The sequence below is a fragment of the Achroia grisella genome, unplaced genomic scaffold (genome assembly GCF_030625045.1).
Source record: "Achroia grisella isolate CSIRO2021 unplaced genomic scaffold, CSIRO_AGI_Agris_v1 utg516, whole genome shotgun sequence".
NCBI classification, from domain to species: domain Eukaryota; kingdom Metazoa; phylum Arthropoda; class Insecta; order Lepidoptera; family Pyralidae; genus Achroia; species Achroia grisella.
The window spans coordinates 542,023-614,111 of record NW_026712909.1 but is presented as its reverse complement, the minus strand read 5'-3'; the positions used below and the strand labels follow the sequence as shown (position 1 = coordinate 614,111).

The window sequence follows — 72,089 nt, the reverse complement described above, 5'->3', positions numbered from 1 at the left end:
CAACGTGGTTTATAAGAAAACCCAAGACGTTGGGCGTGTTTGGCGGGTGGGCGTGTGGGTTTCGGGTTAGTAGTAGTGTGGTGTGTATGTGAGGGTTTGTGGGCATGGGGCTGCGGTTGCAGGTGTGTGGGTGCCCGGTGGTTGGTGTGGGCACGGATCTGAACCGTATTCATCCTTTTGTCAACGATACGACGCTATATCGGCTTCAGGCTTTAGTTATTAAAGTGTGCAGTTAAATTTTACGATGATATAAAATTTCCGCTTTCGGGTTCCAGTAGGGCGCTCTGAGGTCTTTTATGCTACTATGCTCGCCAGTGGTCGCACTTGTTCTTATCGTTATATATGATTAAAGAAGCTATTAACAATTAATATACAGTTTATATCGCCATTCTTCATTTTCTACAAGATTGTTGATATTTCGTAGCTGTGTCGTAGACACTGCTACGAGTATTTTTTTGTTATGCCTTATTCAGAATGGATTCAACGGGATTTAATGTTAGTTAGTACGCCTAGTAAGGTGCTAAGAAGAAAAAAGAAATAATAAACAATATTTTACTACATTGAACTGAAATTTTATTTAGACATTTGAAAATTAGGACGTTATAGATATATCGTAGATAGTGCTACGAGGCAGTTTTCAGAATAAACATGTTATTATGTTATGTTAATTATTACGATATGTAAAGCTAGAATATATAGCCGATACTTAAAACGATATTAATAATTATTGAAAAACAAATACATTTACACGTAATAAAAATATTAGTTAATTAGTTATTATTACTTATAATTAAAGTAAGCTTATATTACAAACTTTGATAATTTTGTAAAAACATTAAAATAAAAGGTATGATTAATTGACTTAACAGAACTAAGTATATTTATACGAAGTAATATGTTACTCAATGTATAATCCGGAACTATATAAAATGATACTGACAAATAAAAAAAGCTGATTTTGACTTGACCAAGAATCGAATCCTGAGCCTTGTTGTAGCATTATTAACTATCTACTGAGTATATAAAAAAATATTATACCTAGTTTGTTTCAAACTGTTAACTTTATGATCATTATCAACAATATATATTGCTGACAATTGGCAACAAGCCTAATAGAGTTTGGTACAAAGTCGAGAAAGTGGAGACCTGACATAAATAGTTAGCGGTAAAGGCACTACTTGTGGAGGCCAACCCGAGCAATTTATTAGCAAACCATTCATCAAACGACGAGTCGTTCGGGGTCTGTTTTCTTACGTAGGTATACCTCATATGTTAATTGAATAACATATATCATCAATTACACTTACCAGTTTTATATTAGTATTTAAGAATATCGGAATAATTTGTAATTCGAAATCAATGAATGAAAATATGAATGACATTAAATATACAATAATAATAGAAATATAGCATCTCCCAAAACAAGGCTTTGAGAGTTTTTTTATTTAACTCATCGATCCATACCATCTTTAGAGCATCCCTTATAAAATAGGAATCATTAAAATCGGTCTAGTCTGTAATAGTTATCTGTATACAGACTGTGATTAAATATATTTTATTAGAAAAAAGAAATTAGCCTGGTAGATAGATAAGTCTTTGCACCAGGCTACATTTATTTTTCTTCAGTTACAGTTAGTTAGAATTACTAATCTATGTAATCATTTCAAGTTCTACTTTTAGTCTTACGAAATAACTTGCTCTCAAAACAGGTACTTGCTGTACTTAGCAATAAGAGTTGCAATTGACGTTGGAGTCGTTCGTTATAATTTTCATTCAAGTATAAAGGATATAAGTTTTTATTTAACATAATTATATGTAAGGAAATTAATAAAAGTATCATGCAAAAACAGTACCATATTTAAAAAATAATTATACTAAATTAATATTTTTAGAAAGTTACAGATTTTTACGAGTATGAATATATTTTTTTACTATAAATAGGTATGTTGGAAAAATTAAAGTTTTAAATTGTAATAAATAAAATAAACTCTATAAAATAGAAATAAAATTGACAGGGATTTGTAAGGTACTCGAAACAAAATTAAATACGTTGAAAATTTTCATAAATTCTTATAATTGATACTTGTGACTAATTATGAAGGTATGGTTGTTTTTAGAAGTCATTTTAAATATTAATTGTTCTTTAGAGAACTAGCAATTTTGTTTAAATTGGTGCAGTATTCCTGAGAGGGCTCTCATGTAAAGTTTAAGTTACGAACTTATGACATATGGGTATTTCGATATCCAATTCTGTGCTATATTGGTATAACGATGTAATATTGTGGTACCACTCAGAGGAGCGACGTACGAGTATGTAACTTATACAGTTTTTATAATTTGTAGTAATAACTTAGACAAGAGTAGTTATTTTAATCCTTGGCTAAAAAGTTCTCAATTAAGTTTATTTATTGGACCTACTTGTTCTATATTTTATAAACCTGAAAAACATTCACGATTTCTATTTATTTATGGAAACGATTACGTGCGGGCTTCTGCCTCTATCGTGCCTTTGTTATTACGTCAATTGAAGCGACAAAATAAATTTCCTACTACGGCAAAGCGAAAATATCTGCTATGTGTGATGACGCCCTTTCAGAAACCTTTTGAACTAGGAATTTCCCATGTTTGGCAACATATGGAAAGAGCGAGCATACACGTTTCGCATACTTGTCCCGCACCTAACTATCTCTTTTAATACTTATTTGTACCCTGACACTCACACAGCGGCATCGTTTCCCCCCGTGTCGCTTCGCTGCAGCCCCTGCCTGTGTGGGTGAACTTCTTTCGTCGCGCCGCTGTGTGCGGGCGAATTTCTTTCGAGACGTAATAAGGGGACCGTTTCTTTCCCGCTAAGGTTTTAATGTCGACCACGTTTCGGTGGCGGACGCGCGCGCCTTTCGCGGTTACTCACTAAACTTTGCCTACATTCTATTTATTCCAGTGCGGACTTTGTGATTTGTGGATAATGGATTTTTCTACAAGATACATATAGCAAAAGATATTCGAGGTAACTTTATATCAAGTTTTCATATAGTTAAAAGAAAAGTTTTGAGCAGTTAAGATTACTAACATTGATTAATCGTGTAGTGTGAGAATGTCGAAAATTAATTACCTAGTCGAAAGTTTGTTCAAGTCCGCGAAGTTGAGTTTAGGCACGGCGGCGGTGAGGCGGGAGCGCGGCGTACACTTGCGTTGTTTTCATGAAAACCACAGCCTCATTAGCCCCGGCGTACACTACGGCGCGTCGCGATGAACTTGCTGATAATTCCGCCCGCCTTACTCTGTGATAACATCGGTTAAACGTCTTGTTACGCACCGATTTACATTATTGGATGATCTGGTTAAATGTTTTGTTTACATACATCGTCATCTATCACAGACTATATTATTTAAACAAGCGTTTATTAATTTTATATGTAATTATAAAAGTATGTTTATTAATAAATTAAATTTATAAATACATTTTCTTATAAATGTACAAACATAATAAATAAAATTAGAAATATTTTAAAGAATTAACTACATTTCTTAATGATTAATTTAGAACTATGAAATAGAAATAAAGTTTAAAATTTATTTTTCAGAATCTTTAAAGAAAATTATATTAAAATAATACTATAGGCTATAGACGTCCATTAAAAATAAAAATGTCTATTTTTATGACATTAATTTATTTATATTCTTCTTCCTTGCTAGTTTCGATTTCGTTAAATTAAGACACAACTTTCTCAAAAAAAAAATAAACTATAAATTTTTTGAAATATAACTAATAGATGTAAAGGATTTTATGAAAAATTATATAAACACCTATTAATACAGAATAATTAAAATTTTAAACAACTAAAACTCTTTATTAAATTAAAACATAAGAAAATTACTTACTAGCCTTTATAATGAATCAAATTACAGAGTTACGAAGAAAATTAAATATGGAACATTAATAAGAATAATCGCGTAGAGTTGCAAGTTAACCTTCAAAGTGGAAGTTATTAAAAAGTAGGCGCGAACTCCCATTAGTGGGGAAGTGGCTGGCGGCCGGGCTCAACTTTAACCTGTAATTATCTGCCCTACACACGTGACCGCAGCCTTAAATATCGTAGATGAGACATTTAGAGATATATAAAACAAATAAAAATACGTTAATCGCTTGAAAATATTACACGAATTTAAATAGATTGTGTAATTAATTCAAATATTACAATAGTGACCTGTATTAATGTTAGTGTAAAAACTACTTAGATAGGATGTACCTATATCGAAGCGTGCATACTATATAGGTAAATATACATATATTTAAGTATAGTTTCAAAATGTACGCAATACTAATAATTCATACTAAAGTGATACAATACTATAATTAATACTAATAAACGATTTTCATTAATATTGTTGATCTTTTATTTTAATAATTTACTGATAAAGGCTACAACAAAATAGCAGAAAGGGTGGACTCACTGCCCCCTCTGAACTGTAGACAGTTTGGACTCGGTTAATACTTATTAATTTTATTAAAAGAAGATGTTGTAACAGTTCATATAGATTAGATATTAAATACTAAATTTATAAATCTATGAAATGGATTACTGGACAGATAATAATTATTGTAACTATAGTTATATGTACATAAAGAAAATTCTGAGAATTGAACTTAGAATAAAATTTATTAAAATGATTTTAAAATGTAATTTGAATAAATGTAGATTTTTGTTTATAACCATTACCATTTCTCACGCTATGAGGTAGTTTTAATGACCAAAGAGAAAGCTTATTTACAGAAATATTATTGCTAACATTAATTATCCTATTAATGTTTATAATTTTCTTTCAAATCAAGAAAATAGCTATAATGAAAATAGTAAGATTTCTTAAGCAATGATACAGCTTTTTACATCTTAATACACTAGTAAATTTGCTTTGCAATAAACACGCTTCTAGTAGAATATCGAGTTAATAAATAAAATGAGTTCAACAGGTAATGTGAGTTTTGAACGAATAACTTTTTTACAAATAATAAATTTAATTAATAATAATACATTTTAACAGAGTTAGTCATATACATGCTAAGTTGAAAGACAGGTAGAACATCTATGAAACTGCATCACGTTCACTACGTTCAAAAACGAAAGAGAAAAGTGGAAATCTGAAACCAAAATTTGAAAGTTCAATACCAAATTTATAATGTGATCGCACAGTTTTTGCAAGAAGGTTTCCAATTATCTACTTTGCTTCTAAATACTACACATATATTGACTTTGGATTTATTATACCCTTTACTTCTAATACTACATGTGACTGAACGCAGGAAGGAATCGATTTTTCGAATGCGAAGGGGCGTCTTGTATGTAAGATAATTCCTTTGCTTATCGTGGAATGATCTGAATAAATACCGTAGCTCATCGACATTGATGGGGTACGGTTGAGTTCGCGGCGGCATTGTTGGCGGGGTAACAATTATTTGCGCGACGTTCGAAATTTAAATCACGAAATTTTCACGTCGATCATCGAATGTTATTTCTGTTTTTCAATTTGAAATTATACACATATTTATATTATAATTATAGGTTAGTCCTTTCCCACTACTGCCTATCAACCGCTTTCTGTTCTTACTTAATGGTTAGCTGGTAGAGAATGCCATATGGCATTAAGCTCGCCAAATTGTAGATACAATTTTTGAAAGTGCAATAAAGAATAATAAATAAATAAATAAATATTTAAAATTATGCACAAATTGTCTAATTGGGTTAAGACTGTCAAGCTAATCTACAGCGGTCATTACATTTCTGTATATGTAGAGTCTAATCTTTAAAACTACAGCACAGTCTGCACAAATATATTCACTATTAGAAAGGTGAAATTGAAGTTGAACATACTTAATGAATCGGGACGAAATTCTCAATGTGGCTATTGTTTTCTTCTTCGTTTGATTTACTATATTTGTCAATTTCTTAACACGAATAAAAATACATTATATTTAATTTAAAACTGTAACTACAGTGCATTATTAATGATGCTCTTAATAAAACTACTTCGATAATCTAATTATATAAATGCGACTTAAAACTTAGCTACAATTAGATTTCAGTAACGATAACTAGTACTAACTTTTAAAACTAGTATTACGATATAATTAGGTTTAAAAGATGCTTTCATTTTCTAAATAAATAATAAAGCCTATTAGGCTAAAAGACGAGATGGCAGCGCTGTGGGCTGGGCGGCTGTAAATATAAAACAAATTAAATATTTAAGCGGGAACGTGCGTGTTATTAGCTGATTTAAGCGCCATAATGATTATATATTATTCAAGATTAGGCAACTCAAAATAAGCCGGAAAAATCAATATCTAATAAGGAAAGATATTTTTTCCATTATGGTACGAGTATTTTTATCTGTATTATAAATTGTCGTAGTTTCTGATCGTCGTTTTGGACGTCACTCTCGTAGAATTTTTTTTATATTTTGGTTTAGATTCCACAATTGAATTATCAATAGAGGTACCTAGTGTATACTGATAGGTTGTGAATAGACCCTTATATAAGTTTTAAATTTTGATGTTCTTTTTCAAAATGTCATTTTTATTAGATACCTAATATATGTTTTAGGCTCTGGGAAATTTATCCCAAAATAAACCAGTCACATCGTGTATGAATAAGGTACAAATAATGTAATGAAAGTATTCAATGTGTAAAGTAGTGTGTGTGTAAAGTGCAAGTAAGTAGACTAACTTACACAAATAACCGACGTTTAGTCATTGTTGTCTTAATAAACACATACATAAGTCATGATATATGGTTAGGAATAATTATAAATTGGTAGAAATTGAAATAACCAAATAAAAATATATTACAATAAAATGTTCAAAGTCAAAATCATATAGGAAATTTTATCTCTTACCCTACTTATTCCTAGCCTTAGGAAGGTTAGGAATAAGCGATTGCGAATGTAGGTATGTATAGGACCCCTGTTTACTACTTTAGCCATGCGTTTAAGGACTAAGAACATATTTCAGTGTTAAAAGTTTTATAGGTTCAGTATTAAAAAATTAATTCTTTATTGCACATCGAAATACAGTAACAATTTTAATTATAAGTAATGTGAGCAAAGGTGGACTTATCTCTTAGAGAGAGAATCTATCAGTCGACCCAACATAGCGTGGCATAGTTTAGTAGTGAGTAAGTAACACGCACAACTAACAGATTAATGTTGAAATTTCCAAATCAAAACCAAAGCTACTTAGTTTAAAGTTAATGTCAGACTCGTAACGAGATTATATACGTAATTATACTATTTAAAGTTTTATTTTTGTAATCATATACCCAGTCATTGAGATTCCTATAGTCGGCAGGCTCTGACGTTGGGTTTTTTTAATAAATGACATCACTTTCCATGGGCGCATTCCACGCCATTCTTATTTAACTGTTTGATTGTGCCCGATGTTGTTTATTGTCACCAATATTGCGAAGGGACGACCCTCTGTGCATTTTACGGAATATGTTTGTTCCGTTTAGTTTTAAACTGATTAAATTTTTGACTGAATATATATATATAAAGCTTTTGTTTTGTTATATTAACGAAGAAATAAGAATTTATTGATTTTTGTTTCTGTTTACTTAAAAATAGTTAGATATAATGTAAGTGTAGTTTGTTTTTCTTTGTCAGTAATTAAAATATTTACTAAATGTATCGTCAATACATATATTTAGACTTAAATAAACAAGTACTCATTTTTTAAATAGTTTGGATAAATGATCGAGGTTCTCACTGAATTTAATATATTTTTTACTGGTATATTTATTAGATTTAGAAGGTCTCTAATGATTTCTGGTTTTACTGTGTTGGTGTCATAATACCACAGATAACATAATAATACTATTGCTACGATTGAAATATATGAACAAACTTGAGTATTTTTACGATCTCCTCTAATACTAGTACTAGTGGTGTGACACAAACACACCCTTGACATGATTAACTCGACACTTCTAATTATCGCGGGTTCAATACAAATTAAATTATATTATATAATTATGCAAATATAAAAAAAGCATATTTAGTATTTCCATCAGTTATTTAGTACCCATAGGACAAACTCTGCTAGGTTTGGGACTAGATGATGCAGTGTGAATCCAACATAATTTAGCGTTTAAATAAATATTTAAGAATTATTATTAACACATTTTCTCTATAACATTTAAAATATATTTAAAATCAAAATACGTTCCCTAGAGTAATCCTGTAATAAAGTGGAATAGTATTTACAATAACGGAAAATTTCTATTGCCCTGGTTATCCATATTTTTTAGTTGCTGGAGTCGCAAATATATTTTTATTTCTTCTATAACAAGGTATATAAAGTTCAGTACGACTTAACTTGAGTTTGATTGGTTCGATGGAACTTTATTTACAGTGATTGCTTTACGATAACTCTCTCTCAATTTCCAGCTTACGCTTTCTTAAAAACTTAAGATTAATATGCCATTCATGATAAGTCATCATTATGCGTATTCTACATAACCAACTAACCGAATACTTAAAGTCTTCTTATCTAACACTTATATATATATACCTATATATAAACACCATTTGGATACCACATCATCATGTCATATATCTCATGCACATTCTGGTGGTCTAAGGTTGATCACTTTGTATCCTGTAATTTTACTGTCATATTAATTTTGCTGTATATTTACTATAATTTTACTATATACATTCACCTTTCAACCGAAACACTATTTAAAAAGCAAATTGTTGAGATAAAAGTGTTCACGCCGACATCATTGTAAGAATTCTACGTCGATAAAAAGTGCTCCTATATATGTTTATTTAAATTAAATATATTTCTATATCCGACTAACTACCACTACCTATATTGATCATACATAAGGTGTTCAATTGTATATGACTGATATTGTGCTTCAAAAGCGTATCGTTTCAGTGTCCGGCATGTACGTAGAGTGACTGCGAAATCAGTTGAATGTAGTCTTAGACCGAATTTGAATATCAGCCACGTAGGGTTCGGACACGGTCGGATATTACATTTGCTAACCCATTTGTATCCGTCGCTGGTCGTACGATCATTATCCGTGGCCGTCTCCAGGGACCGCCCTCAGGAATTTGTGTCCCTTATGTCGCCTTGATATTGATTCCTCTCGCGTCCGCTTTAAAATTGGGCTGATAATGGATGTTGGATCTTGGAATTTTATGTCCCTGGCAGATGTGACCTGTGAAATCGTAATACATTAAGTACTTATAGTTATATATTTAAAAAAAAAATTAATAGAATAAATAGAATACTAGACGACTTTAAGAACTCGAGGAACTATAATAAACATTTTGAGAGCATCGTCGCCTAATCGTTTACTACTCGTCAACAAAAAGTTGTGAGTTGAAAGCTGTGAGACAAATAAACCATAGAGAGTCAATCTATATTTCTTACTAACTCTCCAGTGATAAGAATACTAAAAAAAAATTCATACGCTCAAATGTCAAGTATCATGTCCATACATGTCAAGTATTATATTCACCATAGCCCAGACAGTGGATAACGACTCTACTATCTGGGATAACAGTCATGATTTTTATAATCATCATCGCAGCCCGGAAGACGTCCACTGCTGGACATAGGCCTCCCCCAAAGATCTCCACGACGATCGGTCCTGCGCTGCTCGCATCCAATTATAATTTTTATAATAATAATTAATAATATGAACATTCAAATAAATTAAAATATGCTATAATACTGTTTCCTAATGATTAGCTCTTGTTAAGTTTTATTAATTGTGCTTACATTATATCTAATTAAATAACATTACAATAATAAAAAGCATCTCAAAGAATTAGTTCACTGGATGATGGTCATTATAAATTGTTAATTGTCGATAGTTACGTTATAGATTATCCGTTACGCAAGTTCTTTTCTTGTTATCAATTATATGATCTCTGATGATATTACTTGTTTTTCAAATTATAATCATGCTTGATGTTTACAGTAAATAATATTGAAAAAGATACATTCGTATAATTGAATGAAACAAAAACGTAAAATCCATCGATGCGTAAAGATTTCATTAAAAATATCGTCCGAATGTGAACGGTAGCGAGTTAGAAATGGTGGGTGTAATGTAACTTTACCCTATTTGCTTGGCTCCTTTGTGGAAGGGTGCAGGCTCGGGTAACGAGCGTTACCCACTTGTAGGCACCCCTACACGACCGTACATGTTTTATTATTTACGACCTTTGCCCTTTATGTATGTTTTTAAGCTAAGATTTTATTGCTATCGTATTCATGAGATAAATCCGTTGCAATCTCCGAATGAGTGTTGTTGACTTGTCTAATTGCATCTTTATGTATGTCGTAATGTATTTAAGATATTATAGTTATTTTAAAGGTAATGTTTAATATAGTAATGAGTAAGCTAGACTTAATTTGTGTTATAATTAAAACTGTAAGTAATTTAAAAATACTTATATCCATAGAAAAATACGTCATAATCATGAAACTGTATTGTACTAAAGAAGATAGAGAAATATTTTGACATAAATTATTGCCTTTGGTCGTTTTCGTATCTTCTCGTTTTTTATTAAAATCTGTTCAGCCACTTCGTCGAGGAAAGGTAACAGACAGACAGACACATACATACATTATTTAAATTATTAACCAGGTCTTAACACGAATAATTTTATGGCAAATAAAGGTTTTTACCTCTCTCGACGTTTCGACTAGTTAATAATTTAAATATATTAAACACGAAAGTTTAAAAAGACACATACATATTTTCGTATGTATATTATTATACCATAATAGTATGTATGTTCTGTCTTCATATATATATATACATATATATGAAGACAGAAAAAGGATAGATATCAATATTACAATAAAAAAAAAAGGAAAGATGGTGTACGGTACTCTATAAATTTGTTATCCACGAGGAAATCTCTACTGGCTCAGTAGGACGACGTTCGATATTTTGCATGTTTAGTGCCTTTTGACCCTCTCAAGTACAATTTAAGTATTGGAGATATTATTCGGATATCCGATAAATTATATAGATATCTATTCATATAATAAAAGACAGGAAATAGCATTTCGGCAACGATTTCCGATGTTCAATGGATTGAAAAAATAGGTAGCATCATTTTAAGTTTATCACAAGTTTTAACAATGTTTCTCTTGTTTACAATTGTACACTTTATAAAAACGAGATATATACGATGATAATATTATTTAAGAGGTTCCGATTTCTAATCCACCGCCATCTTTATTCCATCAAGACTTATAAATAGATAGATAGAATATACTTTATTTGTAACACACAGTAAAGAAAAGGCATAAACAATATATTAAAGGACATGTATAGTTACAATAAGGCGGCCTTATTGCTGAAAGCAATCTTTTGTAGCAGCGTCGAAATATCGGGAGTTCTTAAGTAACATTATAATGATAAATATGACGTTTATATTATGTGTACAATTTTTCACAAGTTTCTACCAATATTGTGAAATTAAAATATAGTTCTAAATTAATAGTATTAATTGACTACAATAAGGAAGACATTTCATTTGTGTTTAGAAGTTTATGCTAGACAGCATTTACAGTACATTTTTGATAATTTGGTAATTCTTTTTGATGTCAATCAATGATTCTTTTTTGCAACAAATAAGATTTGTTATAATCTCTAAGAATAATTTATAAGTACTAAGGAATGGTAAAGCGACTAGAATTACTTGTAGTTTTTATTAGGTTTATTATATGTAAATCATAAGAAGTATCAAATTATTTCAATTACATATCTATATAATTGTTAATAGAAATAAATAAAATACGAGTTTTCAACAATGCACCCTTAGGAGGAGCATGATTAAACGTAAACCCATCATCCTCCTTTTCTAAATTAGAATTGGTGGTCGTACTATAATTGAAATTCAGTCATAGTAACATAATAGTTTTTCAGTTAAGTTGCTTTCTATCACTCTGCAAATTTAACTTAAAAAATTCTGAAGTATCATGTATCCCTCCCAAGTATTGCAGACAACGGCGACGATTCTGTAAGGTATCTACATAAAAAATGAGTACTGTCCAAACTACCCCCACGTTCAGTTATACCCTATCATATTTATTTTTCATACAATTACGAAAAATATCAAAAACAGCTATGAATATACCTAAATAATATATTTTTTTTTAAGAATAATTGATTAAATTTTTCCGACTATGTTTGTATCGGTTTACAAATTACGGTTACGGTTAAAATGCGTGTATTAAAATTATAACCAAATCAAAATAAATACAAATATACACTTATAAATTAGAATTAGAGTAAATTCCAGAACCAGAACAAATCTGTGCGATTTAAAACACTCTGTCATAGTTTGAAAGTACTATATATTATTCCAAAAAACATATTACAAGTATATATTATGTTTGTATAATAATATTGTCATAACTAACAAAATTATGAAACTAAGGCGAATCGCTAGTTTTTTATAAAGGGCATTGCACCACGGAAATTTCAGGCAGTGATGCTGGCAAGTTAGACATGTGAACTTTACTTCAATTTTTTTATGTAATTGGAAAGCAAAATAAAATTGACGGCCTACGTTATGGTACATGATAACTATCGCCTACATCAATGATACCACTCATTCGTTGCCATGCAGATCCAGATGAGCGAAGATATAATGCCTATTATCCTGTAATTTGGCTGTCTAATCTTGCCCAACATCCGAAACACTACATACAAAACAAGCTGATTAGCGACTGAAATAGTTGAGACTGTCATTTGTTGTTTAGAAGTAAAAAGATGATAGATAGACAGACATTGTTGTCACAAAAATAGTCTAAAAAATGTTTTATCAGCTAACATGTCTACATCTCTTTCAAGAATGATATCAAAGTAAGCGCGGTAGTTGTAAAGGGTAAATCGGAGCATCGAAGTCACCCCTTGCCGAATTAACTTAACATCCCAATCGACATATCGTTTCGTAGAACAGCCTGTTTACGATTCAGTCCCCACTGTCAAGTTATCCTAAGTACATATTACAGGGGATAAATTATCAGTTATTGGAAAAGTACAACACATCTACAATATATTGGTATTTGTTTTATTCCTTGCCTATAGACTTGCAAAATAGTATTATTGTTAACAACATAAGAACATAAATTGAAATCCTATATTTTGTTTATGGTACATAAAATTAATATTTACTATTTATAGTTTAGTCAAGTATAAACTGTAAAATGGCACGAGCCTCATTGATTCAAGTGGCATTAAATTGTTTTTAATTTAATTAATAGATTCTTATATATTATATATAATAATATGTTTATATTTACCATATACTAGCTGGGCTGACCCTTTCTACTTTTTTGTTTTTAACCGTTTGGAATAAATAAACACAAAAATTTAAGTGAAGCTTATTTGTTAAAACCGCACAAAGTCAAACATTAAAACATACATTATTTATTACAACCCAAAACAATGATTATATAATTGTTTTAGGTATACGATAATACAGTAGCCAAATATTGTTTCTCATATATTTTACATGTACCGACAGATATAATTTACATTTTTATTATAGCTATACTATGTAATATTACCTTATCTGTGATTATACCATGAAAAATGGAATAATATATTTACAAATTGGAAATAAGACTTGTATTAAAGACTAACCAAAAAAATAGGAGGCTGACAGGTGGCCTCGCCAAATCGTATAGGTGATAAACTGGCTAATATAGAAGTTAATCATAGTCAACACTTTTATGATATAATGGTGACCTTTTTTATGATATAATAAATTTTTCGATTTGGTCACGATATAATGTATGATGCGTGATATAGGATCTTCAAAGACAAAGTGTCTTCTTTTATAGAATGGCAGATAAGAATATTGTCGTTGTCACAGAGAGATCAAAGAGGGCGCCAGTTGCAGTCGACTGACAAACGAGCCGCGGTGGTTAACCAACCGTGCTTGGCAACTAGGGTGACGCATTTGTAACTTTTACTTACTTATTGTGTACAAAAACAAGTAATAAATACTAACTTTTATCACTTCAATGCAAGAATTTACTTGCCTTAGAGTATAATTATAACGACGATATATATCTGGTTTATTTAAGACAGAGCTAGTTTTTTTATGTACTTTTACTTTCTCTCGCCTGGCTATATATACCTAGCACGGTATAGAGTTTTTTTCATATCTGTATGCAATGATCAATTTCTGCATTGGCAGTATAAACTAAATTAGGTATGAACATATACATTTTTAGTTTTGTTGCTTATCTACAATTATTTGCTTGTTGTTTTTGTTGTGTATTCACGAAACTACTATATCATTTGTCTATCTAATCACACCGAGTAGAATAACATACTAGGCACTACTCTACTCGGTTCGTACGTCATTCCTAGATAAAAAACTGTCTGTATTTTAATTCAAACAATTTAATTGTTCGTTTCTTTTACAGACCAGTATAGAAGATGTCATCACAACTAGAATCAAGATCAACAAAGTTATTAACATGTAATAAATTCAGTACGGGGCGTTGTCTCACAGAAAAAGTTATGTGACGGTGTTGTAAACTATTGGAATTGTAACGCTTAAATGATAAAGTGTAAAGACTTGGACGATGCACTTATCGAGTGAAGTGAGTTCGACGACTAATGGACTGGGCCATGAGGCGCCGTCGTCGAGCTATGGTAGTGGTCTGCCGAGCCAACCACTCACCGCTGAGCTGCTTGCTGAGAGAACATTGGAAGGATTACTCGCTGACCATCCTGGGGAGTTAGTTAAGACTGGAAGTCCACATGTTGTGAGTATATTACAATATATGTTATAATCATTATGATTACAAAACTCTCACACTCGCTAGTGTCAGGAGTGGTCGAAGTAAAATTTCTTGATAAAGTAAATCATAAATAATAATTAATTTGTATGTATATCCAAATAAAATCTATGTTTTCTTCATTCTATTACATGTAACTCCATACATTTTCTTTGTTGTGTAAAATAATAGCAGAAGCAATAAACGCTAAAATTCAGTAATTACATAATCCTTACATTTATCCTTAGCAGCTGGAGTGCCACTAACATATGAAAACTGTAAAAAACAATAAACTGAAGTAAACTGTAGAAAAAATAAAATATAAAGCTCATATATTACTTACACAGTGCTTTCTATGATCGTAACAACTAAAAATTAGTTTTTAATTATTATTACCACCATTTACCAATTACCATTTTCAGGTTTGTACAGTACTGCCACCTCACTGGCGGTCGAATAAGACATTGCCGGTGGCGTTCAAAGTGGTGGCGTTGGGTGACGTCGGGGACGGCACTCTGGTGACAGTTAGGGCTGGCAACGATGAAAACTGTTCCGCGGAGCTGAGGAACTGCACGGCAGTCATGAAGAATCAAGTTGCGAAGTTCAATGATTTGAGGTTCGTGGGAAGAAGTGGAAGAGGTGAGATATTTTTGAAGTTTCTACCACTATTATTATTGTATACTCAATTATTATTTATGGGCGTCTCAATTATTTGATAAGATATTTAAGAATAATTATAGTTCAGGACATTTCACATGGCTTCAGTCTAGTTCCAAACTAAATTAAGCTTATGTTCTAGGCAGTTACAAACACCTAATAAAAGTACTTTTTTCTGTAAATATTTTTATGATTTCAAGGAACTGATGAAACGAATTTTTCTATTTAAAACTAAAGATATGTATGTATGTACTTATAAGTAATTATAAAGTCGATGACTAAATTAGGTATTATATTTTATATTTATTATAATTAAAAAATACAGATGACTAACGTAATTTCTAAAACTTAGAATGTTTTATTTAACTCACTTATGTCGTCGTTTTTGTCAATGAAACTCAAGTATCCGGTAATCCCCACTTGTCATTATTTATTATCCACTTTGACAGTATATCATGGGTTCTCGAGGAAACAAATCCAAAAAAAAGGTCGAATGATAATTCAAAAGTACACAAGAGTTCCATGGAGCAAGTCCTTAAGTTTTATTGATTTATTTTGTATTATAAATTAATGCTATATTCTTGTTAAATGTATTATATTACATTCAAGGTATATTTTGAGGGTAAGTGAAAACGGCACAATACACCATCGTAAGCTACTTAAAGATTTATCGGATAGATTTTGTATATTTGGCCTTCAACAGATCAATTACCTCCATTGACTTAATATTCCTACAAAGAGAAGACCTGCTAAAATATTCAGAAGGCAAGGCGAGTGGGGCTTTGTTTTTGAGAGCTCACTCAAGGGAGAGGGGGATTTTTTATGGGCCGATCTCTACATTATCGTAAACATTCATATATGCTTCCAGTATTATATATATGAATCTATGAAATTTTAAAACAGTTTGCATATTTTTCCTGTTTTTTATGTAGTGATAGTCTTTCAAGCGACTGGATGGTTTGAATTGAAATATGATACTGAAATAGACTACATTCTACATAGATTACAGTAATTTATGTAAGAGTACTGTAAGTTGCAGTTAATTCATAATAAAATCAAACAACTTAAGTAGCTGTAGGAGTAGGAGTAATGAGTATTTAAATGTCCAAATAACATAATGACATTAGTAAACACTGCCAACCTACCTTTTTTTCCATAACCAAACCTTACATAAACTAAAACTACTCTCTTAATAATTTCTCTGATAAATATAAATCCACACTAATATTATAAATGCAAAAGTTAGTTGGTGTACATGTTACCTTTTCATGTGGGTAAACGGCTTAACGAATCTTATTGAAATTTGACATGAAACTAGATTCTATGATTAGGACGTAGATACGTTATCTTTTATCTTAAAAGAGTAATCTGGAGGATAGTTAAAAGAATTTTTTTTATAAGAGATGAATAACGAGAGTAACTACTACTAATAATAATATTTCCTATATATAGGATCATTATCGGTTTACAATAAGTGCTCAAAACTTTTATGAAGTCAGTTGAAAAGTAAGTAATCGGCCACTAATCGTGTCATTACAGAATCATCACAAGTGCCGTCGTCGCGGCGCCGCGTATTATAGGCGGATGACCGATCAAGGCTATATCCAATATATAGTAACACTCTTAATTATAAAAAGCATGACGTCTTCTAATATATCTATTTTAAGTGTTGAGTTCTTTAGGTCTCATTCTATTTTATTATTTCCTTATTTGAGAGAATAAGATAAAACTCTTATTAGAATGGCTAGCCCATTCTAATAAGAGTTTTATCATATTCTAGTTTGAGGTTCTAGTTTTTTTTCGTGTATGGTACATGTATGTCTATAATAAATTAATTTAGACAAAATAGTCACTTTAATTGGATTAATTATTGGCTTTTTATTTTGATTTATATAAAAAAACTCTCATGTTATTTCCCTTCAATAAATGCGAAATCGTGTTTAATTGTTAGGTACGATTGATACATATTTAATTGTTATTTGAGTTATGTATATCTCTCTTCTTGATCGTTTTCTCGCTACTGAGGATCGCGACTCTACAGGATCTTGTCGACCAACTGTAGCCATCGGTTGCTGGTGTAGTGAGTAATTGAGTAATATACGAGTTGTATATATTATGTTGTATAAGTACAACAAACAACAAAGTAGTGTAAAAAATTGTATCACGAGGACGTATAAGATTTCTTTATCTAAAAATACACAGACGATGTCGCGGCTAACTACTAGTATCAAATATAAACTTAGTCACATAGATCATGGAGGTTAACTAAATCCACAAAGGTACAGATAGTCCCTAAACGATATTATAGCGGTGCGGTAAACCGAGAGCACTTATAGTACTTCGCAATTAGCTTTTAGGTCTCAAACCTGTATGTAGGTTTGAAATCGATATAAAGTCTCTTAATCCTTTTACTGGTATTTAAATAATTAGCAATTTATTTTAGTGTTTGTTTAACTTGTAGCGTAGACGCGTTCTAAACTGAAAGTATTATTAAGATTTGTAACAATTATTAATGTAACAATAATATGTATGTATGTATGTAAATAATAATGAAATTGACTTAATCGATTTTTTTAAATTAATATTTTGTTATTTATATTAATTACATTTATATTCAGATAGAATACATTATCAAATTGCGTGTCGCCTATATACATGAATGTAACTATAGATCATACATTATCTGTGGTAGCGTACTCTACCTCTGTACTCTGTATTTTATAGGTGGACTGCAATACTCATATTTGAATTAGGAACATATTATAGCTTGCATAGCTGTGGAAATAGATGAGAAATAGGTAAACACACACTTCTCTATATTATCTTTATTGTCACCTCTAGAGGATTACTGTATTAAGATATTATACATATAATTTCCCGGAAGGACTCTTGTTGTTCTATATGGAGCGAAGGCAGGTTTAGATTGAAACTTACATTCTGTTTTGTTTAACTAATTTCGATCGATTCAAATGAACAGCGAACACGTACAAACTTAAAGTTTGGGGTCGCAAACATCGGAAGAGCATCGGCGAACTGTAAACTTGCCTCGTATCTCATATTCAAATAGTGTAGGGGCTGGGATGCTTGGAACTAACGAAGCGGGCGGCGGGTGGCAACTTGTAAGAAATACAAACTTGTTCTCTATTCTAACTGGGGAGACAGGCAACTGTGTCACGTCACAGTGATGCTGTTTTCTAACATAACTGATCATAAAATTATGTGACAAGACTCTTTTTCAACGGACTTGCAATATGAAAGTTCTAGTATCTAGGTGTGTCTGGATTATTTGAACTTAGTTTCATTATGATCGCAATAAGCTATGTTTATAGTGGAATAAAATGGAAGTAATACCTAACACTAGTTTTATATTAATTACCATTAAAATATGGACTAGATATAATCACTCAGTATACATATAAAAAGTAATAATAAATTGGCTAGACGCAGTGTCGTATTTAGAGAGTCAGAACATAAACACAAGAACCGCTCATTAAAATTTACTTAAACAAACAAAAGCCTAACGCATACACAAAAAAAGTAATGTAGCCCAAAGCGGCGGGAAAGTGGAAAAGAAGTTAAGAGGTGTCTATTTGTCACGTTCCTTCCTGAATAACGCTCTGCTTTCCAATTAAGGGTAAGCGCTCTCTTTGTTTATCTTAAATTGCGAGAAAATCTCACTCAAATTATCGAGCTAAAAGACAAAGGGGAGATCGGTGCCCCGCGAACATAACTTTTGTTTCGTTCCGGAATAAAAAGTTGCCTATCTGATGTAGGGGGACGGGAGCAGGGAATTTTTAATAAGCGAAAAATTTAATGAGGGACCCGACCACTTTTTGCAAGAGGACGCCGTGTCAGCTAGTCGGGGAACGGACACCTATCACTTTGATTTTAGTAAGAATATTAATTATGCGCAGATTCATTACTTTTTTATACAGACGTCGACATAAACACGGTACAGCGATGCGCTGCGTGTACAATGCTTTGGTAAATTATTTTATTTATACATAAGTTTTACTATACGCTACTCAATTCTACTACTAAGCTACGCAATTGCTTGGGTATTTCGGTAGTGATTATTTGTCATTTCTTTGGAATACAGTACAGGGTATCAATGTTATTTCATTGAAAATTGTACTTAAATTTACATTTACATTGCTTCTGCTGACTGATTATAAATTTCAAAGAGTGGTTGAATAAAAAATGAGTATTTAAAATTTATGTTTAATTTGGATATTTTTTTGTATTTCAGAAAGAAAGCACTCTATTCAATCAATTGTGTTTTATTTCACTTAATGTTCAAAATCTACCCTGTAACATCGTAAGCTCAGACAGATATTAGAGTCCGTTAATTTCTGTTCTCGCGCTGTTCCCCTCTCCCCGCTTACCTATGACAGAAGTGACCGTACTGCGGCCATGACGCGTACGCATTATTTGTATATTAAAATTAAAACTGAGTAATACCTACTGTGAAACTGGAAAGCTAGCGAAAATATCTTCGAGATCCTGGCCTGTGATAAAAGCCCAAGAAATCCACGGAGCATACAGGTACGAGACAGACGCTTCCACATTTATATTATTTTCACATAGTATTTTCCCTAATACTTAATTAGGTAGATAGGTACACGCTTATAGCATACTGGTACTTATAATCTATACTGTAATAGAATTTGGGTTCTTAATATATGGAATAATTTATTTCAAACTATATGCGGGGATGAATTATGAAAATTGATAAACCATTAAGATGATTGTCTAATTTATTCAGTTGCTATGTTCAAATCAGTGACATATACATTTCATACATATTTGTATATGATTCATGATGAAATAAAATTTTATATTTAATTAACCATATTTATCTTAACTCGGTACATCCAGATATTCGGGATAGCCTCGTTACAGCTACCATCCAACGGTGCAATAAGAGGCCAATTTACCGCATCAGTAGTCAAGAAGCGACGTCTGCTAATCGATTGATTGACCCCCACCTTACGAAAAAGTACACCCCATGCTTGTTTGTCCCCATCTTCGTCGTATTTTTTTTAATTGCCCTACATTTTGCACTTTTACATGATAACTTTTTGTTGATTTTTATTCATTCATATGGAACTGTATCTATAATGGATTTTAAATAGGTATTGTAATAATAATATTTAATACAATAACTACAATGAATTGAAAATACTTAAATATTATGAATTTATTGCACTTGTAGATATTATTTTATGTGATCCCACGGTTATTTTTTTAATTAGCATCGACATGATGATTGATTAAGTCACGATCAAATATGCCTAAAAAATAAAGATAAGTAATTTTTCCAACATATCATTTCCGACTAACGTTAATGTATAATACCATTAACAACCAAATTAATGTGAGAGACTTCACTTTATATATATTTTTTCAGACAATTATCGTAAGATATTATTGTAATTAGATTAAAACTGAAATATAACTAACAAGAAACCATAGTATTATATTTAGTAAGTTACCTATCCACCGTATCTGTTAATTTTATTGATATGTGAAAAATTCCGTCTCTCTAAAAATTTTTATAATTGGTTTCGGTATATAGAACATAAAAATTTAAATATAATACTTTTAAATTAAACCTTAGAGTAAATATGGCACATTGATTTTATTATTTTGTTATTAGGAGAGACAAGGCAGTGAAATTACAGGATAAGAAGCATGACATCTAAGTCCGTTGGAGTCTTATCGCAATCATTTCATGATAACGTGATGCACGTAGGACTGTAATTGGCGAGTTTAGTGAGATGTCAGCTTATTTACCATTATAATTAAATAATAAAATATTGTTTTTGTATTACGGGCTAAAATGATGATATATAATAGGTAAATCCGTGACAGCAAATTAGAATCTACATAAGTTAAAACAAATAATACTGGTGAAAAAAGACAATACGACGACCTCCACCCTTCTAATGCACGCCTACCCTCAACGGAGGTAGAAAAATATTTTCGTATAAAGCCGCGGCGAAAAAGATCTCCGTCTCACCTTTCGTTATTGACTCAAGAACTTCCCCTTTCATATAGCTGCCCCGTGAACTGATGACTTTAAACCCTGTTATTTCAGAACATGTTGTCGGGTACTCTAGGGGTTATTTTGGGATGTGAATTTGAATCCACAGTATACGCTAATGGAGTACTTTACGTTTGTAATCACAAGGGAAAAATCATGTAAAAAAGTATTTCATATTAGAATTGTATTAAAAAGTTCGATAAGAAGCTCTCCAACCATAGGTACACTGTTATATTCGTAATAATTTTTGATGTTAAAATATTAATATAATTTTTCTTATAACCTGTGTAGTGTGGTTACTTAATATAAGATAAGTATATAGTTCGTATTATAATATTTGTTGCTGATATTTATATATACCTATATATGTGATTCGAGATTTTTACTCTGGTTTTCTGTTATCAAGAAAAACACGATTCTGATACGTTTTCAATTTTTCGTCATACATTAGGAAATCTCGCTCGCCCTGTAACAATCTGTACATGAATTTAAAGTATTTCATTTTTATAAAGTGTAATGTAACTATAGCTATAAAAAAATCGCGTTCGCTATGCGGACTCTACCGAGAATCGTAACGCATTTACTAACAAGCAATCTTCCATTTGCAGTTTTTACCTTCTTATATATAGGTAAGTATATATAGAAATAAAAAATAATGTATTAAACTATAAATATGCAGCTCGAAGCAACCGTCCATTAAAATTTTTATTAATTTAACAAAGAACGGGCGCAAAAAATTCATAAGCGAAATTAAGACGAGGGCTCGAACGAAACGCAGGCACGCGGCTCTTATTCAGCAAGTGAGATAGAAACACTTTCTTTATAGCTACGTCCGTCTTTTTCGTGTTCTCTTTTCCGTTTTTAATTATTGAACCACTCATTCCTAATTATTGTTATTAGCGCTGGGGAGAGTGGTGAAAATTGAGGGTCTCGCCGAGTAATATTGACCGTTCGGCTTGAGGTGCGTCCCCAGGGATGTTTTTAATTGTGCCCGCTTTTGACTTTGCTCTTGTTCTTTTGAGACGCTTCAATAAACTTGGATTTTACGATGTCCCGTTTGTATTACGTAGGTTTTATTGTCAGGAGCTAAACTCCTTAATGTTCGCAGGTTTACGTAACATTTTTTCTATTATTGAATATGTGTGTGTACACGTGCCTTTGAGGTTATATTTATAAGACGTATAAACTCTATAAGCACGGATTCAATCCGCTAATGTTCCTAATGTGGATCGGTTCGCATTAGGCATTTTATATCCAAATTGCCGCTCTCTGAGCTCACAATCCCCAGTAAGCCATGAAACCGAGATCAAAGGAGCTTGCAGCCATTACGATTGTGGCTCATTTTTTATTTAGCCGGGAGCGGAGCAGAGTACTCTTATCTTAACGCCCCCGCCTACTTTATGACGTTATAAAGCTGATTTTTAATCTGACATGCTCGCGAAATTGCTGGGAACAATTCCATTTCGCGGAGATTTAATGAAGATAAATATATTTTCGATCAGGTGAACTGTTTTTGTACGAAGTTGAAATTCAAAATAGACAAGGAAAGATAAACTATTGAAATTCATTTATAAGTTTAAGTGTTGATAAATAAGTAACATAGAGTTCTAGAATCTTGATCTGATCCGGTAGCTATACAGAGGCAAGTGTACATTGCTATACAAAGTTATTTTGTAGGTACAGTCATGAACATTGTACTTAAAATACGAGTGTTATCTAGCTAGTAAATATATTATCACGTAGTTCATAAAAAATATTTTTAAGACATTGCTGAAGTTGTTTGCCTGTTCTATACAGATTATACTAAAACTGCTAATTGAAATAAACGGCAGTTATCAATATATAAAAATATACGTAATGTGTATTGAATGTAAAAGTGTTTCATTGGCCAATAAAGTTTATTATTATTATTATATTATATTAATGACTAGGCTATTATAGCCCTGGTATGACTAACACCGTTTTACGTATTTTTTGTATTTTATGTACTCAAAATATGCTTTATTTTGAGTACATAAAATACAAAAAATACGCCGAAGAAGCCGAAAGAAGATTTTTGAATCTTAATCATAAAAAAAGGAAATAGAATTTACAAATTCGGTACCTAATATTGTCGTAGTTACTTGTACAAATAAAAAATATTTTTCTACACCCCAAGCTATTTGGCGCAAATTTTTATGAACAATCAGTGGCGCCCCCTCACGGCGGGATCAATATCAGCAGTTTATGAAGTATGTCACACTCGCACGTGCTAGCGAGCAATATGTTCGCATGGGGTGCAAGATTTTTATGAATACCTAAATATATATGAATTACGTATTAGTATGAATTTATTTCATTTCTCTTGATAATAATTGCTTAGATATGTGTCTACTAATCCTCTGAAGTATTTGTATAAATTTATTGAGTTAGTGTTTTATTGAAATCTGATGAAATGTAAGAACCATTTTTATTGTTATTCATATAATCGTAGTGTGTCAAAGTTTAATAAAATTGAACACAAAAGTTTACGGGATTTATGGGGTTTACAATAAGTTCGTCAGTAATGGCAAAATTGGGACATTATTACTGAAATATTTGAGCAATTTGGTAAGGATAAGAAAAAGTTTACTTTGTTTTTACTCTTATTATTATGCGTTCTATGCGTTCACCAGAGACTATATTACTTTTTACATAACATGTACTCTTTACACCCTTACATCACCGAAACCTTTAATTTCATCACAGATAATATAGAGTAAACAAAAGTATTTATTATCGCACTAGGGTAGCTAAAAAAATACATGGTTTCCTAAAATGCCGGTTACACAATATAATTACTCTGGTGATCCAAGTGTTTAGGGGCAGTGTGAGACAGGTTAGCCGCATGCTTGTGCTTGCCTCCTATGCTATAAGAATAAAAAATATATTGTATCTAATAATTTCTAAGTAAATAGTATATTTAACTCTGTCTGTTCGTCATTATGACAGCCTCTGTAGTTTAGCGGTTTATAATATGTAGGTATGTATGTATTTACGAAAATATATATATCTATGTCTTTATCAGCTATTTACTACCCATAACACAAGCTTTAGCTAACTTGAGACTAGATGGAGCTGTGTGAATTGTCCTGAGATATTATTTATATATTTTTTCCAAACTGTAGCTCAAAACAATATTTATTTCTTCTATAAAAATATTTCTTTTACACAACAATATATACACAGCTTTTTTATTACACTGTATGGCATATTGAAAATATTTTTGCCGCTGAATAACAATTTCTTGGTCTCTCCTAAGTTCATGCCGAGTTTATGTGGGTTTTATGAAAATAAGCGGGAGCCCGCTCATTTTGGGTTGGGTGGTTTGAGGAGTGGGGCGCAGGGTGGGTGTTTATGTAGTTTTCATGGCTCGAAGGACCACGCTTCTGGCTCCAAGCCAGACGCTGCAAATGGTGGCCTCTCTTTTGTTTTGTGCGCCGCGCCGGAATGTTATCTCGGTCCGTTTCTTCTGCTGCATTTGTAACTTGAAACGTAAATATGATACATTTCGCTTAAATATATCAATGTATTTTATGTAAAATGGGATGTACAAATATATTTTTTATTTATACAAGTAATAGCAAAAACGTTAAGGAGTTGCAAATTCTATTTCCGATTTTATGTTTAAGATTTCACGTGAAAAATCTTTTATTGCTTTAGGCTTTATTTTGGGTACACAAAATACCTAATACAATTAGTCACACCTATATGACAAATTCCGTACACTTAGATTAAATTAAACCAAGTAAGTTACTTGGTTTAATTTATAACATAATATAAACATTTTGTCTAACATTTTCTTTCCTCAAGCATAAGGCCCATGATGTTAAACGGTTGCATATGCTCTGTCTGTGTATTGCGGTTTTACCTTTCTATATTTGTAGTGGAGTAATAAAAACGATCTACGGTATTTAATACAAATGATGTAGATTATGTTGATAGAAAAAGAAGTGTTTTTAAATATTTCATTCATGCCGAACCAAATTAAAATGAAATGCCGAACAAAATTCGAAAATAGAATTTGTTTAAGTAGGGATATAGAAATTTGGATAAGACTGTGGCTATACCTAAAATAATAATAACCCTTAGCGTCATCTAGTCCCAAGCTAAGAAGATCGTGTGTAAAGGGTACTTAAATATTTTTTATATATATATATATATTTAATATTTATAAAAAAATGCAATATAAATAATCATGCTCATGAATACAAATGATTACACTGTGCAAAGAATCGGACCCGCGATAATCGAAACTGCTGTACCATCAAGGCCGTCAAGTTTACATTATTTCAATTTCCAAAAAGTCATTTCGTAAATCTGTATGCAAGGGTTGCGTCCGTGAAGGCACGCGGCACGTCGCAAGCTGACGTGCCACAAATCAGCCACCGCTGAAATAACTCTTGGCGATATCTCGTCGAATACCGGGCGCATTCCACAGTTCTCGCTTGCTAGATGATCTTGAGACGTGTCTTGGATGATTGAGAAACATTGAGGGGTTTGCCTTTACTTTAGAATCTTTAGATATCTCTAAGATTTCTTCCTTAAACTGCACTTGAATTTAGCTGTTCGTGTAAGTAAGACATGTAGATAAACAATTTATAAGTTGTTTAAAATTTTGCACATATTAAGAACTAGTAGTTATAGGACATTACCTATCATTTAACTCAAAAAAAGCAGAATTTCATCTGCTTCTTTTGAGATAAAAGATAGGTAATGTCCGACCTTCTTTTGTTACAAACGTTTTTCGTGTCAAATCTCTTAAATCCGTTTGGTTGTGAAAAAGGGATAGACAGATGGATATACACTTTCGAATTTATTTATTAGTAGAGGTAGTAGAGAAACAAACTGAAAAATTTACAACAATTTTTAAAACCTTTATGCCAACAGCGTTGTCACATGATCAATTTAGATAATTAAATATATGATGATAATTAAACAAAACTATTTTCATATTTCCACTTTGATGTTTGGTGAAAACTTTAATAGTTATTCTACATGGTTCTGGACTATACTCAATATAACTATCCCTATATTTATAATAATTTTCAACATAAAAATGTATATAACTTTTTATTTTTTATTTAACTTTTTTCATTAGTTAAATAAAGCAAAAATCGAATGTACTAAATGCAATTGCTTTTTTCAAATTAAGATAACTTTCAAACACTTAATTAATTTTCCATTCAACAGAACTTACTGCCAACTCACTAAGGAAATTCAATAAATATATTAATTTCATCCTATAGAAATTCTAATACAATCCAGTAATTAATATTATGTCCACAGGTAAATCGTTCACGCTTACCATAATGTTGGCAACATCACCACCACAAGTTGCGACGTACCAAAAGGCCATCAAGGTGACCGTGGACGGACCCAGGGAGCCAAGATCGAAGACACGCCACCACGGGTTCCATCCCTTCCATTTCGGACCGAGGTTCGCGCCTGATCCCCTCATGGGATCTTTACCGTTTAAACTATCAGGTAAGAGATTAATAATGTCTATATAATAATATCATATGTCTATATAATTATATTCACATAGCATTATCTACTCCCAAGCTAAAACGAACTGTAAACAAATGACAGAAATACTTAAATGCATATTTACCTTATATATAACGACTCCCGTACAATCACACTAAGGAATACATTTATTTGTATTGTGCCAGAATTGATCCTGCGACCATTGGAAGTAATGCAGTGTCCTAGGCTACTAGACCACCGTGGTAGGCCTCGGTGGTCAGTTTTCATTTTACTTATCTCTTTTAGTATCCCACTATCACTATCCCACAGTGCAACCTCATTAACCTGGATAGGTTAATGAGGTTGCACTGTAATAGCATATAATGGATTTTTTATGTTTTGGAACGGCAGACAAGCTGACGATCCAACTTTTATTTTTTGTTATTCACTACTATTGGTGACGCCCGTGATCTTACTCAAGCATTGACATACCGGAGGACTAAGATATCTTGTATTGTGTGTCTTATCTTGTATAATTTACGACAATTATATTTAGAATTATAAAGAAACTTTCGAATTAGAAATTAATAATACAATAAAGCCAATTGTAGCATGGCTAAATGAAAACAATATGAATGTCAATTTTGAGAAAACAAAATATATGCAATTTCGTACCACTAAAGCCATCCCTCTAAAATTAGATATTAAATTCAATAATAAACAGATAAAAGAGGTGTCATCTATTAAATTCCTTGGCGTATGGTTGGATCAAAATTTTAATTGGGAGATACATATTAATAAAGTGTGTAATAAATTAAATCGATTCGTTTTCGCCTTACGACGTCTTAAAGAAGTTGCATCACTGGAAGTAGCGTTAAATGCGTATTACGGGTATGTCACATCAACACTACACGGTACGGGCTGATGCTATGGGGAAATGGAACAAACACAGATAAAGTCTTTAAAATTCAGAAAAAATGCATTAGGGCTATGTGCGGACTCCACTATAGGGACTCGTGCAAACCAATATTTAAAAAACATAGATTAATGACCTTAACTGGAATGTACATTAAACAAATAGTGTTATTTGTAATTCAAAATCCAGATATATTTCCTAAAAATAAAGAAATGAGCCAAAGAAGTCAAAGATCGAGAGTAGGAACGAAGCTGTACATACATGGAACGAAATTAAGTATGGTCAAAAATAATGTCTTCCATATGGCGATAAAAATTTATAATAAAATACCAGATGATATAAAGACACTTCCACGAGGACGATTGACATATAAATGAAATAATTGGTTACTCGACAAATGTTTTTACTCCGTAAACGAGTTTTTAAATTAATAATAGTGTAATAATAATAATATGTATTTATAATTCTCTGATGACAATTGATTTAATAATTAAATAATATTTAATATTTATATATTTTGCATGCCTAATGAGGCAAAACATAATGGGACATTATATTACAATAACAACCAATGTAAACCTATGTTTAGTGCAAATAAATTTGATTTGATTTGATTTGAATTGATTTACATTGCTCAATGTGACCATACAACTATAACATGACGAATCAAGGTGCTTGATGGCTGAAATAGATAGGCCTGATAAAACCGAGGTAACGACTCAGACGACATTATAGTCTATCCAGGGTAAATATTATATAAAATTCCCGATTTTTTTACGTAACAAATAATAAGGAATTCATGTAAACTTAAAAAAAATCATATATTAAAATGGTACAAGGTAAATTGTATCAGAAATTTGTCACATGTAAGTTGACAGTTGCTTTGTATCTCACGTAACGTAACGTCATCAACAGTAAGTTAGTGACGTCACGCCGCCCCTCTTGTACTTTGAGCTGGGCCGACATTTCCATCCTACTGATATTAAATTGTCAGGGATCCAGGGACCGTTGTCACTCGCGTCCGACGCCTTAAAAAGGGATTTAATTTGCCCGAGAAGTTTTGCGAAACAATTAATTATCTATTCGGTACCCTCTTTTGACACCTGTAAGAAACACTGGGGTCCTGAACGTGATATTTATATAAATACTAGTTTCAGCCCGCGACGTCGTTTATATAACAGGGATACTTTGTTGTTCTATTCGTAGAAAAATACCTTGTATGTATGATTTCGATTAGTAGTAGTAGTAATTAAAATAAACATTACTTACTTATATATTTTTTAGTCTCTTAAAATAGGTACAATGTTATAATATCGCCGAAAAAGAGGAGTTTCTATTTTCAGGGGTTAATTATAAGGCGAAATTCTCAGTTTCAAAAAAACTCAGATTAAAATGCGATAGTGATGGACTGTCTATCTGTTTGTTGCCTATTCACGACTACACGGCAGAACGCATTTATATTAAATTTGCCATGAAGATACAATTTATCCAAAGAATGTATATAGATTATCTTTTCTTTCAAAAACGAATCTGGAAGGAGATGAAATAGGGGGTGAAATTTGTATAGACTACTATACATACATACTACACGTACTATACATATACATACCTATATATATTGTACTATAGTATACCTAATAACACTTATTTCTACGAACATTATTTATTATTACGCAGAGATACCTTTTCTTACAGATGTTTGCTTGATATATCTGTCGTCAATTTCGTTGTCATTAAGTAAGGAGGTCGCACCTGCACAAAATATTTCGCAACAAAGCCAGGGGTGGCCCCACGTCGCGTCGCTAAGCGTCGGCTGGTTGCCGTCGCGACACCCCGACTTAGGAACTCGCACTTAATAAACACCATAACAAAATGGTGACAAATGTCAATAGCCACTGAATTTTATGGCTAAATAATAACTTGTGAATATATAAAAAGAACTGTTACACATAAAAGATCTTCGTGATATAGTCTATTCTCTTTATTATAATATATGTTACAATCTTGAAAAGGTAACCAGCCAGATAAGCAGAGACACTTTTGCGTTTATAATATTCAAGTACTGATGATGATAGAGTATAAATTACTCCATCTATGTGTATATACATTAGCGAAAATGATATACATCGTTATGTCCGGAAAAGAGCTTCACCTATCGGGTCCAATTTTATTTTTAACACATCTAAAATTCCTTTGGAATATCTATACGCACAAAATTTTATCCAAATCGGACTCGCTGTTTAGGAGATGATAGGTGACAAATACGCAGATGTATTATATATATATTAAGCGTGTGATATGTACAGTAGTTTGTCACCTTTGTTGTCTCCACAGTAGTTTAGTGAGGCGAGCCATGAGGCATGAGGCGTGAGGCGTGAAGCACGAGCGTGAGGCGTCGTTACGCAAGTGCCGGAGCAAACCTCGTTAAAGCGGGTGTCAAAGGGCTGTAACTCAATTACGTACACACTCTTGTTGCGACCCGAGACACATGCGACAGTCGTGCCAAGATACCGGAATTAATGCATGCTAATTTACTTTACTCTCTAAGCTGGACTTATAATGAGAAGCAATTTGATTGAATATCTCAACGTTCCAGGCTATTGTGCAGCCTAATTTTATTTATAAGAATGAAATAGTTATGGGTAATGATAATACCATTGACATAGATTATAGTTGTTTTCCGAACCGCTATCATAAATATAGATAGGTACGATAGATAGATTGATTTTTAGTTTTTTTACATGATATCGTCGATATATCTAAATAGAATTTGATAAATCCTTTCCGTAATGTTTCTTTCTGAGCTCGCTAAGCTTTAATGGTACCTAATCTTATGGATATAATTAACATAGATAACTAAAGCACGTAAGAAATCAATTTAATGGTGTGTTTTATAAATGAGTGCATATTTTCATAAAAGTCACAATATCAAACATTTGAAGTATATATTTCCCTGGGAAATATCACGGTAATTCACAACAACTCACAACAGCTCGTAACATGTCTTTTGTAGGCCGTGTAAAGTTATTCTCATTAGAGATATACGCATAATAATTATTTCAACCAAACGTGAGGCTTCTTTCGACTCCGGTTCTCGCAAGAAACAATTTCACAGTACCTACTCCAATATGTAAATTCCGGGATTCTTGCTTGACGAGTGGCAACCATCTCGGCTGCCCTCTCGACATTGTGCGTAGTACCAATAACCCTTCCAAAATCATGATAAATTATCTACACTCACGCTTTGTGCCACTCTCATAGACTTTGGCTTTCGTTTAACATTAGAAATGGTATGGATGTGGCATACAATACACTTTAATAAATAATATATGTAGTGTATTTTATTAATATTTATATATTTTTTCAGTTATGGATTAATATAAGATGATACCACGGTGCACCAAATCATACTGAAGAGGTAGTCAAGTTAGTTATCTATCATATCCTAGCGAATTCTTTTCAGGAGATGGAATATATGATTAGCAACGGTAGCCTTATTTACTAACAATTTCTATCCCTATCCCTATACACTTTACTGAAAAGATAGGTCTGGTCAAAGCTTATTTCTGAACTAAGATTTTTGTATAGACAATGAAGATATTGAAAAAAATACTAATAGTATTCAATATTTAGTATAATATTGTAAACATTAGCAATAAAACAATAGAAAACATCAATTTGTAATGATTAAAATGTATAACAATCAATTTGGAATTCAATGTTATGCATTTGATTCATTTTATTTTGAACAAAAGTAATTTGTCATTATAATTCGTGTATCCATGTATTGAGGAGATCGGAGAGGCTCACGTCGTCGTACTAGCGCTACTTAAAGTCGCAACATTCGCATTATTAATGAGGGAGCCTTAGAGAAAATTAAATATAGCATTAGGCCCGGAAGCCCGGGATTGTGGGGGAGAGGAGAAGAAAGGGGGAGACATAACCCTTCCGCAGCCGCGCGACAATGCGGGCGCATAATTACGCATTTGTAAATTTTAAATGTCCCACCCACCTCATATAGCCTTTTGTACGGCGTGATTCGCGCTTTTAAAGCACCTTTAAATACTCTCAAATGAATTAGAATGATGACGCGAGCACGATTAACTCTTAAACGCGAAGAGCATTTTCATAACTCATTACCATGTTTATTGATGTAGGTTATGTACTAATTATTCCTAATAGTTAGAATATGTTAAAAAATGGAAGTAAATAAAAAATGAATGTAATAAAATACTTAGTAGATTTTTTTTTCATCAGTGGTAATAAAATGATGCTCCCGCCTGCTTTAATGCGCTAGAATGAACTCGCCAGGACTGTTAAGTCAGTGTGGAAAGTTCACTAAGAGTTTCCTGGAAAGTTCATCTGGAGGTGGACCTAATAAAGTTTATTACTAGCAATGGGGCCAAAATTACCCAATATTATCAATCCCTTCTTCCAATAGTAGTTATTAAATTCGACAATATGTACTTAAAATTGTAGGACACTCTCCGTTATTTAATGTTTAAAGATATATAACCAGAAAGCGTTGTGGTATGAAAACCTGTCTGATAAATTAATATATGATTATTCTCGAATTAATATGTATCAACTCAATTAAACTAATTAGGTGAAAACATTTCTTCTATCATTTATTACTTAAAAATAAGTAGGACACCAAAACTTGTAACTGTCAACTCCCTCTTGTCACAGCTACTTTTCTACATCGAAAGGTTAATTAAGCAAAACAAAAAGGGGTTAAACAAAATCAATAGACGCAAATTCATTAAGCGCTAAGCAGATTGAAATCCAACATGGCGCGCAAGATGGCGGCGGGTTAAGGCGCGTTGACAAAGCGGCGTCGTTAGTTTCCAAGCCCTCTTATTAACCTTATGATGTACGGAGGGCATCAGTCTTACTAACTCCTTCTGTGACGTCACAGCCCTCACTCAACTATACATTCCTCATAGGTTTGTGCACGGAACCATTTGTTTGGGAATCTTGTGGTTAGCATTAGTCATATTTCACCTTCAACAAATTACATCAATGCAAGTATTGAATTCCATTAAGAGTTAAACCAAGTTCTTCGTAGTTTATTTTCATAAATATTTTGTACCTATTGTCGTTATGCACTACATTAATTAAAACATGTTAATATCTGTTATAGTAGTGTAGTTGACAATGTGTATAAAAGTCATATTCATTTAAATAAACTTAATGTTATGTTATAACTTAATGTTTATTTAAATAAACCTACCGCCATATTTACTAAGTAAAAATAGCCAAAAATGTCTATGAAACATCTAAGTTAGGTATATTCATATAAATTTATTTTAAATGTTAAATTTATTAAAACTAGTTTATGTTGTGTAATTAATGAATTAACAAAATAAATAAATAAAGATAGAACGAAAACATAGTTCTCTGTGCCTAACATGTAATGGTCCTACCATTTACATTTGAAGATAAAGATGGATTAAAAAATAACGCAGCTATAATACTGAGAGCTATGAGTTCCACTGGTGGTAAACTTATACATGTATGTTTGAATTTTAATGCAAAGTTGCTTTAGAAACTTTTCGAAATAACAATAGTTACACCTACTTAAATAAACAATTTCAATAGTTTGTGACAGCAAACAGCGTGAGTATAACGTGAGGCGTGAATTTATGAAAATTAATTTAAGTTGCCAGTTCCTCCTCTAAATATATAGATAAGCAATTAAATATTCACACCTCAATAACCAGACCATGTACATACACCGTTGTTTATTTTGTAACTGGTAAAAGGACAAATATTTATAAACATATTATATCTATACATAAAGCCGCTATGTCTGTCTGTATATTCGCGATAATATAAATAGTAATGAACGGATTTTTACGCATTTTTCATTGATCAACAGAGTCCCCTATATATCTATATATGAACAAGATCAGTATTATGAACATCATGTCATGTGATGCTCGATGTACCTTGCATTGCGTTGCCATTGCGTTACTGGGGAAGATGTCATGCTTTGTCATGTAAAATTTCACCCTTTAATCATATACACAGCTCACGAAATAAACTGTTTGGTTTCTAATGTATGTACTCCGACCACTATTTACAAAGTGTAAGTACCTCGGCAATCGTTTAGTCGTTAAGACATGTCACCTAATAAATAAAAAAATTGCTTTGACCTTTATAATTTTAAATAGAATAGTCGTGTAACATTTGTGAACTACTAAAATTAGTTCTCCAAACCTTTTTTTGTGGAAACGCGTGTGTTTTGTAATTGTTATTTTTTTTATATTATATTATATTTTATTTACATAGTCCATTATATGCGAGCGCACTGAAACAGCCCAAATTAATGTAGGCTGTTATTTTTATCACAGAAAAACTAACAGTTAGATACTTGTTTATTCTCAGTATAAAGATTTTTTTGTAACTTTACTAGTAGAATTAGTATAATAATTAGATAGCAGAGTAAAATAACAGATAAATAAAATATTATACTTTGCACAATTTTTTCTAATGCAAAAGTTAGAGTCATAAATACGATTAATACTATTTGTATAACCAGTTCCAGTGAGTTGAATGAATACGAAAAGCATATAAACATTCATTCAAAACAAAAGAAAAAGGGGAAGCCGTCGAAGTGGCGCCCTTATCTGATGTTCGAAGAAATGTAAAATAATTACTGCAAAGTGCTTTTACCAACCCTTTCTCTAATCACCACCGAGGGTCCAGGCGAGCCCTTAAAAAAATCCGATATAATCCTGGAACGTCGGAATCACACTAAAACGTGGATACTTTTATCCGGCTAATCCCAATCGTCTTCGCGGATTAGCGATGTAACATCGGGAGGCTGGAAAAATGCAAGAAGCAATCTAGCAAATGGCATTAAAATGTTTGGGTTCAACCCTCTCGCGGCGCGATGCGATTTTTCAAAGTCGTGAAGAAAAAAACCCCTTTTGTCCGACGCAATGTTGCGAACTGGTACGTCTTCCGCTGCGGCCAATTCTACTAAAGTATAACAAAACTTGTCTTGATACTCTTTACCACATACAAGAAGATGACACAAATAACAGGATCTATATTATTTGTTTATTAGAATCTATCTAATAATCATAAAAGAGATTAAATTATAACTATTCTATGAATATTTCAACATTTAATTTGAAGATTAATAGCAAAGAGAAGAGGACAGTATAATATTTATTGTTTTCATTGTAGTTTCTATGAAATATGCCATTGAAGTTGTAAAGTTATAATAATCTGATGATACTCAAATTCCGATGCAAGATTTTTTAATAGTAAGTGTTCTAATCATTTGAACCGCTCAGAAGTTGACCCGTGACCGTTATCTTGACTTCTTGAAAGTATCCTATGGTTACTACTAAATAGCTTAAATGATTAAAATATATGTCTAATAATGAGCCCGTTCTGTACCTATATAATGTGTAGTTCTCAACTAGAAATATATAAAAGTATCAAGATTGTTGGGATGTCACAGAGTGCACACAAAGAATTCAGATGTTTTTAACGAATGCAAATCGTCTGGAACTGCCTTTTTCTTTTGTAACTTTCAACGCAGAATACAAAATGAAACAATGCCCTTACATTTTTTATGACGTTGATAAACCGATGAAATGAATCTAGGTAGCCACTGGAGCGTGATCTGGTAAAGAGCATGTTTTTATATTTACTTTCGTAGACATTATCTACCGCGGTTTATTACTACAAATAATGACTCAATGATGATTAACAGTCTGCAGATCATAGATTTTAAAAATTATAGGTTTTTAGAAATAAGGTAGTGTCTTAGATCAATATTAAGACTACATAAAGAAGCGTCAATTAGCTATCAAATCCAAGTTATCGTTTAGAAACAATAGTCTTAACCCGTCCATCGAGAATTCAATTCTTAAATCATTATCGTAAAAGCGTGAGCCGCTCGGAGGCGAGATTAAGCAGGCTTAATCCTAAAAAGCAGCTATTCTCTAATTGCAACGAAGCCATAAAGCACTACACCTATAAAGGCTAAGCGGTCGGATTCAAAATAATGTGTTTAACATTTTCGTAGCGACGGTATCTGCGACATAAAACGGCCTGTAATTTATTCTATTGCTGAAAGGGTTGGGTTGGTTCGGGGAGGGAATTACCCAAGGTGGGTGCTAAAGGGTTAAGCCGAATATACGGGGTCGCGGCGCCGACAAACTTTGTTAATTTATGCGCTTAAAAATGTCAACTGGAAATTATGACGCCAAAACACATTTCCTATATATTTTGTGGAAGGCATTGTAACATTAATATGTTATTTTTATTGTTTGGGCACGGTCAAAAGCAAAGTCTTTTGCTTGACTGGTCCATAGTACGTAGAATGTTTCATTAGTAATATGGTGTGTTTACCAATATTATTATTTATTTTATATGCTTTTAACATAATTAGTTTAACTTAATTTTTTTACGGCAGCCATAAGAACCTATAAAATAAATGAAACAATGTATGTTTGTCTATTTCTGCGCTTACTTCTAAATAATGCGACTGATTTTGATGAGATTTTTACTTGGACGTAATACATGTCTCATCATTATTTTTCACTGTAAGATTGAATTAAGAGGCTACTAGGAGAGCAAAGTGTAAATAAGTCAATGTAAAAAAATAATAAATAAGACACAATAGGTGGCTTACACCTAGTCAGATTGGTAACAATGTTGTGGAGCCTACTAAGACACCGATAAGAGGTTGTTACGAGTATTTAACACAAATAAACAAAGATAGGTAATAATTGTTGGAACTGTAACAAAAATAATTATAAAAATCTTTTTAGTATATTTCATTTATAAACAGAGAACTCTGTGAGTACTATTGTTTTTTGTTTTTTTGTTACACCGCTGATTATATTACAATTATTATAAAAATATATACTTATGATTTAATTCTCAATTTTGGTGTGTTTTATTTGCATTTAACTATCATTTTCATAGATCTGTTTGAAATTCACACTGTAATGCTTAAATTTATATTAATAGTTTCCAGGCTGTATCTATAAATTAAGGCCGAGATACATAATTTATTCTTCCTTGCGTTTAATAATAAAGAAATCTACTAAACAGAGTTGCAGTGATAAAAAGTACAATGATGTCAATTCATTAGATTGGGTGCTGCCGGTGCCACAAACAGACTTCGAAATAATGTCATTAACTTAAAAGCCCCTTAGATTGCATTGCGAGTTTAAAAAATATCAATTACAATTCAATTAGAACCTCAGTAGGTACTATTGTGGTGTGTCGTCAATGATGTTATAAGATTTCAGAATAGATGATTACTATTGTCAATTACAGTACTTCAGTGAAAAACAAATCAACACGTCTAAATATGAAGGAATTATATATAAATATATATGTTTGCACAATTATATGTCGATAAAGAACAACTTAAAAATTATGAGTCACAATATTACTTTCTTCTCAACAGTTATTTGAAAGAAAGAGCAACGCGTAAGGTTGCTCATACTTCTTGTGGTGAAACAGCTTTTCAAATGAGCGGTAGAATAAAAAGAAAGTTAGACTCAAAAGTGCTTGAATTTAAGTCTATTTGAATAAAGAATTTTCTATTCTATTCTATTTCAGTTATATCTTATCTTTTAAAAACTCAATCTTAATTATTTACGAACAGAGGACCTTCCGGTGTCTTTGCTAGTTATATTTTATCACTATCACAACCGTTGCTTAAACTATCAGTACGACATTCAGCTTCATCAAGAAACTATGCTGTTTATAGAGAGTCATATATCGGCTCTATATGGGCTCTCGAAATTAAAAATATATTTTTACCGTGTGTAAATAATAATTAATATTTTATTAAGTAGGTAAGTAATTAACTATTTAATTACTACCAAAATATGCAGAGTAGCAAATATAGTATGTATATAAATATAAGTCAATATTGTAACCAATATTATAGCTGCCTTAAATTAAACAAAAGATGGGAATAAGTAAACAGAAATATTTGTTATTACCAACACCTAGATAATTTTTTGATCAATGCCTGATCCTGTTTGAGGTGGGTATTTAATTCACAAAACATTGTTAGCTTCTATTTTGACTGAGTTGATTTCAAACATCTCAAAGTTGTCAACTGAGTTGTTAGTAGGCATCTATTGAGGAGTGCCGAGGTAGAGATAAGGCGCGAATTGAAACAAGCTTTGTGGAGGGCGGCCGGGGAGAATCGTCTCACTCATTATTTAAATATTCTGTTGACTGCGTTAAGCATCCAGTTAGCGTTAGTGGAGCGTTCACGATAAATCTGACGCCTTTGTTTTGTTGATTGAGTTTTGATAGTACTTTAGTAGGTTAGAGTTTATACACTATACGAGTACGTCTTAGACGAAATTGGAGGTTGGATTTGTTATATGTTAGTTCCACGATTATATATATTATACTTACTAACATATTAGTGGTAGTCCTACATGTTGTATGATACGTGGGCTTTATGAAAGTAACGTTTAAAGAATATTAAATTTAGAAATGAATATTTCTTTGGTACTTACGAAAGCAGCCTCCATGTACATAAATATTAAAATCTAGAGACGAAATAGGTAAAAAATATTGACAAGACGTATATGTCGAGCTAACAACATATCAAACATCACTTATTAGAAGCCTTGAAAATTAAAACAAGAGAAGTAGAACTTAATCGTGACATTTATAAAAGAAATATGTTATACTTGCTCAATAATACAATTTTGAAAGAATATAGACTTATAAACTTCAATATTACTAATAAAAATAAATGTATAATATTGTTTCAGGTATAGCACATCAATTAGCTGGTCTGCCGGGTGGCGAGTGGGGTGCGTTAGCGCGGCATTATCCCCCGCCTTTGCTACCGACGCACGCGCACTTCACCCCGCATGTACTTCCGCCTGCGCACACGCAGCCACAGCATGTTCCTCCGCCACATATTGATACAGGTAAAATATTATCAATCTCCTCAGTACACCTAGATTTGATTAAATTAGCTGAATCGACAACAAAATTGATAAAATTAAAAAGATTTTAGATTTTAAATAAAGAATTTAATAATGTATATACGTATTTCTATAATAATTTATCTTGTTATTAAATAACACAATAATTACAGATACGACGTCAGAGAACCCAATAACGATGCTTGCGCACAGCACGACCAGTCCTGTCAACTCTCGCCCGAGTTCACCACAAGACGACGACATATCTGTCACCGCTTCCAGCAGTCCACCTCCCGACGACCGTCCAGGAGCTTTCACCTCTGTCACCAGAACTAGAAAGCCGCTGCAACCCCTGCCAGCACCGTCCAGTCTCTTCCACAGCGCTTTAGCAGCACAACTATTCCTTAATTCTCCGCTTCTACCGACACCGCCCGCGTGGCTGTATTCCCAACTCTACGGTGGCTACGACTGGTGGTTGAGACCACCTGCGCCACAAGAGGATTCCAATTCGAGTCCTGACAGAGAAGAGGAAGGATCAACCGCGTCAGGCCCGGGAAAGAAAAGGCCAGCGTCCCCGGAGTGGACCGATCAAGGAGTCAGAACTCGTAGCAAATCACTCATAACTTCGGATAGACGGCCAGTGGATGTGTGGCGTCCGTATTAAAATTTAAACTAAATTATAAAAGACAGTTCATAACCACTAACTGTGGCAAGTATAAGTTTCAAGTAAACAGTGTTTGGTGTTTCGCTTGTTTACCGTCCGAATTAAGGCTAGGCTCACATTGTTACGTTCAGTACGGACGAACAGTGCCGATAACGCCATTCGATTGGCGTATTTGTAAAGAGTGCGGGGCGTAGCAATCCATACGCCAATCGAAATATCCGAGGCGTCCGATTCTTACCGGGAATGTGTGGCCAGCGTAAGTGAAATGGACACGTTTGTGAAAAAGGACGAGTTAGTGTTAGTATCCTGTAAAACCTGGCCCAAATGGCTTTTGACTCTTCAATATTATCCAACTTTAACGCACCGAATAGTTCATCCCAATGGTTGCAGTAAATCATGTTTACAAGTTATATAATGCGTCCACCAATCAATTTAATGTTGGATACGATTACTAGTACGATTGTTGTGTGGTCCACGTTTTATGTCAAAAACGAATTCGATAACATAGTGATTATTGTCGATAGGTGTTTTTACGTTAGTTAAATGAATGTGAATCTCAAATGGTAATGTTTAAAGAAATTGTTGACTGTATTATAAGATAATGCAAATCTGTAAATAAAGTTATCGATTTTTTTATTCAAAGGCATTTTTATTTGTACATCCGTGTCAGACATATTTTTTTAAAAACATTGAATAAATATATAAAATCCTCAGAATTATTATAGCAGTAGTTTGGCTCGACGAAATGGTTTGGATTGTATCCATATTATAACAAAAACCACAAGAGCAGCAAATTTGGCATGCATTCGAAAAATATTTTAATGTAATAGGTATTTGCCTACTTCAGTTCTCTACATGTTGCTTGGTTTGAATATGGTTTACAAACATGACGAGGTAAGTAAATACTTACTGGAAATTTGATATATCTAATAAAAATTAAAAGATTAATATTCATACGTTATGTTGAATTAAAATAGTGTATAATATAATAATTATTATTACTGCGGATAAATTACACAGCTCCATCCAGTCCTAAGCTGAGCAGGGCTTGTGTTATGGGTACTAGATAACTGATAGAAGGTCAGTTAGCACATCGTGACAAGTTTATTAGGAATTTATCCCGATGGATTCCAGGGGGAACCGCGTGGAGGTCAATCTGAAGACTAATATTTTGCAAATATATACATAATATACATAAAAAACAACCAGGCGGATACAATCATACTTATGAATACAAATGTTTGTATTTATGAGTATGATTGTTGACTCGGATCGAACTCGCGACCATCGAAGGTACCTAGGGCGGTATGCCAAACCGTTAGACAACCGAAGCCATTATTATAGTTAGAGCGTTCATAATTATGGTACGTACTTTAAATAAAACGAAACGTTTTGTTTAATTTGAATTTTTAATTATAATAAACTTAATGCAGACATGATTTATATTAGGTATATTTTTGGGATAATAAATAAAAAGGATATCATAAACAATAATAAAAAGATTTTGTCTATACTACTTCGCGCCAGAACAATTGAAAATCTCGTGCGTGAATAATAAAATGTTACTGTTTTTAATGGATTTCTGATATTTAAATATACTTACATATATAGATGCCCTATATATATTTATTTCCAAATAAACGTTGAAACATCATTTTGGGCATACACATGATTGTGAACTTATACACCTTGTATCAATAAATTCCATCAGCCTTAAAACACCGTTGAAGACTTCGAGAGAAGTAGAAATAATTTCTTCTTTGGGTAAGAGGAACCTATGTTTCTTTCCTCTCAACTCTATCATATATGAGTAAGGTATGTTGGCGACAGCATAACTCCAGTCTGTGCTAGTACCGGCTGCAAAGTACATGAGGTCTTTGGTGCTGCCGACTTTGTAAGTATGACCACTAGTTTCTTTGATGGCCTGCAGGAAAATGAAATTATTCACACGCTTAATAATAGACTCGTTAAATCAAAAAAGCACGTTTAATATTATTTTTAATGCACTTTACGAAACGTGGGAAGTATCTAATTAAACATTATATTAAGTAGCTTCTAATTATATTAGAAATATATTAAAATAATAGCTATATAATATTTAAGTACTTTTGATTAGTATTTTTTATTCTAGCGATAGCGGTATTCCTAATATTCATTTAGCCGAAATATATTATTAGTTCATCCGGTAAACGTTATTTTGATATATAAATTAATCAGTTATCAACCGTCGAGAGAAGAAAATTATTAAAGTATTTGCTAATATTGCTATTAAAAAATAGGAATTGATGGTAGAAAGATGAACATTTAGAGTTATACTTTTAATGCCGAATCATAAAAATATAAAATAAATAATTGTCTTAAAAATAAAAAATAAACATTGGGATAGACTATCCTCGTCACTTAGGACTATGAAAAAATAGTTTACGTCCTTTTCTTGGATCTACTGAATAGACATACACAATTTCATAAGAATCCGTCAAGCCGCTTTGTAGGATTTTAGTTACAAACACTGTGACACGAGAACTGAAATTTATATGTACATTAGATACATGAGTATATATAAAACGCATGCAGGGGCGAGCCTACCGATATCACTCGAAATAATTTGTTTTATTAACGGAGTTATCCATTATCGGATAGTTAGTCAGTAAATTGACACAAAGTTTTTAGACCACATTGTAATTGCTTAATTTCGGATAGGGAAATAAAAGCCATTATTATTCGAGAGATACTTTTCGTATCTCTCGTTGCCCTAAATCAATTTATATTTCAACGGTAGCTTTTTTAATTGCCACGTTGAGTTTATAGAGACGACAGTTAAGAATATTCCACTACTCCTAAACTACGATTTGACTATCCCATCTGGTATTATGGTTGAGAAGGGATATATTTATTTATTATTGCTTAATAATTTTGATGAACTTAATACTAACTTTGGCCATTGCTGTGCCGCCTTCAAGCAGTTCCACATAATCAGGACAGGGATCGCCTGTGTAACCCCATGGGAAGATTATCACCTCTCCATAGCTATGGAATGACAGGAATGCTTTGAATGTTGCCCCCGATTCTGTAATTGTCCGCTGTAAAGAATTGTAAGAGACATAAAGTCTTACATTATACCTGATTATTATTATTAATATAATATTATTATTAAAATAGCGAACAATGTAGGTTTTAATTATAATGTCGTTTAGTACCATTTCGAATACCTACTCTGTTCCCTAGTTTATATCGAGATATCCAAGAGAGATCATATTTATATATATAAATAATACCTACAGTTAAATAACAAGTGCCAGTTAAATTAGAAATTAATACTGGCAACATGTTCAATATGATTTATAAAATATTTATTTATTTAAATTTTAAATTCTAATTACCCTAACAGCGTCTGTTTCAGGTTCAGAAAATGGTTTAGAACCTCTGAAGAAAATATTTCCAGGATCCTCTGATGATCCCTCTTCATCTTTCTCGCCCCAACCATAGCTGTAAAATTACGATAAATACTTATGTAACTAATAGCAAAAATATATTATTATACCTACCTATAATAATAATAACCTTGGACAATTAACACTTCGCCATCTAGTCCCATGGTAAGCAGAGCTTGTGTTATGGGTCTAGTATCCATAACACAACCTCTATTTACCGTGGGATATAAATATATAATATAAAACCGATATCATTACTTAAGTATATATATGTTTTGTAAATACATACACAATATACATAGAAAACACCCTGACAGATACAAACAATTCTACTCATAATACAAATGTTTGTACCATGCGAGGAATCGAACTTGCGATCATCAGAACTAAAGCGGATTCCTATACGGCTAGATCACCGAGGCCGTCTTATAAAATAATTATTATTGATTCATAATAGTCAATAAAATATATGGTATTGCACTATAACAGCTCAACTAATTGTCATGAATTTTATATTAGACATACAACTATAAGATCTCATTAATCAATATCCTAGCCATATAGATGAAATAATGAATAAAAGCTACCATACAAATAAGGGCTTACAAATTAGTAATCTAGTAACTTAACTTACCTGAAATTTCTATTTAGATCAACGCCAATACACTCCCCGTACTTGGCTCTGTTTTTCCGCCACATGCGGTCATGCGTGTGCGTGTACTCGTAACCATCTGGGTTCAGTACAGGTACTATATACCTATATGTAAAATATTAATAAATAATATCAGGAGGGAGATGCTTATTCTTTCCCATTGTAGATGACTTTGAACAAAGTTCAGTAAAGAAGAAACATGAGAACGTTACACAGAAGAAAGTTCAAATTGCAAAAGATCGATCAATACTCATAATATTAATAGATAGATTTAAATACAAAGTTGCTGTCCCCAAGTATCGTTTAGAAAAAGTCAATTGGTCTTTTATGGGACTAGGTATATAAATTTACAATAAAATACCAAAGGATATATTGGAATTACCCTTAAATAAATTCAAAACAACTGTTAAATCATATTTACTGAGAAAAGCCTATTACTCACTAACGATTACTTGAATGACGAGCGTGCATGGCAATAGTTGTTCATGCACGGGACTTTCATTTAATGTTAGACATAAACACCTATATAAATATACATTGCAAATAAACTGGCTTTAAAAAAAAATCAATTGAGTTTCTTGCTAGTTCTTATCAATTGGAACTGAAAAAAAAACGGTATGAAAAAAAAAATTATATATAAAATATTACGTTCATAAGCGGCAAAAATGTCCTACATGAATAAATTTAAATTGAAAAAAATTTTTTGAATTTGATTTTAAAGTTTAAGTAACCGATAACTAATTCACTTAGAGACAGCATAGCGAATGGATGTTTAAAGTAGTCCAAACTAGGAGATATCTATAAATTAATGATACGATTGAAGATGTTATGAAGACTTTGACATTATATTTAGAAATTATCAAGCATACCGTGTATTTATCATGATTCAGTTTAGTGTGGCTTACCAGTCTTTGTTAGTGATACTGACAGGTTGACTTTGATAGGTCCTAGTAAGTTGGTCTGCTATGTACGTAACTACAGCCGTGGTGATCCATTCGCGGGGGTGAATTGATCCGTCCAACCACACACCTGTGTTGTCGTCATTGCCATTTGAAATCTTCAGCATCTGTAATGTGAAGATAAAGGTTTACTAGTGACAGAAGATAAATGCTATCTATAGAATAAGAATCTATAGTCTTTAGATAGATAGATAGAGAGAGGAGTGGTTTAGAATAAAATATATTTCCCTATAATTTAAGTAAATTGTAGGAAATATTTTTTTTAATTTATGAAGTCAAAAATTGGAATGGCAAACTATTTAACGGCTCATCTGGTGAAAAGTGATTACCATGGCTTACATCTATGATCAGGACCAAGAGCATCACGTTATGATGCTGTTACGTTGTATCCCAGTTTCTGAGGATTAAATTTTCATACCAGTTATTATCGAAAAGTATACCTTAATATCTCGGCCTTCAGCTGAATTTCCAATAGTAGTCACCGTACAAAGGTATGGATACTCTGCAGCTAAAGTTTCCAAGAACGCGTATATGACGTCCAAACGATGGTAATGTTTCCAATCCATAATAGGACCTAAAAGCAAGCAAACTTGGCTTTAATGTCATCTTGGATGAGTTGTTAAGGTGATACAATGTATTATTGTTAATAGCTTTTTACAACAACGTCTTGTAGCAGACTATTCCGTTATTGTCCCAATATTGTCTTCGAGTATCATGTCATAAAAGGAAAACATAGCTTGGTGGCAAGGAGCATAGAGTTTTATTTCCAATTTTCTTTCGCATGCGTTAGTTTGTATCGTAATCGCCTATTACGACCTTTTTATCTTGCGGAAGACGTAGTGACATTTTGTATCACATTGTTGTATTATAGTTATTCCGTTTTTTAATCTACGTATATTGCAATTATAATTATCTAAGTAAGATATATAATACTAGAGTAGATCAAGAACATTGTCCATAATAATGTGATGTTGATATGTTCCGTATTCACTCATACATTATTGTTATAAAATATCTACTATATTATACATTAGAATGTCTTACGAATGCCGACTGAATTTCTTCTAAAAGTTTCACCCTGTTCGCGGTCAACCATCGCACTAACATCTCCAATGGCCACAGAAAATGGGATATCTCTTTCATGCAGCATCCCAGATACTTGTGCCGCTCTAGATCCCTCCACCATTACATCCATTGTACTATGCTCTTCTTTCCAAATATTAATTGCTAGAAAGAGCAATATCATTTAAAAATGCAAATTATTACTCGTAAAATCGATTATAACTTGAAAGAGGCTTGGTAATTTTACAATTAGATTACTTAACGTCTTAAGTAGCTCCTTTGTTTACTATACATTTTTTTTAAATAAAAAAAAGGTGCAGATAATAGTTCTAATCGTATTTGATATTTTTTTAGATCAACGAAAGGTTCTAAATGTATATACCTCCTGTGGTGTCCAATGATTTCACAAAACATCTCTGACCTTCCTTAATAACTTTCACTTCCCACACTTGCGTTACATTTTTTAGATGCGCCACTTTGACGGGATATCGTAAAATGGGTAAAATAATACAAAAATTTAGGTTACTGTATTTCTATTTTTAAGTAATTAAGTTTCTTCTTGTTGTTATATAACAACTTGAAATTTTGTTTTGAAATATATATAACCCAAATTGATAAGAAATACTTTATTTTGACAATGTTTGTCAAACGTAACTTCCAATGATATATTACTTTTAATAATAAATGTATCTCTCTGTTGTCTAAACTCATTTTAAAATTAAATACTGAGAAGGTACAAAACCCACTCCTTCCATAATTTTTAAAATATTCTCTTTACCTGAAATCGCATCACGATGAGATTCGAAAACAAATTTATTTTATGTTAAATTAAATATGAGCACATAAGTGGATATTGAAAATGAACATTTTCTTTATATCTTACCTTTTAGTTTTATCTTCAAATCGATCCAGCTAACGTATATCCACAAATTCCATTAAAGCTTTAACACAATTCAAAATTTCATTGGCAGTTTCTTTTATTTCTTCATTAGGGAGTTTAAACTTATGTTGTTTACTTCTTAGCTCTATAAGATAACAGTATGGTATACCGACGGCCCCGTAGCTCCAATCATTACTGGTACCGGCAGCCCCGTACATTACATCTCGAGAAATGCCAACCTTATAAGTATTGCCATTGCATTCATGAATTGCCTAAGGTAAGAACATTATAAATATACATTGCCTATGATAAATGAGACAATGAATAAATGAGTGGTAATACCCTAATGATGATGAATCAGAAATTATCGCAGGAATAGATAATAATAGTTGAAGTAATGAGTAATTCTCAGTAGGCAATACTTTATAATAATGAACTTAGTTTGGAGAATTTACTGGTTGCGTATTCAATACATAGATACGATATACAAAACTGCAATATAGTCATATCAACCGGAGTTATTTAGGTAATAATGTTGTACCAATATTTGTGTAACGTTTGTTATGATAATAGTACCGCATTATATTACGCGATCGGCTTCGATACATCTCATACATATCTTGTCAGCCAATGTCATTAATTATATAAATCAAATCGAAAATAATGTTATTAATCCTGTAGGTCTATTTGGTCACAATTAATATTAAATATAATACTATATTAGAATATTCAAAGATTTTAAGATTTTTACCTTTGCCATAACGGTGGCCCCTTCGAGTAAGCGAATGTAATCATGACACAGTTCATCTTTAAATGCGAAGGGAAATAGTATGACTTGTCCGTAACTATGAAGTGTTATGTATACTTTGAAAGGTATGCTATAGTTAGATAATATGTCCTGAAACAAATAATGGGAAAGAAAAATCTGATTTGACTGTGATTATAAACTTTATACCTTTGGTGGTCTAGTGCTTTAGCCACTGCTTCACTTATGATGGTCCATTCCTTGCATGCTACAATTACACTACAGTTATCGAGTGCCCATAACATACTACAATGCGATGTGTGAATTGTGCAGGGTTATCATTCTTGCTAAACATTCTATTGGAAACAATTTGTTAGAAAATAAAGGTCATTAAACATTTTTAATATTATAGTATAGTTGTATACGCTCCTGTACATACTTTGTATATTTATACATAGATATAAAATGTAAAATAAGGTATCAAATATTGGAACAATTTAATTTGCATGTAGCGATTTAATTTAATGCAATGGAACGATTGAAAACCCGTATAATGAAACTGATTTACGACTAAATCCTGTTTGCAGTTTAATCTCAGCATCCTATGCTTATGACACGATTTTGGAATCAATAGTACAATGGTATAATTTCATAATACTATTAGAATATTTCAAAACGACTACAATATAAGTCTACAAAATGATACTAATATTTTTACCCAGAATTCAGTAAAAAAAACTTGAAATAATACTAATAATTATTGCAGGCTGCTTGGTCAGTATGGTAATAGTAAGCTATAATATCGCACTTCTATTTTAAGAAAAAGAACAGTAAACTTAACGAGTTTTTAAGCTCTAATGGAAAAAAATGTTCTCGTTAGTTACTATAGTTATTAAGGTACTAAAGTGATATAGCAAATGTAGTTATTTTGTAGTGACCTGGTTATTGTTTGTATAATATTAACATAGTTACTAAAATGATAATAATTTATTAATTAGTACATTTTTTCCACTTAAACACAGTAAAAAAAAAATTACATACAGTTGTGGTATAAAAAACTGCGTAGGTCCTCGTGGACTCGAACTTGATTTGTAAGCTCTGTTTTGTTTGTAGGGTGCAAATTAGGCAGTTAAATTACAGGACAAGAGGAATGACGTCTTATTCCTCCGGAATGGTAACGGATTAGTGTCACTTGATAATGTTATATTCGTATTACTGTCCATGTTCATAAATGTAGGTGCCGTCACTTATTTACATGAACAGCATTACGGCTATAATATCACCGAATACTATAAGGTAACTAACAGGTACTTCGTTACCAGTGTTATTAGTTACTTTGTACTGGGTCATATCATTTGCAACAACTCTAGTAAGAAACTCGTGCCCAGCAACTTCTATATGAACTGAACTTCTATATACTGGCTTGTTATGATGGAAGTTTGACTAAATAAATACGAGCTTACTCTTACTGCAGACGATTCTGGTTCCGAGAATGGTTCAGGACCTCTGTAAAATGCATTAGTGGGCACGTTTGAGGATCCCTTACCGCCCCAACCATAACTGGAAGATTACATTTCAAACATACATTTTCTTTTAAGACATACCTATATTTCCTTAATAAACAAACTCAACTTAAACTTTCCTTAATAACAAAAAAACTCAAAATAGTGTTTCGCAGTATTTTTAAGTGTGATTACTTAATACTTAATTATCAAACTGGTGACCCGTCCCAGCTACGTACACCAGCGGTTATATTATTGAAGTTTTATTAGGGATCCATAATTTATTTCTCGTAATAAATATAGCGTTACTCAGTTATAATATAGTATTTTATCGGTGAAAGAATTTTTCGAGTCGAGCCAGTAATCTTTGTGTTTATTCGTTCAACATATAAAAGAATATAAAATCTTATCCTTACTGTAAATAAATTCTGTTTGTTATAACATCCTGAAGTTTCAATAGTTTTAAACTTTCGCGTTTAGTATACATTATTAAGAGCGAGTAATAGACGGGTCTTCACAATATTAATTTTATGGTAACTATTCATTTGCTTTACTTGACGTTTTAAATAGGTTGTAATAGCGGGGGTCACGAATTGATAAGAGTACTTACAGCGATATCAATGTCAGTAGGTATTTGTAGTTTGTGCAACGAAAGACCGTGAAAATGATACCGATAATATATTATTTTATTAACCTGAAGTTTCTATTCAAGTCTACTCCAACGCACTGGCCTCCGTGCCAAGCTTTGTTCTTTCTCCACAACCTCTCTTTGATGTGAGAATATTCGTATCCATCTGGATTCATCACGGGTAGGAAATACCTTTATAAAAATATATAAAAAATAGATTAACGTATTTTATAGTGTAATTGAAGTAATACATATATTGTTTGGTGCACCTCATAAAAAATAGTGACCATCGAATATACCTAAATTATGAGTGCTGTTAATGTATAACAGCACTCATACTTTGCCGTTGCTAATGACTAAAGCATCATGTCTCGTTTATTACTTACATATAGCTATTTTAATTTCTTTTTGAACCTTTAAGTAAAAGCAGAGATCAAAAACACATAACTTTCATCGTGATAATTAAAAAGCTATTTTCAATTTATTTTATTTTATTTTAAAATTTATATCAATTTCAGTTTTACAATATTGAAAATATTGTAAAACTGGTATTGATCTGTATTCCGTATTTTTAAACAATAACAATTCTTAACGTTCAATTCAGATATCCAGAATAATTTTGCGATAGATTAGTACTAAGTTTTGATAACTTATAATAGATCTAACCAGTCTTTGTTAGTAAAACTAGACGGAAGATTCTCGAAGTTTTTAGATATGTAGTCAGCGATGTATTTAGCAACAGCTGGTGCAATCCATTCTCGCGCGTGTATTCCCGCGTCCAACCACACCGCTGCGTTACCGGCGTCACTATTTGATATCTTTAGAATCTGTAAAAAAATCCAAATTTAATAATACTAGTGGTCGCTCAGTGGTTGAAATTAGATCATAATTAATTAAAATTATAAATTTGAACATTATTAAGGTTTTATTGTCAAAGACTTTTATACTAGTGCGAAATATGTGATTAAAAAAAATCACAGATTTCGCCAAGGCTACACTTTAATCTATTCTCAAGTTCACTACAGAGTATATATGCGTTTGTGTGTATCAAATACATGGTACTGTGAGTAATAGTTTGTTTATTAATTAATGTATTTTTATGCATAATTAAATATAAATTATTAGATTTACTACACTCCGTCTTTATATAAATTATAAGGATGCAGGATTTCATACTTCTCCGTCCGAGCAATTTTTGCAAAAAGGGGTAGAACCACATACGTATATAGATCTCGGCATACAATCCATATTAAACATGATTCTCAGTCAACTATTCATGATTATATTTATTTATAAATGCATGCCATTGAAATATATTTCGATCTAACCCTAAATGTGCATTTATTCATGTTTCACTAGAGCCTCATTGGTATATATATATACCATTAAGTTAAGCGTGAACACTATTTTATTGTTATCAAAAAAAATGTATTTATAGCGTAAAATAAATCGTAAAGAAAGGCAGTTTTCATTTAGTTTTTTGTAACTACAGTCCGAACCATAGTAGCACGAAGTAATTTATAAAAATAGTCATCTTCTTATATATAATTGTTTACCTTTAAATCTCTTCCTTCAAGCGATTGACCGATTACTCTCGTTGTACAAATAGAAGGATAGTCATATTCCAAGTTGTTCATAAACGAGTGAATAACTTCCAAACGATGATAATTATTCCAATCTAAAGTAGTCTTAACTGGAGGTTTTTCATCTGCTTAAAATAATAGCAATGATCTTATTACCTATCTTATAATTTTAGTATCTCATTCGCATTTGTATGTATACACTCAAAAGTATATTTCAAAAGAGTTTTTTTTAATCCTACATTTATTTAGGGACCATGTTAATCAACTATTGCCAATGAACAATTTCTCCATAAGTGCGACTTTAGAATCCTCTTAAATGCTCTATTGAGAAAGTTTCAAGGAATCAGTTTTTTCTTCAGATTAATTCTGAACTATATATATTTTATACTTTTTTATTATTATTAAGGGGCCCCCTTGATGGTCAGCTTGTTTATTATTCATTTACATTATAAAGTAGATGATTAAAATATAAATGTTTACGATCATTCATATTTATATAATAAATAAAGCTTTGGTACCTACTTATATTATCTTTGATAACAGTATCTAGTTTTATGAGATCTGACAAATCAGGCAGTAAACTGTCCTTTACTGGTTGATAATAGATAGATAATATTTCTAATATTTTGTAACTTTATGTTCTACAATTTTCCGGCGTCATTTTTCTAAAGTAGATATTATTAAACACCCCTGATTTATAGGTTAATTACTGTTTGCGTTGAATTCAATTAATACATGGCTATAGAAATATGACTGCTTTTTACTGCACTATTTATTGTAATTTACTATAATTAGTTGCTTCTGAGAAATGACAACGACATTGTTTTGCCAGTTAAATGTTGGCAACGACTTTTTTTTTTCCATATTCGTCCATCTCCTTTTCAGTGATGGAACAGGCAAAGATCCTTAGACCGTACAGCCTAGTCTACCTTTAAACTTCTTCATATTTGAACAAGTGATGTAGTAGTAGTGGTATATTTTATTCACAAGTGGATAGGCAAAGGTACGAGACCATACAGCCTAATCTTCAGTAGTATTTCCATGAAATTCAAAAATTCTTCAAGGCGATATATATAAACTTAATATATATATTTTTAATTCATTGTTAGACCATTAGGAATGAATTTCATTATATGTACTTTTTTACTGATGGCTCACATCCAATACCTGGAAAAATTTATGCTTAATGTTGTTCCTATGGTTTCAAATAATATAGTACCGATAAACTTTTACCACTTTATTATTATTCTACTGGAAATGACAAACAAGTTCTCACTTTGTTAATCTATACTAATATTATAACTAAGAAAATTATGTGAGTTTGGGTATTCAGGGTAATCTCCGGTATAACTAATCCAATTTAGAAAATGTATAGATAATTGGGTATAAAATATATATAGATAACAATACCAATCAAATATTTGTTTAATAAAAAATCTTGGTTTAAGAAAGGTGGAGAATTTTATCTTCTTACATTATCCACATATTATGGTCATAAATATTTAATAATAATAAGTTAATAAACTGAAAAAACGGTGATATTAATCTGTTCTTTTCCTGGCTAGTTGAAGCCACATATAACTGTTCGAGAACAATTGTACCTAGAATTTTTAATTTTTATATTATATGTAAATTAAGCATTGCTATTTACTAATATTTAATATAATAAAAAGCTGTTTAATGTGAGAAAAGTACTACTTAAAAAACATTAAGATCTCAAATTGCTTTGTGCATAAATGTACATTGGTATATAAATAGCGATATATTTGTGTTGGTTAGGTATTATAGCCAATATTCTCTTATATTTTACATAGAGACGTAAAATACGAAACAATAAATCTAAACTGATATTCTCTAAAAGTTTTGTAAAATATGTAAGCAATCGTTTAAAATGGCATTGTTTAGCTTCTTTATCTTACTTTTACGGATTACTAGTTACAGAGACTGTAAAGATAACGACCAGCGCCCGTAAGCAGTGTCTAATGAAAACAAAGGGGCCACGAACTCACCCCCCTCTGCCTCCCTGCAACCTATATTTAGTGACTAATTATCGAACAATGCTATTATGTGTTATGTACGGTGGAGAAAGAAAGTCTAAAATATTTTTTTTTAGTCATATACGTCGCAGAGCCTTGTCATTTAAAGTACTATTATAATTTAGAACATTTATTTAATCTTAGAATATATTTAGCATTATCCATAAAAATTACAACCATGAATCATCAAGGTTCAGCGATTTAGCACACTGTTTTACTTCTGATGATCACGTTCGATTCCTCGAACGATGCAAACATAGAGTATGGTTGTTTGTATTGGACTGGGTGTTTTCTATGTATTTTGTTTGCATTTACAAGAATAAGTATATTATATTAGTTGTTTAGTATCCATAGTACAAGTTCTGTACAGTACATTACTTTGTGAAAAAAAATTGTCAAAATTATGTATTCGGATACATCATTTTGTAAATTTTTATGCACAAAGTAAACAGAACTTGTACTATGGATTTTAAACAACTAATATAATGTACATATTTTACTCAACATTAATACTAATAATCTCAAATTTTTAGACGAAAATCGAATCTCATAAATGAAGTATAGCGAAAAAAAAGCAGAAAAAATCCAGTCTAATTGAAAAGTTGGTTGAAATATATTAATTAATTACAATAATATTTCACATGTTCTCACATGGTTTTGTTACAAAGTAATATTGTGAGATGTCGATAAATCTAACAAGCAAGTAACAAGCGTCACCAGGAGGGCAGGCACAATTAAAAAGATAAACGCGCTTAAGACCGAGTCGAGGCGACACTTGGGTGGCAGGGGGTGTCGTTTGGGGTCCGCTGTCTGGTTAGCGGGTTACCAAGAGATCCGAGTTACCACTGGTTTACACAATCGTTACGTGATCGAGTGAGAAATACTTATATTATTATTCAAGAACATTATAATAATTTTCAAAGGAGACCCCAAATAGACTGGATATTTTTAAAGTTTTAAGAATTATTAACTAGTAAACCTGTCTCGGATATGCACGGGTACAATTATTGTACTTACGTAAGTATTTTTTTATATAGCCCTATAAGACTCGCAAATAAGTTATATACTTTATGTAAGTGAACAAATTTTTTAAATAATGAGAATATATTGAGTTTATTGATTTATACAAATATAAAGAAAATATTTTTTTCCTCTTTGCAATATTATTTTGAATATAACCTTAGAATATCGTTATCCATATTGAGAATATAGAATAACATTTAGTGACTTTAGAAACAAGAGTAATAAACCGTTTCTAAAATATTTATCTCAAATAACGGATCTGCAACAAGAAACATGAATATTCAGATGAATCGAGATGGTTAAAAAAATGTAAAGTTTCATAAAGTCCTATGGTAGGGCCACAGTTTCATTAGAGGGGAGTGCATGGGCGAGAACAAGGCGGGCGGCGGCGGCAAGGCGTTTACTGAAAATATCTGATTACATCTAATTATCGAGCGAGCAGTGGCGCGCTGCTTAGCGCCCGAGCGCTTTTCACTACCCGTCTTGATTACACGCCCATTGTTTGCGAATATGCTCAACTCTCATCTACAGTTATAAAATTGGTAATTTTAAGACTTATTTTCAATTAGAAACATTTTAAATTCATGAAGATCAAGCAAAATTTTCCAATCATCAATCTTATTTCAAAATTCACATTATGTTGTCAAATCTGCAAGCAAATTGATAAGTTATCAAACATTATAGGGTATTAACAACTCTACTTACCTTCCCCTGAAGTAAATTATTAAGATTGAAATGTCAAAGTAATGTCAAAATTGTGATGTAAATATTTTCAGATTTCCTATTATTGTTTACATACCAAATTTTAGTGCTATATAGTCAAAGTGGCTCGCAAGAACGCGAGATATCAAATATGGGACGTGAAATGTTTAAAAGAAGGTCAGAAGACTTTTCTAAGAAACCTCGACAACAAAGGCGGTGAGTCACAATTGTATACGGTTCTAATACTGAACGTTTATCATATTATCAGATAGATGATAAGCTTGTGTCGTATGTAATATTGTTCCCCTATTTAGAATAAGTATCTGAGTGTAACATATTTTTGAATAACTAAGAATTGTTGCTTATTTTTTTAAGTAACTGGAATGACAAATTACTTGATGACCTCTTTGTTGTATTTACCATACAATGTCATGGACCGTCGCCTATATACATTGTCATGGACATTTCGTCGTAATGTGATGCTTGTAGTAGCTCATGCATCACTATTCCAAAAGACTGAAAGATTATGTCTCCGTACTTTGTAATTTTATTGTCATATAATCATATAATCTCACCCTCTAATCCAACAACAGTAGCTTATGAGGTTGCTTTTCGGCTGGCTTAAAAGGGCGAGACATAGTAGACGCGTACGACTTCTTACTCCACCTCTAGTGAAAATATTATATATATTGCAGCTATAAATATCTGCAAGGAGTACTATAATTCTATGGATGTAATAGTGGAGGGACAACGTACTATGCAGTTAGAAAAGTTGTTGAAAGAGAGGGAGATTCCTTTCGATGTGACGGTGACGGATACAACTCAATGTTCTTCTCCCAATCGTGTACGAAGCCCCATCAGTACGAGTATAACACAACGTCCGCGTTCGCCAATAAGTAATATGCTTATAATTATTTTATTGTGTTTTAAAAGAAGTTTGCAGTTCTTGAGTGATGTTTTAAACATTTGAACGTTGTAGCAGTATCTTATTAGTAGTAAATCATCAGTTAGATCTATATTTAAATGTAAAACTGTCTAAAATGTGGCCAACCATGGAAATACTTTATTACAATTGATAACATTTCCTAAATTTTCTTATTTGCTTTATCTTAAAAAAATTAATTAAAAATGTTTACTTTTAATTTTATATATTTTTTTTGTTCCAGAACGATCAATGGATTGGAAAGATTATTATCCTTTGGATATAATATATAGTTTCCTGGATGCTTTGGAAAGAATCTATCCTTCCACTTGCACTATTACTATAATTGGAAAATCTGTAGAGGGTAGAGATATTAAAGTATGTTCAGATTTTCAATTCAATTTTAATTAAATTGTATATGATTAATAACAAATATTTTTTGTAGATGTTAAAGATATCTAACAGTAATGCATCTAACACTGCTGTATGGTTAGATGGAGCTATTCATGCACGGGAATGGATTAGTACATCTGTTGTTACATACATAGCTGATCATATTGCTAGAAGTTTCGAAAATCTTCCTAATAGTATTACCAATAAAGATTGGTAAGTATATTGTTCAATACGACTTTTTATTATTACATTAATTTATTATGTTACAAATTTAATGGAATACTTTCAAGGTACTTCGTTCCAGTAGTAAATCCGGATGGTTACCATTATACGCATACACTAGATCGTATGTGGAGAAAAAATAGATCTCGAGATGGTAATAATATTACAACTGGTGTCGATTTGAATAGAAATTTCGGGTATGAATATTACAAAACTAATAAAAACTATAATATAGATGACTAAAATATTAATATTATAAGTAATATTAATAAAGTACTTTAAGTAGTACCTATGCATGTTGAAATTCGCTCTGTGTTTTTTCAGATACAATTGGGGACGGACCGTCGGTGAATGTAATGATCCCTACCATTTGAACTATCGAGGTACAGAAGCGTTCTCTGAACCGGAAACTTCAGCTATAAAGGTTAAAATGTTATTAAAAATTCGCTTCGGTACCAGAAATAAGGTTGTAGGTTTATTAATTTGAAATTTATTTCTACAGGATTTAATTTTTTATTCTGGAACACAGTTCAAGATATTCTTAACATTTCATGCTTACAGTGAAGTAATTGCATTCCCATGGTGTCACACTGCTGATCCCTGCCCTGATTATGTAACTTTATTGGAAGGAGGTACCATTATGGCTAAGGTTAATGTTAAATATATATTATAGATTAGCTACATCATTTTTTGATGGCCTCTCACTTCCAATAGTCGCGTGTACGACTCCTCGTACGATGCAAACATTCGTATTTATGATTGTTTGTATGGTCCGAGGGTTTTCTAGGTATTATATATAGTATATATATAGTATGGATTTACAAAAATATGTATTTGAGTATTTCTATCAGTTGTCTGGCACCCATAACACAAGCTCTGCTTAGCTTACTTGCAAAATATATAGCACTGTGTGAATTGTCCAAGGCTATTATTATTGTTATCACTTGTTCAATTTTTTTTAATGCAAATTAGTATTATAACATTACAAACAGGCTATCTACGAGACAAGCGGTCGCATGTATAAAGTGGGAAACTTCAAAGATATCATGTACTACGCTTGTGGTACAAGTATTGACTGGAGTTACGGTACTGCTCATATACCATTTTCCTATCTCGTCGAGTTAAGAAGTAAGGAGCACAAATTTTTATTACCAAAAGAAGAAATTGAAATTTGTTGCAAAGAGGTTCTAAGTGGCATCAAAGCATTAGCCGAGTTTGTAGATAAAAAGAAATTTTTCAATTGTATTGTCTAGAAAAACTCGATAATTTTATATGCGAATTGTTTTTATTCTATTTTATTGACATGTCCTGAATTATACATTATATTTTAATAATTATGTATTATTAAAAATAATCAGATTCAAAAATTTTCTAATTGATCATAATTATTTAATACATTTAATTGATCATTTAACAATAACACTAACTATAATGATCACTACATCTGGATTAATTACAGTTCGACTAGTACGTTATCAATTAGTTGTTATATCATTTATATCCACAAAATCCATAAGACTCTTCACTGCATTCCAAATTTCTAAACATGTGTCCATAATTTGGTCTTTTGGCAGCTTGAATTTGTGTTTTTTACTTCTAAGTTCCACCATGTAAGAGTAAGGTATCTTCGCTGTAGCATAACTCCAATCCGTACTCGTTCCACAAGCCAAATAAGTCATGTCCTTGGTGCTGCCAACTTTGTATGTCATTCCGGTACAATCGTAAATTGCCTATAAAGTAATCATAATTGTAATTCACTATAATATTTGTCCTATTATATGATATTATAATTAAATATTTATTTACGTGAACCTTGTTACCCTTGCCATCACAGTAGCGCCTTCTAACAATCTAAGGTAGTGTGGGCATGGATCTTTTTTATATCCCCATGGAAAAATAATGAGTTCAAAGTAACTATGAAATGATAGAAATACTTTGAATGGTGTTGTTGACTTTAATATTGTATCCTGAAAAATAAATACAATTAGAATTTTAAGTGAATTTTAAAATTCTCATTGCCATTGATATTTAGATTCACTGTAGGTATACTCACTCTTACGGCTACAGTTTCGGGTTCAGAAAAAGGTGCTGGTCCTCTATAAAATACATTATTTGGTTCATCAGATGAACCTTCTTCGCCATTGTAGCCCCAACCATAACTATTGGAGATAAGTGTATATCATTATTACTTTAATTTCACATAACTCTCCATAATTAAATAACAAATACTTTTGAGTGTAAACCTGAAGTTTCTATTAAGATCCACACCATATTTTCCATCGTAGCATGCCCGATTTTTTCTCCACATACGATCACGAGTATGTGTGTATTCATAACCGTCAGGATTTAGAATTGGAACGATATGCCTAGAAATATTGTACATAGTATGAGATTCTAAGAGTTTTGTTTTCTAAAAGAATTAAATGTCTATTCTGCTAACCAGTCTTTATTGATGATAGATTTCGGTAGCTTTTTAAAATTTTTTACCAAGGTATCAGCTATGTAAGTAACTACTGCAGTACTGATCCATTCACGGGCATGTATGGACCCATCTAACCATACAGCAGAATTCTGTGCATCACTGTTTGAAATCTTCAACATCTGGAAATTAATTAATATTACACTGATACACGTTAAACTGTATGTAACACCACTAAATACTATTAATGTTCTAAGAACATCTCATCGTCTTATTAGCTTTACTAGAAATAGCAAAGAAGGCATTGGTAATAAGTTTAGTCAAATAGAATTTACAAATGAAAATATATGATCTGAAAATTATTTACTTTGATGTCACGCCCTTCAACAGATTTACCTATTACAGTGACAGTACAAATGGCAGGGTAATCCTTTTCAAGTTCATCAATAAAGGCATATATCACGCTGAGTCTGTGGTATCTCTTCCAATCCATTAACTTTACTGTAATCAGAAAAAATACAAATAAAACATTGGAATAAAGTTGTAAAAAAATACTTAATATTCAATATTACTTTTCCTCTTTTTCGGTTTATGGATTGGAATTATTTGTTTTACATATTTTCCGATTAAGCCACTGCGCATACATATTCCTGTAATTTAGAAATCTTGTTTAAATGTAATTAATTGTAATTGGTAAATATAGATGTAAGTACAAATGAGTGCTATTAGAAATGCATTTAATAATAAAAACATGCTCGTACTGTTTAGCCTAGTTTGAGTACAGATATTAATTGTCTCAGACATTATAGAGAATTCATCTTCTTCGTTTTCTTCATCATCCATGAGATCATTTCTCTGTATTAGATAACCTATGTTTTTCTGAGGTATAGACGGTGAATGAGCTGTTACTGCAAGTGTCTCATTCTGATTTAAAGACATTTGTGCTGCCATTTTTTTCTAAAATAATTAGTTGATATTTTTAGTATCGTTTTTTATAGAAATTACCTATGTTCAAAGTTAACGATTACTTCTTTCGAACATAATTCTTCGTCGACTTTGAACATAACTGATAGGTATTATCATAATGCGAGAGTACCTACTATTCATTACTAAGATTAGTCATGTGTAATCAAAAACTAAAATGAGTTTTTCCGACTGGAACAAAATAATTAATGTTAATTACCTACATCAACAAATATTAGGTATCTCACGTTATTTTAACATAACTAAATAATTTCTAAATAAAAATTAGTAATACGTACAATTTAGTGTCAACTAGATTCTGACCGTTTGGATTTATGAATGGTTTATTTATTGTATACATAGATTTATATGGTAAGTTATTAAACCAAAATTATTAACTACTACACATTTCAATAACTGAGCTGGAAATACAAAAAAATTTTACTTTTGTAGAAACTCTAAACATCGTACTGTAATTTTTGAAGTGTTTATAATTACGAGTATTACACGTGACAAATGTGCTATAGGCAGCTAAAAATTCATATTTTGATTACAAAATAGTTTTTATATAATACTAAACTTTTTTGTAACTATTCTATAAATTATTTAAATATTTATGTCTTGTGTAAGTAACATTACGTTACTAACGTTGTTATTTTTTAGTTTTATAGGGTGCAACCAACTAAAATTATGGATATTGTATCATACATATTATTTTATATTTTATATTGGAATAAATTGTCAATATAGACTATGCAATTGGAAGTTTTTTATCATCGAAGTATTCAAATGAAAGATATTTAAATAAAAAGTCGAAACAAACAAATACGAGAATGTAACTGCTGAAATAGTGAATTTTATAGTTGGGATTAGGAAACCGCGAGTAGAAACTGAGCGAGGCTGGCTCGCAGTGCTGTGGTGCGGTGGCGCGTCACGTCCTCATTGTGGCGGCGGCACTGCTCGCAGCCAATCACATGGGCCGCGGTGTCACACCGCGGGCGTTGATTCTGGTGATGATTACACCATATCGTTACGACACTGAAATTAAATCGTGCTTACAAATTGTTCCTCTCATAATGCTCTTGTAATCTTCACATACAAGGTTTTGCAATTATAGTTGCGGATATAATCTGTGCTGTACAGCACCGTCCATCTGTGATATGGTAAAACACATTACAGTGTGTTGTGATCAAATATGGTGGAAACTATAGAGAGTGCGATGGGTCAGGAGTAGATACATAATATAACATCTGCAGTAATGTCGTCTCAGTAAAGCTCGACTAAGACCAAGTGAGCGAATTTTTGTTTATTGCTTAATTCTTTAGCGTTTGTCCAGAGTAAAAGGCAGTAAAGTAAAAGTATTGTATATAAATATAAAGTCATTGACTTGACTGAATTTTAACTGACTATTTAAAGGAGGTTCTGAATTATTTGATATATTTGGTAAAAATATAGATAGATAGATATAATATAGTTTATTTGCAACATCAAAACAGAAAAGAAGAGCCACAGACAATATAACAAAGGACACATGTATCGTTACAATACGGCGGCAAATATATTTGGCAAAATTAAATATATTTTTATAATTGTTTTCTTAAACGATTTTTATCGTCTATTGCCAATTGATTTTTTGACATGGTATGAATGTCAGTGTTCGTATAAATATATATCGAAGCTATATTGCAATGGTCAGAATAGTTCCTCTAACTTTTCCAGCCAAACTTTGAACTGTCGCTCAACTATGCGAATTGCAGACGCAGTCTCACTAATTGCATACAAATGAGATTGATTGAAACAGCCTGTGCTTTTTAGAGTTTTATAAACGGACAGAGAGGTTTCTAAACGGACAAAAATGGATGCATACATATATTAGTCAGTCAGTGCAAATCTATTTTAATTCTCATGAAATTTTAAATATTTCATCGATAGACACGTTAAAGTCTTCTCTGAATAGTAACAAAGCTGTCTGATATTATTTCTGAACAACGTAACCGTTTCTGACGTAAGTGTCGCTAGATAGTATGTAACTACTTTTAGCAGAATTTATAATAGAGCCCCCCCTTCGATCGATTCCCCGTAAAAACCATAAAATATGATACCAAAAAATCATACTAATGAATACAAATATTTGCACAGTGCAAGGAATCGAACCCCCAACCATCTGTCGAAAAGCGGTGTGCTAAACCGTTACACTATTACTTTTTGTAGAGATAAATGAAAATGCTTAATGAGTTACAAACGATTTGAGAATTGATCGTCGTTCACGTAATCCGAGCTTAGATTAACACCATACGGCTGGTATGCATCAATTAATTGGCTTGCTTCCTGGTCTGCACTCTGATGAATACTCCTGTATGCGTGCCGTTTGTCTAGGTAATTGATCAAAGAGAGAACTAACTTTAACATTAGCTTGATTGACCTGCATGCAACTGCACCACTTGTATTCAGTACAGCAAGGTTTGAATTCAAATTGACTTTTAAACAACTTTCCGACATACGAATAGGTTATTTGTTTTTTACTCTTCAACTAGGTTTTGTATTCACCTATATTTACGACGTTGAACTTGTTATAAATCATCATCATAACCGATTAGAGCATTTATTTATTGACTATTTTTTTGGTAGTATTGAACTATTTTTTAATGTATAAATGTGACATGTTTATCGTCGTACCTAATTAATTTTTAAAGAATTGTATACCTACTACATAATAATAGCGTGTATTTTTATAACATATATAAGTATATATAATTCCCTACCTAGTGACTATTTAGGTGTATGTACATTTCATTATTTTATTTTTAATAAAAACAGTTACATTTACAATCATTGACAAATGAAACAGTTTGTTGCCGAATACAAGTTTAAAAAATACATTGAGTATAAATCAATTATAAACAATAATTCATACCTACTAAGAATAAGTAAAAGAATTAATATTTCAGATGAAAATAAAATAGACACTTCTTACGTTCCGTAGGTTCTGCATTTTAATTTAATACTATGAAATGCTTGAAAGAGCCCAATAATATACCCTAAGGCTATTGGGGTCGACTTTTAACATAAAATTGCCAGTGTAAACAAGCTTTGGTAGCTTGTTCCGCTCGCGGGTAAAAAATGTTAGGGGATGAAAAAAAAAATTAATATACTTACTGACAAAAAAAATATATTAAGTCTCTAGGTTAAAATTAAGCGCATCAGTAATCCAACCGTGGATGGTATGCATACCAATCCTAAGTTTACAACTGTTATCCCAGATGGGGTAGGCAGAGGTATTATCAACTGCCGATGTTGTGGTTAGTGTACTAGATTTTGTTCGGTATTATTGAATCCTAAACGGGGGAGCCTACCGCCATTGTTATTGTTGTTGATTTGGTATCGTTGTTTCTTTCACTGGAGTCTGTCTGGAATATAAATGGACACACAATTCTTTTTATTGTCGAGCAGATTTGTACTCACGTACTTCGATGTAATTCAGACAAGTAAAGGACAACATAATTAATTAATAATTAGTTATGATAATTACATCAAAAAAGAAAAGTACATATTTCAATCTTGTCAAAAATTGTAAACGGAAATCCTTTAAATCAAAACGCCGAATCTTTTTAGATTTAGCCATAATGTTTCGCAACATTCTCGTACCTACACAAATAAATATATTACAAATTTTCTTCTTCTTGTAGATGGTTTAAAATAATGTACAATAACACAACAAACAGACAAACGACCGCAGCATCCTGCTCCGCGGATATTGATCCGTTATTTTTCTCAGACGCTATTACGGTAATGCAGGCAATCCCCCGACATTGGCTGCCGACCGGCGAGAATTAATGATGTCCTTTATTGGGAACACAATTTTTTGATTCTCCTCCCAAACAACGAAAAAAGAACCAGTACAGTCAGGTAGAGAATTTAATGGGTATTCATCTATTTTCCAATTTATCTTTCTCTCTAAACATTTGTGTGTATATATTAATAGAATAGGTTGTATATTTAGAAACGTGAGTAGATAAACAATAGATATTATTATTGTATTATCAATTTTTAGTTCAGAATGAATTATAAAAATAGAGTTAAATTCAGAACTTTTAGAGACTTAGATTATTTTTAATACTCTGGAGATTATGTTCTGTTCATATTGTTTGTTTTTGTTTATTTTTTATATAAATATAACAAACAACTCAATTTTTCAAAGTCCATCAAATACAATTTCGGTGAAGTGATCCCTCCGGTAGCTTTAAGTATTTCTTTCAAATAATTATCCGACAAAAACATGCCGAAATTCTTGCGGAGTTCGTTAGGCTCTTACGGGATCCCTCCCTAAGCAGAATTAATGATTCCCTTTATTGAAAGTTCAATTTTTTGATTAGGAGCCGGGAGGGCGCGTGGTCCGTACTACGGGCCCTAAGAACACTGTTTAAACACCGGATAACAGGGCATTTATTTGCATTCGGTCAATATCGATTGGATTTATTTATAAAGGCTGCGCTTTTTGCCGCTTGTGTTTGATGGTCCTTGCCAGAATTGCATTATTTGTTAGATTATATTTTTGTTTACGAATGTGGAATAATTAAATCTTATAACCCCTGTATAAATAAATATACTTTAGCAACAATATATACATAAAGACGTATTGTTGTTAAAGTATGTTATTTAAACTCGTATACGGTATATCAATGTCTAATTAAAAAAGAGATGTATAAATTAAAACATTAAAAACTAGTTGTTATACGTCTTTATCTGCTGCACATATTTTCATTCCCTATTTCATCCTTACTAGATATTTTTTTAGATGAATAATGGATGTATTGTATTGATTTGTATTACAATTTATATTTGTGTCAAAAATTAGGAACCGTTAAGCTGCTTTGTAGTGAAAAGGAAACAAGCAGACATTCATAAAAATAAAAAATAAATCTTATGAAGCAAATATAATATATTTTTTAACGTACATACAGTGAGATTACGTGATCACAGTAATATGAATACATGAACATATTTTACTTTTTGACTGCATGAAGGTTGGTCTTATGCATAACTATCAATAAGGCCGCTAGTCTCTACTACCAATTATTACCAATACTTCAATACTTTCTCCCCACCCCCCGTGGTATAAAGCCTTCTGTGGTTACAAGACGATACAAATTGCCATATCCTCAATGGATTTAACATATGAACAAATAAATTGTTGGTAAGTACAGAGAAGAATAGTGGACTAGACGGACGAATGGCGTTGCGTGGTGGAGAATGGCGGTGGATGGCGGCAGCGACCGGCGTGAATCTAATTTGGTCCGCTAGCCGTCGCTCATTTGTTCAAATTACACTCCCACATCCCTCCGTACTCCCGAGACTTGCTTGAGATATAACCCGGTATCTCTGTAACATGCGTAGAGGAAAGTATTTTCATTTCTATCTGTAGATAATTGTTCAGCGAATATAAACAATAAGTGCACCAAATAAAGTAATATTCGATAATTACAATTAAATACGTAATTTTGTTATTATATATATGATGTATTTAATATTATATTTGGGAACTTCTCCAGCAAGGTGGACCGACGATTTGGTTAAGATCGCTGGCGTTGAAGTTGAAGGCGTTGCATGCTAGCAGCGTAGGACAGTTTGTTGAACTTTGTTCAGCAGTGGACGTCTTCCGAGCTGAGATGATGTTGGTGTACCCACCTGCGTTAACAGTCTGTGCTGGCGGGGAACTGACTGTGGAACAATCAGTGAATGATGATACAATCAGGTCAGATAGCCTATCGTGGTAAAATCACCACGAATTACACACATTGTTTTACCGCGCGAGGATCAACTTGCCCTTTCGTTCAGGCTACGTTACTAACAATCTTCTTCTTAACTAATAATACATCTAACTATAAAAGTGACTTTATTTGATTGCTACTATTTCATGTCATAAATACAAGTAATTTATCATTGTGAAATTTGTCATAAACATAACATTTCAATGGAGAAGGACGTAACTTTTTATCCCCGTCAATCATAGTTACATGAACGAAGTAGCGGGCTGAAGTTAGTTTTGGTTACTGAATTTGTAGCGACGTGTGTAGAATGGTAAAATAACGACATTCTTCCGCGTGTATGAAACGGATAAAGCCTCTTTTATACGAAGTTCATAAAATAGCTAGTTCCTAAATTGTGATTTAAACAATATTACAAATAATAGCCATTTATGTGTGATAAATATAGTATATACTATGAATGTAGGTATACAATAGATATTTGGATTGTTATAATTGACAATGTTAGATGTTGCATGTTAGTGATAACTAACTGTAAGCGACAAATTGAAAAATTTAAAGCCAGGTTGGCTTTAATTATTGCGGTCAAACACCATTATCACCTAAATAAATAAAAAAAAGTCTGTGATGTTATATTCTAAACTACCTACGCATAATGTACACACATAGAATATATGTGACCTATTTATATTTTTGCAAATTGTGTAACGACTTTCCTATATGATCCCAAGGGGTCGGTCGCCTCGACCCCTCCCTGGAACTCAAACTATTCGACCCTGGGGCTCATCCGGAACCTTTCTTTGTTAAACGCGATCTTTCCGGCTCCTTTGACAATTGAAAGCTTCTTTGATGCCGCATATTAGACGACTCGTCAAAAACGGAAATTGCTAATCAGAGTTTCAACGATTTTCAGTTGGATTTTAATTATCTAGACGTTATTACTTTTGTATTAGGGTTGGCACATAAGGCGTAGTGTAATTAATTGGTTTACTTACTTCAAATAGAAAACGTACAGGTTTTTGGGTATGTTATATTATGTCTTGTTAATTCTGAACCAATATCCGTAATCTACTATCATAGTGGTCTTGTAATACTTACGGTTTCATAATTAAACAACTATACAATATTTTAATCACGCATGCCTTTATGCATAGCTATGTAGATCTAAGAACTCCTTATTATTGTTAATATTGTAGTTTTGGAACATGATTTATAAAAATAAATCATATTTTTTTTTAATATTTCATTATTATCTTATCGGGGTTGGCAGCTGCTACATATAGTCTACATATTTACACTATTAAAACATCCATACAGTCCACCGAAACGTATGGTAACTAATCTGTTAGCAAAACAAATCAATTGGTAAAGCAACCATTAACTTTTAGACATATTATATTTATTTCTTGTCCATTAGGCACGCAGCTTACTGCTTTATTAATATTTATATAGATACCGGTGACATGATAGCAAGTTATGATACAACCGACCAGATCTACCCTAATTGAGCCCAGGACTGTGAAATACCTGTAACATTTGTCTCAGATTGATTGGATTACGTAATGAGCGGCGTCCGTTGCCTTCCGTCACTATGGTAACAATGTGGTTGTATGTATTAGGTGTGGGTATGATATTGCTATTATTAACATTTGATTGCTATTACTAAAACGCAATTACAGTATTTACTTTTCAAAACTAAGTATTTCAGAAAAAAACTTTTCATTATTATTTAACTATATATTTATTTTAGATATTTCAACGAATTTATAATTATTCAGTTATTCTATCTTTTGTAGTAAGATAATACTCATGTATATACTTACATAACAAAGATACCATTTATTCCTTCATATAACTCGCCAAAATGCAGATTAGTTTATTGGCAATGTCTTCACTAATAGTTTAGGTTGCTTTTATTATTCTGTCATATATTATTTTCTATTATTTTATTTAGTTTCTTGGAAATACGAGGAGTAAATATTTTAATAAAGATTTTATTTATTTTACGAAACTTTATGAGATAATCCGAATTAATTGTTTGTAAGAGTACACAGTGAGGGCCTTGACTTCGCTGCTAATCAATATAAAGGAGCTCCAACATCAATATTTGACTGATACAACTCTCGCCTTATTACCGGCTAACGAGAGCAAACATTAAAATTCTACAAGATTAACTACTACACTCTAAGCATTTTGATACTTGAGATTGATATCATAAAATTAACATAGAAACATTAAAAAAAATCTTTACTAGATAAAATAAATGTCATAGGTAATAACAGTAAAATAAAATAAAACTTACAATATTGCTATTAATTTATTATGATCTTTGCCTTTATTCTATTTTTATACCTTATTATACAGTTTATCGAGATAAAAATTACAAATAGTTAATCATTTACTAACTTTCCAAATGATGAATAGAAAGGTAAGATGTATTTATATCATTATAGTTTTGGATTATGTATTTATATAATATTAAATTCATTCTTAATTTTAAATTTGTTAGAAATAAAGATGTTTTTATCAAAACTTTCAACATCTCAACTTGTAAATCGAGCAGACAAGACTACAGGATGGAAGAGAAGATTTGGATACTACAAGCCCCATAACAAACAGTATATCCTGTTCCAGTCATCCTTCAAGGATGATCCATCGTGTACATTACATTAGTACCGTGTAAATGTTTCAGGATAGACTAACTATTTATTTTTGTAGATAGTGAGTAATTTTTACTGTAATAAGGTTTTTGTAATCTGCATTAATTATTTATTTTTCTATTCGTATTAATTATTACAGTAACAATTCTTCACCAGCTACAAAAAAATATTATTAGTAATAAGGTAATTAATTATATTTATGATATTAATAATAATATTAGTTAAGATAAGTTTTCACGTTCTACTTTGTTCTACTGGTATTTTCATAAAACTTAATAAAAGGGAGTATCAAAATGTATTGATCCACATACACTGAAGAGTGGTCGATGCCCAACCCTAGGGCTGCTGATTGATTTATTTTATCCTTTTTTTTATTTAAATAATATTCTGAGTAAATTGGTGGTATGTATATACATGCTTTCAAATTACGAGAATTTAATATCTAAAATTGAAGTCTTTCGTTAATATGTAACCACTAGATAAGAAAAATTCTGTGGGAATATTTCAGGAAATGAAAACTTACTATGCTACAAACCTTTTTAATGGAGCTATTAAAACATATTACCTATAGTTGTACGTTAACCCGACCTTAAATGTCTGTAGTGATAGTTCTACTTTTCATAGTTATATCAACATCCGAGAGAAGTTTCCCGATATCCGGAATAGCATAACAAAATGTGCTTTATACGCCAGTATCGTAGACCTCTCCTTCCTCTCTGTTTCGTAATAGAGATGGAGTATTTAGAGGGTTTTATATGGGAGAAACGGGTTCAGTGTTATATGGTTGCTTGATATAATAGCGGTAATGCGCGAGGGTGTGTTTTTGCTTTATGCCGCGTGAAATTTTATCGCCACGGACGGCGCCGTGTCTCCCGTTGTTACTAACCAGATTCTAGTTGTGTTATTGCCTGGATAAATGACGTAGATATCTTAAATGGCACTGTGTAGTCTCGAGTGGCCTATAGAAGTTAAATACAATTGCAAGAATTTCCCTTTTACTATTTAATATGATGAGTATTAAATTTTAGCAAAATTATATTGTTGTTGTGTTATATCGTTGGCACTTGGCATAGATAATATTTTATTGCGCTATGTGTGGATATTTGTAAAACTAAGATTAGACTAGATTTTCTATGTTAATATTCTGAAATCCGAATTAGTTAGTTTTAATTTAACCATAAATAGAATATAAATATTTTTTAAAAAATACCAGAAAAAGTCTTGTGCGTGGGTACCTCAGTATCATGTATTTCAGCTAGGTTTGTAACCTGTTTCGGTTGTTGAGTGAGATTACAAACATCACGTTATCATTTCAGAGGACTAAGATGCCTCATTCTCTGGAATGATAGCGTGATGTGATGAGTGTCTGGAATGATACCATAGTGTCATCATATTCCGTCTATATCAACATGGGTGACGGTTACCGCTTACCGACAGTTCGGTCATCAGCTTATCATTTCAATTACTTAAAAGAATCCATATAAATAAGTCATACTAAGAAAATACAATCTTTATTGAAATAAACTTAGTTAAGTTAAGCGAATATATATGTTATATGTATATAACATATATATATAGTATGAGTAACTAATAAATAGATAATTTGATAAGGTAAAAAGAATATATTAAATAAAAAAATATTGTACATGACTGTACACCATAAGGACTATAGTATCACTGCATAAGGGTACCAACTTTTAATGTCACATGAATAGAATAGAAAATCATTTATTCAAATAAACTTACATTGAAGCACTTTTGAATAGTCATAACATTTTTTTTTTTAATCTACCGCTCATTCGGAATGCTGTCTCATCACAAGAAGAACAAGCAAGAAACTTGTGTGTTGCTCTTTTAAATAATTTATTCTTACTTACAATTTAAGTTTAAGTGTGTGAATACAAACCACCGATTAGCACTAATTCAATTAAATACTCAAAAAGAAAAAAAATATTGAATACATAACCAACTGGTTAAACAATTAATAAGAGGAAATCAGTCATAGTGATTAGAGCAGACCAGTCCCTACAAGCAGCACCCGTTCACGAGTATGACGGATGAGCCAGCCATCACTGCGCTCGACCATATTTTAGGGAGCCCAATGACCCGGCCCACCACGCCGCCACAAGTCTGGACATTTTAGTGAGCATGACTACTCAAAACACCAGACCACGTCATAGCTACTCACAATTGCCATCTGATGTTTATAGTATTCACATTTCACATAAGAATGCATGCGGCAATTAATACAAAACCCGCTACGCTTTCATATTTCTAAAATAATTGAATCAAGAAAGCAATGAGATAAACAAATTAAATTTGGAAGAATGAATTGAATGAATTTTAAAGGCCCTGAAATCCGGTAGGGTCCAGTGCATAATGTTCGGAAATCCGCGTATTTGCTTAGAATTATCCAAATGAGACAGAAGCGGCTTTGTCGGCCATCTAACTGTGGAAACGAGAGTACTGAGCAAACAGAGGAAACACCGGAGCAAATAAAGGTTACCTCACGGACCCAGTGTCAGTATTTTGCTACTCGACGAACTCACTACACTAGCATTTTAAAGAGTCTTGTTATTTTTCTGGGATTTTTGTATCTTTTAATGTTGCAGTGCTTTATTCCTGTGCACATAGGGTACAATTTTTTCGAATCTTATATTGTAATATGAACTATTTTCATTGAAAGTGTTCTAGCTGAAATTATATTCCTATCGGCATTTAAGCTGGACGTTACTAGTTCCACATCTATTTTAAATAGTTGCATGACGTTAGCTATCTAATGATTAAATGTAATCATTTAATTAACAATATTTCTTCATAATTTAATTTTTAAATTTATTTCTCATGACATTAATACACTTGCAAATTCGCTGATATATGTATTTTTAAGTTGTATTTAATTTTATCTATAGACATAATATCTACTGTCTTTTAGATTTTAATAGTCGTCCTTAATACTCTCTCTATCTATGATGTTTATCTGGAATACCTATTTATTTGAAGTGATTAATTTCTACCCGATGTATCCAGGTTGAATCGAGAAAATCAAAAAGTAAATGAAAAACATTTCTGAGTCACTCACACCTAGTTACGCCGACAATGCACTTAATTTCGCCGACAATGGCGGCGCGTCGTCATCTATCCACCGACAAGCCGACGCAGGGACGGTGATCGAGTGCCGGCCTCGGGGGTAAGCGACGTGATTCCTCTCATTTAGCTACAACAGATGCGAAAAATGCTCCGTAACACTTTCAATCTTGGATGTGAACGGAAGGTGTTTTGTTGAAATTCGATCTGTCATCTGTCAAAAGAACCCCAGTCTAATTAATAGATGAGAGGGTTCAATCTGATGATTAGTTTATATTTAACTCTTCTACTCCTACTTCATATACTTAGGATTTAAATTCTATCATTCATTTTAATAATTGCATAATTCTTTAACTGAAACGACAAGACTCATAATTTTAGGGAAGGTCTAGCAAACGTTCAATACAATTTAAGGGGGTCTTCCTATGTGACGGCCTGTTTTTTAGGGATATTTTAGGATTTTTTTTCTACGACCAGTAAATATTTAGAGCTTCAAGTTTTTTATCATTTATTAACACATATTTGGACAGTATAAATATAAAATTTCAGCTAAAAATATTCAGTCAAACTAGAGTTACAGCGCTCTGAACACCCCCGCCTCGAAAAAAAGAGCTCCCACTTCCTCCACGATTCCGGCTGATCGGCTTATCTGAAGAAAAAAAAAAAACGGCGTTTTAATTTGTAGGCTTAAAAGCACGGAATGACCTATAATCAAATGAATATAAAAAAAATTGGATTTTTGATAGACATTTGAAATAAAAGTTGCAAATTAGGCGTTTTTTTTTTTATTTTTGCTATAAAAAAATCGAAGTTTTGAAAATTTTCGATTGATAATAGTTCATTCCATGCGTTTACATATATTGAGTGTGCCCTGTAAATTTCAAGTAATTCGGTCCAGCCGTTTCTGAGATACAATGGAGG

At 32.0% G+C, this 72,089-nt stretch overlaps 4 protein-coding genes across 6 annotated transcripts; 2 read left to right on the top strand and 2 right to left on the bottom strand.

The window, feature by feature from the left end:
- Positions 1 to 14,632: 14,632 nt before the first annotated feature.
- On the top strand, positions 14,633 to 39,577 carry LOC131847209 (runt-related transcription factor 3). Its single transcript, XM_059196698.1, has 5 exons — positions 14,633 to 14,815; positions 15,250 to 15,466; positions 26,838 to 27,035; positions 38,712 to 38,873; positions 39,044 to 39,577. Exons 1-5 carry the CDS (start codon positions 14,633 to 14,635, stop codon positions 39,532 to 39,534), a joined length of 1,251 nt encoding a protein of 416 aa, XP_059052681.1. The 3' UTR covers positions 39,535 to 39,577.
- Positions 39,578 to 40,969: 1,392 nt separating this feature from the next.
- On the bottom strand, positions 40,970 to 51,572 carry LOC131847106 (carboxypeptidase A2-like). The gene is made up of 15 exons (XM_059196574.1): positions 51,499 to 51,572; positions 50,950 to 51,101; positions 50,060 to 50,220; positions 49,460 to 49,585; positions 48,727 to 48,823; positions 47,270 to 47,416; positions 46,552 to 46,790; positions 46,021 to 46,154; positions 45,621 to 45,803; positions 45,017 to 45,150; positions 44,523 to 44,683; positions 43,600 to 43,722; positions 42,915 to 43,020; positions 42,468 to 42,614; positions 40,970 to 41,458 (listed from the first exon to the last, which is right to left on the bottom strand). The coding sequence occupies exons 2-15, from the start codon at positions 51,028 to 51,030 to the stop codon at positions 41,186 to 41,188; spliced, it is 2,112 nt and encodes a 703-aa protein (XP_059052557.1). The 5' UTR covers positions 51,031 to 51,101; positions 51,499 to 51,572; the 3' UTR covers positions 40,970 to 41,185.
- Positions 51,573 to 54,845: 3,273 nt separating this feature from the next.
- Positions 54,846 to 57,569, top strand: LOC131847103 (carboxypeptidase B-like). Its single transcript, XM_059196571.1, has 8 exons — positions 54,846 to 54,953; positions 55,433 to 55,633; positions 55,904 to 56,037; positions 56,105 to 56,265; positions 56,343 to 56,471; positions 56,599 to 56,698; positions 56,777 to 56,923; positions 57,267 to 57,569. The coding sequence occupies exons 2-8, from the start codon at positions 55,465 to 55,467 to the stop codon at positions 57,525 to 57,527; spliced, it is 1,101 nt and encodes a 366-aa protein (XP_059052554.1). The 5' UTR covers positions 54,846 to 54,953; positions 55,433 to 55,464; the 3' UTR covers positions 57,528 to 57,569.
- A 77-nt stretch (positions 57,570 to 57,646) lies between these two features.
- Positions 57,647 to 60,159, bottom strand: LOC131847102 (carboxypeptidase B-like). Of its 3 annotated transcripts, none has more exons than XM_059196568.1 (9): positions 59,956 to 60,159; positions 59,455 to 59,650; positions 59,266 to 59,343; positions 59,061 to 59,194; positions 58,715 to 58,875; positions 58,518 to 58,640; positions 58,328 to 58,433; positions 58,095 to 58,241; positions 57,647 to 58,004 (listed from the first exon to the last, which is right to left on the bottom strand). In XM_059196568.1, exons 2-9 carry the CDS (start codon positions 59,642 to 59,644, stop codon positions 57,750 to 57,752), a joined length of 1,194 nt encoding a protein of 397 aa, XP_059052551.1. In that variant the 5' UTR covers positions 59,645 to 59,650; positions 59,956 to 60,159; the 3' UTR covers positions 57,647 to 57,749. The 3 variants fall into 3 exon arrangements, with proteins under 3 accessions (XP_059052551.1, XP_059052552.1, XP_059052553.1); XM_059196569.1 differs by having other exon boundaries at positions 57,882 to 58,004; positions 58,081 to 58,241; XM_059196570.1 differs by having other exon boundaries at positions 57,882 to 58,004; positions 58,087 to 58,241.
- Positions 60,160 to 72,089: the final 11,930 nt, after the last annotated feature.

Excerpts from the sequence above, each read along its gene's own strand:
- LOC131847209 (XM_059196698.1), top strand. The coding sequence starts at position 14,633 with ATGCACTTATCGAGTGAAGTGAGTTCGACGACTAATGGACTGGGCCAT. Across the intron at positions 15,467-26,837 it reads CGTGGGAAGAAGTGGAAGAG|GTAAATCGTTCACGCTTACC; the intron begins GTGAGATATTTT and ends TTATGTCCACAG. Across the intron at positions 27,036-38,711 it reads TTTACCGTTTAAACTATCAG|GTATAGCACATCAATTAGCT; the intron begins GTAAGAGATTAA and ends ATATTGTTTCAG.
- LOC131847106 (XM_059196574.1), bottom strand. The coding sequence starts at position 51,030 with ATGAACAACTTGGAATATGACTATCCTTCTATTTGTACAACGAGAGTA. Across the intron at positions 49,586-50,059 it reads AGTTTTACTAACAAAGACTG|GTATTTCCTACCCGTGATGA; the intron begins GTTAGATCTATT and ends ATTTTTATAAAG. Across the intron at positions 48,824-49,459 it reads GACTTGAATAGAAACTTCAG|TTATGGTTGGGGCGGTAAGG; the intron begins GTTAATAAAATA and ends GTAATCTTCCAG.
- LOC131847103 (XM_059196571.1), top strand. The coding sequence starts at position 55,465 with ATGGATGTAATAGTGGAGGGACAACGTACTATGCAGTTAGAAAAGTTG. Across the intron at positions 56,038-56,104 it reads TAGAGGGTAGAGATATTAAA|ATGTTAAAGATATCTAACAG; the intron begins GTATGTTCAGAT and ends TATTTTTTGTAG. Across the intron at positions 56,472-56,598 it reads GATTTGAATAGAAATTTCGG|ATACAATTGGGGACGGACCG; the intron begins GTATGAATATTA and ends GTGTTTTTTCAG.
- LOC131847102 (XM_059196568.1), bottom strand. The coding sequence starts at position 59,644 with ATGGCAGCACAAATGTCTTTAAATCAGAATGAGACACTTGCAGTAACA. Across the intron at positions 58,876-59,060 it reads TTGAAGGGCGTGACATCAAA|ATGTTGAAGATTTCAAACAG; the intron begins GTAAATAATTTT and ends ATTAATTTCCAG. Across the intron at positions 58,005-58,094 it reads GCGCTACTGTGATGGCAAGG|GCAATTTACGATTGTACCGG; the intron begins GTAACAAGGTTC and ends ATTACTTTATAG.